Source organism: Anser brachyrhynchus (genome assembly GCF_964034855.1).
Source record: "Anser brachyrhynchus genome assembly, contig: SCAFFOLD_87, whole genome shotgun sequence".
Taxonomy (NCBI): Eukaryota; Metazoa; Chordata; class Aves; order Anseriformes; family Anatidae; genus Anser; species Anser brachyrhynchus.
This window is the reverse complement of record NW_027663947.1, coordinates 567,360-637,983: the sequence shown is the minus strand read 5'-3', so window position 1 is coordinate 637,983 and position 70,624 is coordinate 567,360. Positions and strand designations below refer to the sequence as shown.

At 56.2% G+C, this 70,624-nt stretch overlaps 2 long non-coding RNA genes across 2 annotated transcripts; both read right to left on the bottom strand.

Moving 5' to 3' along the window:
* Positions 1 to 454: 454 nt before the first annotated feature.
* LOC308186579 lies at positions 455 to 3,496 on the bottom strand. The gene is made up of 2 exons (XR_013944117.1): positions 712 to 3,496; positions 455 to 676 (listed from the first exon to the last, which is right to left on the bottom strand). It is a non-coding gene; the product is annotated as an uncharacterized lncRNA (long non-coding RNA).
* Positions 3,497 to 30,082: 26,586 nt separating this feature from the next.
* Positions 30,083 to 33,125, bottom strand: LOC308186580. Its single transcript, XR_013944118.1, has 2 exons — positions 30,340 to 33,125; positions 30,083 to 30,304 (listed from the first exon to the last, which is right to left on the bottom strand). It is a non-coding gene; the product is annotated as an uncharacterized lncRNA (long non-coding RNA).
* Positions 33,126 to 70,624: the final 37,499 nt, after the last annotated feature.

Sequence of the window (70,624 nt, the reverse complement as noted above, 5' to 3'; positions counted from 1 at the left end):
TCCCCAGTGGTGCCAGTGCACTCTCTGGACTCCCGGCAACACATCCCCGGTGGTGCCAGTGCACTCTCTGGACTCACTGCACTGCATCCCCAGTGGTGCCAGAGCACTCTCTGGACTCACTGCAGTGCATCCCCAGTGGTGCTAGTGCACTCTCTGGACTCACTGCACTGCATCCCCAGTGGTGCCAGTGCACTCTCTGGACTCACTGCACTGCATCCCCAGTGGTGCCAGTGCACTCTCTGGACTCCCGGCACCGCATCCCCAGTGGTGCCAGTGCACTCTCTGGGCTCACTGCAGTGCATCCCCAGTGGTGCCAGTGCACTCTCTTGACTCACTGCACTGCATCCCCATTGGTGCCAGTGTACTCACTGGACTCACTGCACTGCATTCCCCAGTGGTGCTAGTGCACTCTCTGGACTTGTTGTCGACGGAGGGAAGACACAAACGCTCAATATGAGTGTTAAGTATGCTTCAGCTTTAATGGATAGCTCAATTGTCTTTTATCGTGTACAGGATAATTAGCTCATACATATTGCAAAAGCCAAGCTCCTTATTGGTAAGCGTCATCTACTGCCCTATCTGTTAGTTCCGCATTCTTCTATCCGCTAGTTCCCCTTTCTAATCTAACTATAACTCCCAGGGCAGTATGCCCTCTACTATCATTGTTTCTAATTGCCTGGGATTTCTCACAAGAGTTCCCAGACAAGCTGCCTGGGATTTCTCACAAGAGTTCCCAGACAAGCCTTGCGTACGTGCCTTTGCTCTTGTTTTTCTAGACCAGCTGGGTGCGGTAATCCGCCATTTCCTTATCTTGCAGCTGCATGATATCAATGTGATTACGCGCAGCGAGCCAGTCCTCAACAATTCCCCCGTTTTTATTTTGAACCAAAAGCTTTCTATAGATTTTTCTATCAATCACCGCACACACTGCAATAAGCAAGGTACAATAAGCAACAGGGTCAAAAATCTCATGCAGAACTACGATTGTAAAGTAGTGTGCCTACTAGAATCTACATCAGTCAACAAGCCACTAAGCGCTAGGAATGTTGCTTCGCAGCGATACTGCTTCTTACTCGCACAGCACAATCACACAATCACACAATCACGCAGAGAGGCCTCTTGCACTTCTCATTCATACCACAAGACAATATCACTGAAAATAATTTGTGTGCAGCTTCAGGAGGTCCTTGTCTGCTCCCGTGGTGAGCGGCTGAGAGTGGAGACCCCTCCGAGGAAAAAATGCTCGGGGTGCACCTAGGGGCGTCCGTTCCACAGTCGATCCCACAGCCGAGCAGAGCGGCTCCTGGCGCAAGGAAGGATGCTATTATAGTTTGTATAATGACAGCAAAGAGATGCATTGCAATAAGGAGCACGTGTGGCATTGACCCCTTTTTTTTTTTTTTTTTTTTTTTTTTTTTTTTTTTTTTTTTTCTTTTTCGAGCAATTACACCTTACACATGCTATTACTGTTGCTAGAAAAACCCTACTAGTTAACTGCTCGAGCCTTTTTATTAGGCAACTAAATACTACTCGCGCCGCTACTATAATTAGGACAATTATTAGCAGTAAGCGTAGCCCTTCTTTTATCAGACCCAATATCCAACCCCCCATGTTCCCAAACCAATTTGCAAACAGTCTATCAAGCCAATTATCTTGGACCACTATCTTCTTGGTGTGGTCTCTCAGCCATTTCAGTTGCTCGTGGATTGACTCGCCATGGTCCGAGAGATTAAAACAGCACATTCCTTCGAGCTCTTCACACCCGTGGCCCTGTGCCAGCAGTAGAAAATCAATCGCCGCTCTGTTCTGTAACACAGCGTGTCGCAAGCTGTCCAGGTCCTGGGCCATTTCTGTGAGCATCTGCGTAGTCACATTTAATGTTTTCACCACTGTACTTCAAATCTACATTTTACAAAGTGACCAGCAAGTGTGCCACATTAACTGACCAACCTCTGAGATTTTACCTTTCATACCAGTGTCTTCTTGGGCTCTTTTAATTAAACACGTTTCTCATTCAAGTGAATTGAAATGCTTCAGTTGGTTTTATTCTCAGGAGCCTCATAAAAAACAAAGATATTGCACCCTCTTTGTTCAGTCATTCAATGTTCGTCTCTTTCACAGCAAATAATTACTTCATTGAAGTTAAAACTTCCAAACATAACTTACTAATAGTCTCCAATTTCAGCTCAGATCACTCGTTGAAAATACTCTGCTAAATACAGATAACTTACAATAACTTTAACAGTTAATTGTCCATAACAAACACCATGGTTTTTCTCCAGACCAATGTTCAAATTTTAAGACCACCCTTTAATATTTCTATGTACAGGTGAAAAACAGTCTTCAATTTTCTAGTCTTGTTTTAAATATAAAAGTTGGAAGGGACATTCAAGTTTCAAGTCTCCACACTGAACTTAAAAAAAAAAAAAAATCATGTGGAGGTAAACAAACCAAGTTGTATACTCCAGGAGGTAGAGGCCTTCAATTTGTGTTCATATATACATATGCACAGAATTCAGTGTTCCAACAGAAAAAGAATTAGCCAAAAAGTAATAAAAGTTATTTACTACTGTGACATTTCAAGACTTCCACAGCTTTGCCTAAAGACACAAACACAATTAACATAATTCCCTATGTGCTTTTTTTTTTTTTTTTTTTTTTTTTTTTTTTTTCTTTCCTTTTTTTTTTTTTTCTCTCAACTGTCCAGTGCAGGAAAAAATTCTCACAAAATTTCACAGACCTAAAATGTGCAAGCTAGTTTCTCTCTCTCCCTTTTTTTTTTTTTTTTTTTTTTTTTTTTTTTTTTTTTTCAAATGTCACATTTGCTTGTTTTACAGCCCAACAAGCTAGTTTCCCTAGACTAGCCATAGCATGAGCCACAGCCACTCCAGGCACAAGTGCCGCTGAAAAGAACCTTTCAGCAGGACCCCAGAGTTCGACCTGGTTATCGCAGTCACTCCCCAAAGTTTTTGAGACTGCGTCTCGTCCGTCGTTTCCATTGTTGAGTAATGTTTCGCAATTCTTGACTGTGTAGGTCAGGGGCAAACAAAGTCAAGCGTCCCAAATAGCATGGCCCCCCGTGCGCATTTGCTGGGATTCCCTGCCAGGCTCGATCTCCACAGATCAGGAATATACCAGGTGGTAAGGCCTTAGCAGTTTGCCTTGGCCATGTGCTTGACTTGTTCCCGTATGCCCCCATGGTGGTGTTGGTGGTGTCGTTGTACCCGCAATAGCTGCTATTAGCTTCGAACCCCCTTGTGTGAGAGGTCACATTAGTCCATTGAGTCATATTTTGTTTTCCTTTATTCCACATAAAGCACGTCTGTGTCCAGTTATTACTGGTGTTCCCTACCGCCACTGATCCCAACAAATCCAGTTCCTGGGGATCCCATGGCAAGCTCGTGTTCAGAGCCACTAGCGCCGCCACAACGGCGTCGGAGAGGTTGGACGAAAGATCGAACAAATCAGTACTTGCGGAATATGGTGCTAACAGTTGTTTCAGCTCCTCCTTGTTCCCTATTGGGACCCCGAACAAACAGGTGCGGAAGGGATCAGTCGCTTTGGCAAGAGACAGGCAGAATTGAGCCAATCGAGTTCCCTTCGGTATATGTAGCGGAGGGAACATGGCTGATACCATAATTTGTATCTCCCCAGTAAAGTCCTTATCAATAAGTCCTGTTAACACTAAAGCCCCATTTAATGTCGCCGATGACCTTCCAATCAGAAGTGCTCCAACAGGCTCATTATTAATTTTTACAGGTCCCATAACGCCTGTTTTCACCCCAACAGGCTTATTGTCCATCAAAGTCACATTTACTGCGGTTGCCAAGTCCAATCCCCAGGCTCCCTCTGGTGGCTGGTTGGAGGTGAAAGGATTCGTCTCGGTTGGAGTCTCCGCAGCTGCCGCCGCTGTTGAGGGGAAAGCCGCTTTTTGTGTCATCGCGGGGCGGCGGTTCCCGCTGGTCTTCCCGTTTCCCTGGGTCTTCCGCCGGCAAGCGGTTTCATTATGCGTATCAGATCGGCAAGAGGGACACCACACATTAGCCGTCCCACATTGCCTCTTTATATGACCCGCGATGCCACACCGATAGCAGCGTAGTGCAGGTCTTCTCGACGAGTGAGGTCCTTTTCCACTTTGCAGGGGGGCAAGGGCGGCGAATACCTGCGACTGACTAGCCTGCAGTCCCTGAGTAATACTTTCCCCTACCTTTCGAATAGCGTCAACCAATAGCGCTTGCGAGCCTATCGGTATCCGCGACAATCGATCAAGAGCCTCTTCTATAGTCCAGGTACTGGGCAGCGTATTTAGAACATTTCGAGAGGTTTGATTACAATTTTGAAGGGCGCATTGTTTAAGAATAGGGCCTTTGAGATATTCGGGTAACCCAGCTACCTGTATAGCTGCGGCAACCCTATCAATAAATGTTCCAAACGCTTCGTCTCGCCCTTGCTTGATGGACATATAGGAGGGCATTCCTCCAGGCTCCCTAATTTGGTCCAGTGCTCTCCTAGCTAGCGTCATGGTCGCTTTTGCCTTATCCGGCCCCATTAGGGCCTGGGCCTCCAAGCGATTGTATGCACCGACCCCCAAAAGCTCCTCCAGCGTGACCCCGTATAATGGATCTCCGGGCTGACGCTGCACCGCGACTGCCTCCTGACAAGCTGAATGCCAATGGGCATTAAACAGCAGGATCTGATGCTGCGTCAGTATTAGTTTCATGATATTACGAATATCGCCGGGGAGCAACACGTTAGTGGACCACAGATAGTCTAACATCTGTTTCGTTGGCTCCCCACGTATTCCTGACTCATTTACCGTGGCACGCAATTGGGTCAGTATTTTCCAGTCCAGATTTGTCATAGTAACAGTTATCTGGCCCTGGGCGTCTGGTGGAGAGTACACCACGGGGAAGGCGCCTACAAGCTCTGTCGCTGCCCCCACATCACCTTCACGTAACGCCTCCCCTGCTATTTTCGCCCAGAGTCCTGCTCTCTCCGACCCCCCTGATTCGAGTCGCATATCTTTCAAAAATGGATTCTTATTTCTCCCCTCGCCTGCCGCCTCTCCCTCGGGAGTTTCCAGGGGTAGAGGAGGTGCACTGGGTCGTGCCCCCTCTCCCCATCCCCCGGGTGCCTTCATGGTGAATTGTTGGACCGACGGAGGGAGGGGGTACGGATTGGCCTCTTCATCCGCCCTCAACGTTTTGCCCAGCCGCTCTGTTGCAGCGGCTGCTACTTTCTGTTCTACCCGATGTATTGTTAAAGCATTCGTAACAGCCCGCCACGGTTTTGCCAGCTTCTTAGCCGTCTTATTCTCACTAATCATTTCCTCAAACAATATATCACCAAACTTACGCCACTCATCCTCCTCAAACAATGTGTCAGGGTTAATAAAGCAGCCCTTCGCCACCCCATAGGCCACTAACCCCTGTAATTCTTTATGACAATCTATATCTGGCGTCTTACGCTTTTCTAAAAAGCACTTAAGTAAATTAATTGCCGCTTGTTTCTCCATGCTTACTCACGGTGCCGTTGCCCCCGTGCAAAGCGTGTCTTACGCTTTTCTAAAAAGCACTTAAGTAAATCTATTGCCGCTTGTTTCTCCATGCTTACTCACGGTGCCGTTGCCCCCGTACAAAGCTTCCGTTCGCGGCGTTCCGGCGGGACCCGCTATGGGTTCGTCCCGGGCGCTCTTCCCGAGTCGTCTTCTGCTCGCCCCAATCTTATGTTCCGCGGATTCCGGGTTACGTAGTCAGAACCGGCTTTCCCCTTGTACTCCGTCGCCTAATACCGGCTTACTCGTTTCGGGTCCTCGTCCAGCAAGGGTCCCTGTTCGGGCGCCATTTGTTGTCGACGGAGGGAAGACACAAACGCTCAATATGAGTGTTAAGTATGCTTCAGCTTTAATGGATAGCTCAATTGTCTTTTATCGTGTACAGGATAATTAGCTCATACATATTGCAAAAGCCAAGCTCCTTATTGGTAAGCGTCATCTACTGCCCTATCTGTTAGTTCCGCATTCTTCTATCCGCTAGTTCCCCTTTCTAATCTAACTATAACTCCCAGGGCAGTATGCCCTCTACTATCATTGTTTCTAATTGCCTGGGATTTCTCACAAGAGTTCCCAGACAAGCTGCCTGGGATTTCTCACAAGAGTTCCCAGACAAGCCTTGCGTACGTGCCTTTGCTCTTGTTTTTCTAGACCAGCTGGGTGCGGTAATCCGCCATTTCCTTATCTTGCAGCTGCATGATATCAATGTGATTACGCGCAGCGAGCCAGTCCTCAACATGGACTCACTGCAGTGCATCCCCAGTGGTGCCAGTGCACTCTCTGGACTCACTGAAGTGCATTCTCAGTGGTTCCAGTGCACTCTGTGGACTCACTGCAGTGCATCCCCAGTGGTGCCAGTGCGCTCTCTGGACTCACTGCAGTGCATCCCCAGTGGTGCCAGTGCACTCTCTCGAGTCACTGCACTGCATCCCCAGTGCTGCCAGTGCACTCTCTGGACTCACTGCACTGCATCCCCAGTGGTGCCAGTGCACTCTCTGGACTCACAGCAGTGCATCCCCAGTGGTGCCAGTGCACTCTCTGGACTCACTGCACTGCATCCCCAGTGGTGCCACTGCACTCTCTGGACTCACTGCAGTGCATCCCCAGTGGTGCCAGTGCACTCTCTGGACTCACTGCAGTGCATCTCCACTGCTGCCAGTGCACTCTCTGGACTCACAGCAGTGCATCCCCAGTGGTGCCAGTGCACTCTCTGGACTCACTGAAGTGCATTCTCAGTGGTTCCAGTGCACTCTGTGGACTCACTGCAGTGCATCCCCAGTGGTGCCAGTGCGCTCTCTGGACTCACTGCAGTGCATCCCCAGTGGTGCCAGTGCACTCTCTCGAGTCACTGCACTGCATCCCCAGTGCTGCCAGTGCACTCTCTGGACTCACTGCACTGCATCCCCAGTGGTGCCAGTGCACTCTCTGGACTCACAGCAGTGCATCCCCAGTGGTGCCAGTGCACTCTCTGGACTCACTGCACTGCATCCCCAGTGGTGCCACTGCACTCTCTGGACTCACTGCAGTGCATCCCCAGTGGTGCCAGTGCACTCTCTGGACTCACTGCAGTGCATCTCCACTGCTGCCAGTGCACTCTCTGGACTCACAGCAGTGCATCCCCAGTGGTGCCAGTGCACTCTCTGGACTCACTGCACTGCATCCCCAGTGGTGCCAATGCACTCTCTGGACTCACTGCACTGCATCCCCAGTGGTGCCAGTGCACTCTCTGGACTCACTGCACTGCATCCCAAGTGGTGCCAGTGCACTCTCTGGACTCACTGCAGTGCATCCCCAGTGGTGCCAGTGCACTCTCTCGAATCACTGCACTACATCCCCAGTGGTGCCAGTGCGCTCACTGGACTCACTGTACTGCATCATCAGTGGTGCCAGTGCACTCTCTGGAGTGACTGCAGTGCATCCCCAGTGGTGCCAGTGCACTCTCTGGACTCACTGTACTGCATTCCCAGTGGTGCTAGTGCACTCTCTGGACTCACTGCAGTGCATCCCCAGTGGTGCCAGTGCACTCTTTGGACTCACTGAAGTGCATTCTCAGTGGTGCCAGTGCACTCTCTGGACTCACTGCACTGCATCCCCAGTGGTGGCAGTGCACTCTCTGGACTCACTGAAGTGCATTCTCAGTGGTGCCAGTGCACTCTCTGGACTCACTGCACTGCATCCCCAGTGGTGCCAGTACACTCACTGGACTCACTGCACTGCATCCCCAGTGGTGCCAGTGCACTCTCTGGACTCACTGCACTGCATCCCCAGTGGTGCCAGTGCACTCTCTGGACTCACTGCAGTGCATCCCCAGTGGTGCCAGTGCAATCTCTGGACTCACTGCACTGCATCCCCAGTGGTGCCAGTGCAATCTCTGGACTCACTGCACTGCATCCCCAGTGGTGCCAGTGCACACTCTGGACTCACTGCACTGCATCCCCAGTGGTGCCAGTTCACTCTCTGGACTCACTGCACTGCAACCCCAGTGTTGCCAGTGCACTCTCTGGACTCACTGCACTGCATCCCCAGTATTGCCAGTGCACTCTCTGGACTCACTGCACTGCATCCCCAGTGGTGCCAGTGCACTCTCTGGACTCACTTCAGTGCATCCCCAGTGGTGCCAGAGCACTCTCTGGACTCACTGCACTGCATCCCCAGTGGTGCCAGTGCACTCTCTGGACTCACTGCACTGCAGCCCCAGTGGTGCCAGTGCACTCTCTGGACTCACTGCACTGCATCCCCAGTATTGCCAGTGCACTCTCTGGACTCACTGCACTGCATCCCCAGTGGTGCCAGTGCACACTCTGGACTCACTGCACTGCATCCCCAGTGCTGCCAGTGCACTCTCTGGACTCACTGCACTGCATCCCCAGTGGTGCCACTGCACTCTCTGGACTCACTGAACTGCATGTCCAGTGCTGCCAGTGCACTCTCTGGACTCACTGCACTGCATCCCCAGTGGTGCCAATGCACTCACTGGACTCACTGCAGTGCATTCCCTCTGGTGCCAGTGCACTCTCTGGACTCACTGCACTGCATCCCCAGTGGTGCCAGTGCACTCTCTGGACTCACTGCAGTGCATCCCCAGTGGTGCCAGTGCACTCTCTGGACTCACTGCAGTGCATCACCAGTGGTGCCAGTGCACTCTCTGGACTCACTGCAGTGCATCCCCAGTGGTGCCAGTGCACTCTCTGGACTCACTGCACTGCATCCCCAGTGGTGCCAGTGCACTCTCTGGACTCACTGCACTGCATCCCCAGTGGTGCCAGAGCACTCTCTGGACTCACTGCACTGCATCCTCTGTGCTGCCAGTGCACTCTCTGGACTCACTGCACTGCATCCCCAGTGGTGCCAATGCACTCTCTGGACTCACTGTACTGCATCCCCAGTGGAGCGCGTGCACTCTCTGGACTCACTGAAGTGCATCCCCAGTGGTGCCAGTGCACTCTCTGGACTCACTGCACTGCATCCCCAGTGGTGCTAGTGCACTCTGTGGACTCACTGCAGTGCATCCCCAGTGGTGCCAGTGCACTCTCTGGACTCACTGAAGGGCATCCTCAGTGGTGGCAGTGCACTCTCTGGACTCACTGCAGTGCATCCCCAATGGTGCCAGTACACTCTCTGGACTCACTGCACTGCATCCCCAGTGGTGCCAGTGCACTCTCTGGACTCACTGCACTGCATCCCCAGTGGTGCCAGTGCACTCTCTGGACTCACTGCACTGCATCCCCAGTGGTGCCAGAGCACTCTCTGGACTCACTGCAGTGCATCCCCAGTGGTGCCAGTGCACTCTCTGGACTCACTGCACTGCATCCCCAGTGGTGACAGTGCACTCTCTGGACTCACTGCAGTGCATCCCCAGTGGTGCCAGTGCACTCTCTGGACTCACTGCAGTGCATCCCCAGTGGTGCCACTGCACTCTCTGGACTCACTGCAGTGCATCCCCAGTGGTGCCAGTGCACTCTCTGGACTCCCGGTACCGCATCCCCAGTGGTGCCAGTGCACTCTCTGGACTCACTGCAGTGCATCCCCTTGGTGCCAGTGTGTTGAGGACTGGCTCGCTGCGCGTGGTCACATTGATCTCGTGCAGCTGCAGGGTGGGGAGGTGGCGGATTGCCGCACCCAGCTGGTCTAGAGGAGCAAGAGCAAAGGCACGTACGCAAGGCTTGTCCGGGAACTCTTGCGAGAAATCCCAGGCAGTTAGAACCAATGACAGTAGAGGGCATACTGCCCTTGGAGTTATAGTTAGACTAGAAAAGGGAACTAGCGGCTAAAAGAATGCGGAACTAACCGGTAGGGCAGGAGATTACGCTAACCAATAAGGAGCTTGGCTTTTGCAATATGTATGAGCTAATTATCCTGTACACGATAAAAGAAAATTGAGCTATCCATTAAAGCTGAAGCATACTTAACACTCATATTGAGCGTTTGTGTCTTCCCTCCGTCGACAACAAATGGCGCCCGAACAGGGACCCTTGCTGGACGAGGACCCGAAACGAGTAAGCCGGTCTTAGGTGACGGAGAAAAAGGGAAAGCCGGTTCTGACTACGTAACCCGGATTCCGCGGAACACAAGATTGGGGCGAGCAGAAGGCGACTCGGGAAGAGCGCCCGGGACGAACCCATAGTGGGTCCCGCCGGAACGCCGCGAACAGAAGCTTTACACGGGGGCAACGGCACCGTAAGTAAGAATGGAGAAACAAGCGGCAGTTGATTTACTTAAGTGCTTTTTAGAAAAGCGTAAGACACCAGATATAGATTGTTATAAAGAGTTACCGGGGTTTCAAGAGTTGTGAAACATTACTCAACAATGGAGACGCCGGACGAGACGCAGTCTAAAAACTTTGGGGAGTGACTGTGATGACCAGGTCGAACTCTGGGGTCCTGCCGAAAGATTCTTTTCGGCGGCACTTGTGCCTGGAGTGGCGGTAGCCCATGCTATGGCTAGCCTTGGGAAACTAGCTTGTTGGACTGTAAAACAAGCAAATGTGACTACGCAGATACTCACAGAAATGGCCCAGGACCTGGATAGCCTGCGACACGCTGTATTACAGAACAGAGCGGCGATTGATTTTCTACTGCTGGCACAGGGCCACGGGTGTGAAGAGCTCGAAGGAATGTGCTGTTTTAATCTCTCGGACCATGGCGAGTCAATCCACGAGCAGCTGAAATGGCTGAGAGACCACACCAAGAAGATAGTGGTCCAGAATAATTGGCTTGATGAACTATTTGCGAGTTGGTTTGGGAACATGGGAGGCTGGATATTGGGTCTCATAAAAGAAGGGCTACGCTTACTGCTAATAATCGCACTAATCATAGTAGCGGCGCGAGTAATATTTAGTTGTCTAACAAAAAGGCTCGAGCAACTAACTAATAAGGTTTTTCTAGCACAAAATAAAAACGGGGGAATTGTTGAGGACTGGCTCGCTGCGCGTGGTCACATTGATCTCGTGCAGCTGCAGGGTGGGGAGGTGGCGGATTGCCGCACCCAGCTGGTCTAGAGGAGCAAGAGCAAAGGCACGTACGCAAGGCTTGTCCGGGAACTCTTGCGAGAAATCCCAGGCAGTTAGAACCAATGACAGTAGAGGGCATACTGCCCTTGGAGTTATAGTTAGACTAGAAAAGGGAACTAGCGGCTAAAAGAATGCGGAACTAACCGGTAGGGCAGGAGATTACGCTAACCAATAAGGAGCTTGGCTTTTGCAATATGTATGAGCTAATTATCCTGTACACGATAAAAGACAATTGAGCTATCCATTAAAGCTGAAGCATACTTAACACTCATATTGAGCGTTTGTGTCTTCCCTCCGTCGACAACACCAGTGCACTCTCTGGACTCACTGCACTGCATCCCCAGTGGTGCCAGTGCACTCTCTGGACTCACTGCACTGCATCCCCAGTGGTGCCAGCGCACTCTCTGGACTCACTGCACTGCAGCCCCAGTGGTGCCAGTGCACTCTCTGGACTCACTGCAGTGCATCCCCAGTGGTGCCAGTGCACTCTCTGGACTCACTGCACTGCATCCCCAGTGGTACCAGTGCACTCTGTGGACTCACTGCAGTGCATCCCCAGTGGTGCCAGTGCACTCTCTGGACTCACTGCACTGCATCCCCAGTGGTGCCAATGCACTCTGTGGACTCACTGCACTGCATCCCCAGTGGTGCCAGTGCACTCTCTGGACTCACTGAAGTGCATCCCCAGTGGTGCCAGTGCACTCTCTAGAGTCACTGCACTGCATCCCCAGTGGTGCTAGTGCCTTCTGTGGACTCACTGCAGTGCATCCCCAGTGGTGCCAGTGCACTCTCTGGACTCACTGAAGGGCATTCTCAGTGGTGCCAGTGCACTCTCTGGACTCACTGCAGTGCATCCCCAGTGGTGCCAGTACACTCACTGGACTGACTGCACTGCATCCCCAGTGGTGCCAGTGCACTCTCTGGACTCACCGCACCGCATCCCCAGTGGTGCCAGTGCACTCTCTGGAGTAACTGCAGTGCATCACCAGTGGTGCCAGTGCACTCTCTGGACTCACTGCACTGCATCCCAGTGGTGTCAGTGCACTCTCTGGACTCACTGCACTGCATCCCCAGTGGTGCCAGAGAACTCTCTGGACTCACTGCACTGCATCCCCAGTGGTGCCAGTGCACTCTCTGGACTCACTGCACTGCATCCCCAGTGGTGCCAGTGCACTCTCTGGACTCCCGGCAACGCATCCCCAGTGGTGCCAGTGCACTCTCTGGGCTCACTGCAGTGCATCCCCAGTGGTGCCAGTGCACTCTCTTGACTCACTGCACTGCATCCCCAGTGGTGCCAGTGCACTCACTGGATTCACTGCACTGCATTCCCAGTGGTGCTAGTTCACTCTCTGGACTCACTGCAGTGCATCCCCAGTGGTGCCAGTGCACTCTCTGGACTCACTGAAGTGCATTCTCAGTGGTGCCAGTGCACTCTGTGGACTCACTGCAGTGCATCCCCAGTGGTGCCAGTGCGCTCTCTGGACTCACTGCAGTGCATCCCCAGTGGTGCCAGTGCACTCTCTGGACTCACTGCAGTGCATCCCCACTGGTGCCAGTGCACTCACTGGATTCACTGCACTACATTCCCAGTGGTGCTAGTTCACTCTCTGGACTCACTGCAGTGCATCCCCAGTGGTGCTAGTGCACTCTTTGGACTCACTGAAGTGCATTCTCAGTGGTGACAGTGCACTCTCTGGACTCACTGCAGTGCATCCCCAGTGGTGCCAGTACACTCTCTGGACTCACTGCACTGCATCCCCAGTGGTGCTAGTGCACTCTGTGGACTCAATGCAGTGCATCCCCAGTGGTGCCAGTGCACTCTCTGGACTCACTGAAGGGCATTCTCAGTGGTGCCAGTGCACTCTCTGGACTCACTGCAGTGCATCACCAGTGGTGCCAGTGCACTCTCTGGACTCACTGCACCGCATCCCCAGTGGTGCCAGTGCACTCTCTGGAGTAACTGCAGTGCATCACCAGTGGTGCCAGTGCACTCTCTGGACTCACTGCAGTGCATCCCCAGTGGTGCCAGTGCACTCTCTGGACTCACTGCACTGCATCCCCAGTGGTGCCAGAGTACTCTCTGGACTCACTGCACTGCATCCCCAGTGCTGCCTGTGCACTCTCTGGACTCACTGCACTGCATCCCCAGTGGTGCCACTGCACTCTCTGGACTCACTGCACTGCATCCCCAGTGGTGCCAGTGCACTCCCTGCACTCACTGCACTGCATCCCCAGTGGTGCCAGTGCACTCACTGGACTCACTGCAGTGCATTCCCTCTGGTGCCAGTGCACTCTCTGGACTCACTGCAGTGCATCCCCAGTGGTGCCAGTGCACTCTCTTGACTCACTGCAGTGCATCGCCAGTGGTGCCAGTGCACTCTCTGGACTCACTGCACTGCATCCCCAGTGGTGCCAGTGCACTCTCTGGACTCACTGAAGTGCATCCCCCGTGGTGCCAGTGCGATCTCTGGACTCACTGCACTGCATTCCCAGTGGTGCCAGTGCACACTCTGGACTCACTGCACTGCATACCCAGTGGTGCCAGAGCACTCTCTGGACTCACTGCACTGCATCCCCAGTGGAGCCAGTGCACTCTCTGGACTCACTGCACTGCATCCCCAGTGGTGCCAGTGCACTCTGTGGACTCACTGCAGTGCATCCCCAGTGGAGCCCGTGCACTCTCTGGACTCACTGAAGTGCATCCCCAGTGGTGCCAGTGCACTCTCTGGACTCACTGCACTGCATCCCCAGTGGTGCCAGTGCACTCTCTGGACTCACTGCAGTGCATCCCCAGTGGTGCCAGTGCACTCTCTGGACTCACTGAAGTTCATTCTCAGTGGTGCCAGTGCACTCTCTGGACTCACTGCAGTGCATCCCCAGTGGTGCCAGTACACTCACTGGACTGACTGCACTGCATCCCCAGTGGTGCTAGTGCAGTCTCTGCACTCACTGCACTGCATCGCCAGTGGTGCCAGAGCACTCTCTGGACTCACTGCAGTGCATCCCCAGTGGTGCCAGTGCACTCTCTGGACTCACTGTACTGCATCCCCAGTGGTGCCAGTGCACTCTGTGGACTCACTGCTGTGCATCCCCATTGGTGCCAGTGCACTCTCTGGACTCACTGCACTGCATCCCCAGTGGTGCCAGTGCACTCTCTGGACTCACTGCACTGCATCCCCAGTGGTGCAAGTGCACTCTCTGGACTCACTGCAGTGCATCCCAAGTGGTGCCAATGCACTCTCTGGACTCACTGCAGTGCATCCCCAGTGGTGCCAGTACACTCACTGGACTTACTGCACTGCATCCCCAGTGGTGCCAGTGCAGTCTCTGCACTCACTGAAGTGCATCCCCAGTGGTGCCAGTGAACTCTCTGGACTCACTGCAGTGCGTCCCCAGTGGTGCCAGTGCACTCTCTGGACTCACTGCACTGCATCCCCAGTGCTGCCAGTGCACTCTCTGGAGTAACTGCACTGCATCCCCAGTGGTGCCAGTGCACTTTCTGGACTCACTGCACTGCATCTCCAATGGTGCCAGTGCACTCTCTGGACTCACTGCACTGCATCCCCAGTGGAGCCAGTGCACTCTCTGGACTCACTGAAGTGCATCCCCATTGGTGCCAGTGCACTCTCTGGACTCACTGCACTGCATCCCCAGTGGTGCCAGAGTACTCTCTGGACTCACTGCACTGCATCCCCAGTGCTGCCTGTGCACTCTCTGGACTCACTGCAGTGCATCCCCAGTGGTGCCACTGCACTCTATGGACTCACTGCACTGCATCCCCAGTGGTGCCAGTGCACTCCCTGCACTCACTGCACTGCATCCCCAGTGGTGCCAGTGCACTCACTGGACTCACTGCAGTGCATTCCCTCTGGTGCCAGTGCACTCTCTGGACTCACTGCAGTGCATCCCCAGTGGTGCCAGTGCACTCTCTTGACTCACTGCAGTGCATCGCCAGTGGTGCCAGTGCACTCTCTGGACTCACTGCACTGCATCCCCAGTGGTGCCAGTGCACTCTCTGGACTCACTGAAGTGCATCCCCCGTGGTGCCAGTGCGATCTCTGGACTCACTGCACTGCATTCCCAGTGGTGCCAGTGCACACTCTGGACTCACTGCACTGCATACCCAGTGGTGCCAGAGCACTCTCTGGACTCACTGCACTGCATCCCCAGTGGAGCCAGTGCACTCTCTGGACTCACTGCACTGCATCCCCAGTGGTGCCAGTGCACTCTGTGGACTCACTGCAGTGCATCCCCAGTGGAGCCCGTGCACTCTCTGGACTCACTGAAGTGCATCCCCAGTGGTGCCAGTGCACTCTCTGGACTCACTGCACTGCATCCCCAGTGGTGCCAGTGCACTCTCTGGACTCACTGCAGTGCATCCCCAGTGGTGCCAGTGCACTCTCTGGACTCACTGAAGTGCATTCTCAGTGGTGCCAGTGCACTCTCTGGACTCACTGCAGTGCATCCCCAGTGGTGCCAGTACACTCACTGGACTGACTGCACTGCATCCCCAGTGGTGCTAGTGCAGTCTCTGGACTCACTGCACTGCATCCCCAGTGGTGCCAGTGCACTCTGTGGACTCACTGCTGTGCATCCCCATTGGTGCCAGTGCACTCTCTGGACTCACTGCACTGCATCCCCAGTGGTGCCAGTGCACTCTCTGGACTCACTGCACTGCATCCCCAGTGGTGCAAGTGCACTCTCTGGACTCACTGCAGTGCATCCCAAGTGGTGCCAATGCACTCTCTGGACTCACTGCAGTGCATCCCCAGTGGTGCCAGTACACTCACTGGACTTACTGCACTGCATCCCCAGTGGTGCCAGTGCAGTCTCTGCACTCACTGAAGTGCATCCCCAGTGGTGCCAGTGAACTCTCTGGACTCACTGCAGTGCGTCCCCAGTGGTGCCAGTGCACTCTCTGGACTCACTGCACTGCATCCCCAGTGGTGCCAGTGCACTCTCTGGACTCACTGCACTGCATCCCCAGTGGTGCCAGTGCACTTTCTGGACTCACTGCACTGCATCTCCAATGGTGCCAGTGCACTCTCTGGACTCACTGCACTGCATCCCCAGTGGAGCCAGTGCACTCTCTGGACTCACTGAAGTGCATCCCCATTGGTGCCAGTGCACTCTCTGGACTCACTGCACTGCATCCCCAGTGGTGCTAGTGCAGTCTCTGCACTCACTGCACTGCATCGCCAGTGGTGCCAGAGCACTCTCTGGACTCACTGCAGTGCATCCCCAGTGGTGCAAGTGCACTCTCTGGACTCACTGCAGTGCATCCCAAGTGGTGCCAATGCACTCTCTGGACTCACTGCAGTGCATCCCCAGTGGTGCCAGTACACTCACTGGACTTACTGCACTGCATCCCCAGTGGTGCCAGTGCAGTCTCTGCACTCACTGAAGTGCATCCCCAGTGGTGCCAGTGAACTCTCTGGACTCACTGCAGTGCGTCCCCAGTGGTGCCAGTGCACTCTCTGGACTCACTGCACTGCATCCCCAGTGGTGCCAGTGCACTCACTGGACTCACTATACTGCATCACCAGTGGTGCCAGTGCACTCTCTGGACTCACTGCACTGCATCCCCAGTGTTGCCAGTGCATTCACTGGACTCACTGTACTGCATCTCCAGTGGTGCCAGTGCACTCTCTGGACTCACTGCAGTGCATCCCCAGTGGTGCCAGTGCACTCTCTGGACTCACTGAAGTGCATTCTCAGTGGTGCCAGTGCACTCTGTGGACTCACTGCAGTGCATCCCCAGTGGTGCCAATGCGCTCTCTGGACTCACTGCAGTGCATCCCCAGTGGTGCCAGTGCACTCTCTGGACTCACTGCACTGCATCCCCAGTGCTGCCAGTGCACTCTGTGGACTCACTGCACTGCATCCCCAGTGGTGCCAGTGCACTCTCTGGACTCACTGCACTGCATCCCCAGTGGTGCCAGTGCACTCTCTGGACTCACTGCACTGCATCCCCAGTGGTGACAGTGCACTCTCTGGACTCACTGCACTGCATCCCCAGTGGTACCAGTGCACACTGTGGACTCACTGCAGTGCATCCCCAGTGCTGCCAGTGCACTCTCTGGACTCACTGCACTGCATCCCCAGTGGTGCCAATGCACTCTCTGGACTCACTGCAGTGCATCCCCAGTGGTGCCAGTGCACTCTCTGGACTCACTGCACTGCATCCCAAGTGGTGCCAGTGCACTCTCTGGACTCACTGCACTGCATCCCCAGTGGTGCCAGTGCACTCTCTGGACGCACTGCACTGCATACCCAGTGGTGCCAGTGCACTCTCTGGACTCACTGCACTGCATCCCAAGTGGTGCCAGTGCACTCTCTGGAGTCACTGCACTGCATCCCCAGTGGTGCCAGTGCACTCTCTGGAGTCACTGCACTACATCCCCAGTGGTGCCAGTGCACTCACTGGACTCACTGTACTGCATCATCAGTGGTGCCAGTGCACTCTCTGGACTCACTGCAGTGCATCCCCAGTGGTGCCAGTGCACTCTCTGGACTCACTGCACTGCATCCCCAGTGGTGCCAGTGCACTCTCTGGACTCACTGCACTGCATCCCCAGTGGTGCAAGTGCACTCTCTGGACTCACTGCAGTGCATCCCAAGTGGTGCCAATGCACTCTCTGGACTCACTGCAGTGCATCCCCAGTGGTGCCAGTACACTCACTGGACTCACTGCAGTGCATCCCCAGTGGTGCCAGTACACTCACTGGACTTACTGCACTGCATCCCCAGTGGTGCCAGTGCAGTCTCTGCACTCACTGAAGTGCATCCCCAGTGGTGCCAGTGAACTCTCTGGACTCACTGCAGTGCGTCCCCAGTGGTGCCAGTGCACTCTCTGCACTCACTGCACTGCATCCCCAGTGGTGCCAGTGCACTCACTGGACTCACTATACTGCATCACCAGTGGTGCCAGTGCACTCTCTGGACTCACTGCACTGCATCCCCAGTGTTGCCAGTGCATTCACTGGACTCACTGTACTGCATCTCCAGTGGTGCCAGTGCACTCTCTGGACTCACTGCAGTGCATCCCCAGTGGTGCCAGTGCACTCTCTGGACTCACTGCAGTGCATCCCCACTGGTGCCAGTGCACTCACTGGATTCACTGCACTACATTCCCAGTGGTGCTAGTTCACTCTCTGGACTCACTGCAGTGCATCCCCAGTGGTGCCAGTGCACTCTTTGGACTCACTGAAGTGCATTCTCAGTGGTGCCAGTCCACTCTCTGGACTCACTGCACTGCATCCCCAGTGGTGCCAGTGCGCTCTCTGGCCTCACTGAAGTGCATTCTCAGTGGTGCCAGTGCACTCTCTGGACTCACTGCAGTGCATCCCCAGTGGTGCCAGTGCACTCTCTGGACTCACTGAAGTGCATTCTCAGTGGTGCCAGTGCACTCTCTGGACTCACTGCACTGCATCCCCAGTGGTGCCAGTACACTCACTGGACTGACTGCACTGCATCCCCAGTGGTGCTAGTGCAGTCTCTGCACTCACTGCACTGCATCGCCAGTGGTGCCAGAGCACTCTCTGGACTCACTGCAGTGCATCCCCAGTGGTGCCAGTGCACTCTCTGGACTCACGGTACTGCATCCACAGTGGTGCCAGTGCACTCTGTGGACTCACTGCTGTGCATCCCCATTGGTGCCAGTGCACTCTCTGGACTCACTGCACTGCATCCCCAGTGGTGCCAGTGCACTCTCTGGACTCACTGCACTGCATCCCCAGTGGTGCAAGTGCACTCTCTGGACTCACTGCAGTGCATCCCAAGTGGTGCCAATGCACTCTCTGGACTCACTGCAGTGCATCCCCAGTGGTGCCAGTACACTCACTGGACTTACTGCACTGCATCCCCAGTGGTGCCAGTGCAGTCTCTGCACTCACTGAAGTGCATCCCCAGTGGTGCCAGTGAACTCTCTGGACTCACTGCTGTGCGTCCCCAGTGGTGCCAGTGCACTCTCTGGACTCACTGCACTGCATCCCCAGTGGTGCCAGTGCACTCTCTGGACTCACTGCACTGCATCCCCAGTGGTGCCAGTGCACTCTCTGGACTCACTGCACTGCATCTCCAATGGTGCCAGTGCACTCTCTGGACTCACTGCACTGCATCCCCAGTGGAGCCAGTGCACTCTCTGGACTCACTGAAGTGCATCCCCATTGGTGCCAGTGCACTCTCTGGACTCACTGCACTGCATCCCCAGTGGTGCCAGTGCACTCTCTGGACTCACTGCACTGCATCCCCAGTGGTGCAAGTGCACTCTCTGGACTCACTGCAGTGCATCCCAAGTGGTGCCAATGCACTCTCTGGACTCACTGCACTGCATCCCCATTGGTGCCAGTACACTCACTGGACTCACTGCACTGCATCCCCAGTGCTGCCAGTGCAGTCTCTGCACTCACTGAAGTGCATCTCCAGTGGTGCCAGTGAACTCTCTGGACTCACTGCAGTGCATCCCCAGTGGTGCCAGTGCACTCTCTGGACTCACTGCACTGCATCCCCAGTGGTGCCAGTGCACTCTCTGGACTCACTGCACTGCATCCCCAGTGGTGCCAGTGCACTCTCTGGACTCACTGCAGTGCATCTCCAATGGTGCCAGTGCACTCTCTTCACTCACTGCACTGCATCCCCAGTGGTGCCAATGCACTCTCTGGACTCACTGCTGTGCATCCCCAGTGGTGCCAGTGCACTCTCTGGACTCACTGCACTGCATCTCCAATGGTGCCAATGCACTCTCTGGACTCACTGTACTGCATCCCCAGTGGTGCCAGTGCACTCTCTTGACTCACTGCACTGCATCCCCAGTGGTGCCAGTGCACTCACTGGATTCACTGCACTGCATCCCCAGTGGTGCTAGTGCACTCTCTGGACTCACTGCAGTGCATCCCCAGTGGTACCAGTGCACTCTCTGGACTCACTGAAGTGCATTCTCAGTGGTGCCAGTGCACTCTGTGGACTCACTGCACTGCATCCCCAGTGGTGCCAGTGCGCTCTCTGGACTCACTGCAGTGCATCCCCAGTGGTGCCAGTGCACTCTCTGGACTCACTGCACTGCATCCCCAGTGCTGCCAGTGCACTCTCTGGACTCACTGCACTGCATCCCCAGTGGTGCCAGTGCACTCTCTGGACTCACTGCACTGCATCCCCAGTGGTGCCAGTGCACTCTCTGGACTCACTGCACTGCATCCCCAGTGGTGCCAGTGCACTCTCTGGACTCACTGCACTGCATCCCCAGTGGTACCAGTGCACTCTGTGGACTCAATGCACTGTATCCCCAGTGGTGCCAGAGCACTCTCTGGACTCACTGCACTGCATCCCCAGTGGTGCCAATGCACGCTCTGGACTCACTGCACTGCATCCCCAGTGGTGCCAGTGCACTCTCTGGACTCACTGCACTGCATCCCAAGTGGTGCCAGTGCACTCTCTGGAGTCACTGCACTGCATCCCCAGTGGTGCCAGTGCACTCTCTCGAGTCACTGCACTACATCCCCAGTGGTGCCAGTGCACTCACTGGACTCACTGTACTGCATCATCAGTGGTGCCAGTGCACTCTCTGGACTCACTGCAGTGCATCCCCAGTGGTGCCAGTGCACTCTCTGGACTCACTGCACTGCATCCCCAGTGGTGCCAGTGCACTCTCTGGACTCACTGCACTGCATCCCCAGTGGTGACAGTGCACTCTCTGGACTCACTGCACTGCATCCCAAGTGGTGCCAGTGCACTCTCTGGAGTCACTGCACTGCATCCCCAGTGGTGCCAGTGCACTCTCTCGAGTCACTGCGCTACATCCCCAGTGGTGCCAGTGCACTCACTGGACTCACTGTACTGCATCATCAGTGGTGCCAGTGCACTCTCTGGACTCACTGCAGTGCATCCCCAGTGGTGCCAGTGCACTCTCTGGACTCACTGCACTGCATCCCCAGTGGTGCCAGTGCACTCTCTGGACTCACTGTACTGCATCCCCAGTGGTGCCAGTGCACTCTGTGGACTCACTGCTGTGCATCCCCAGTGGTGCCAGTGCACTCTCTGGACTCACTGCACTGCATCCCCAGTGGTGCCAGTGCACTCTCTGGACTCACTGCACTGCATCCCCAGTGGTGCAAGTGCACTCTCTGGACTCACTGCAGTGCATCCCAAGTGGTGCCAATGCACTCTCTGGACTCACTGCAGTGCATCCCCAGTGGTGCCAGTACACTCACTGGACATACTGCACTGCATCCCCAGTGGTGCCAGTGCAGTCTCTGCACTCACTGAAGTGCATCCCCAGTGGTGCCAGTGAACTCTCTGGACTCACTGCAGTGCGTCCCCAGTGGTGCCAGTGCACTCTCTGGACTCACTGCACTGCATCCCCAGTGGTGCCAGTGCACTCTCTGGACTCACTGCACTGCATCCCCAGTGGTGCCAGTGCACTTTCTGGACTCACTGCACTGCATCTCCAATGGTGCCAGTGCACTCTCTGGACTCACTGCACTGCATCCCCAGTGGAGCCAGTGCACTCTCTGGACTCACTGAAGTGCATCCCCATTGGTGCCAGTGCACTCTCTGGACTCACTGCACTGCATCCCCAGTGGTGCCAGTGCACTCTCTGGACTCACTGCACTGCATCCCCAGTGGTGCAAGTGCACTCTCTGGACTCACTGCAGTGCATCCCAAGTGGTGCCAATGCACTCTCTGGACTCACTGCAGTGCATCCCCAGTGGTGCCAGTACACTCACTGGACTCACTGCACTGCATCCCCAGTGCTGCCAGTGCAGTCTCTGCACTCACTGAAGTGCATCTCCAGTGGTGCCAGTGAACTCTTTGGACTCACTGCAGTGCATCCCCAGTGGTGCCAGTGCACTCTCTGGACTCACTGCACTGCATCCCCAGTGGTGCCAGTGCACTCTCTGGACTCACTGCACTGCATCCCCAGTGGTGCCAGTGCACTCTCTGGACTCACTGTACTGCATCCCCAGTGGTGCCAGTGCACTCTCTTGACTCACTGCACTGCATCCCCAGTGGTGCCAGTGCACTCACTGGATTCACTGCACTGCATCCCCAGTGGTGCTAGTGCACTCTCTGGACTCACTGCAGTGCATCCCCAGTGGTACCAGTGCACTCTCTGGACTCACTGAAGTGCATTCTCAGTGGTGCCAGTGCACTCTGTGGACTCACTGCAGTGCATCCCCAGTGGTGCCAATGCGCTCTCTGGACTCACTGCAGTGCATCCCCAGTGGTGCCAGTGCACTCTCTGGACTCACTGCACTGCATCCCCAGTGCTGCCAGTGCACTCTGTGGACTCACTGCACTGCATCCCCAGTGGTGCCAGTGCACTCTCTGGACTCACTGCACTGCATCCCCAGTGGTGCCAGTGCACTCTCTGGACTCACTGCACTGCATCCCCAGTGGTGACAGTGCACTCTCTGGACTCACTGCACTGCATCCCCAGTGGTACCAGTGCACACTGTGGACTCACTGCAGTGCATCCCCAGTGCTGCCAGTGCACTCTCTGGACTCACTGCACTGCATCCCCAGTGGTGCCAATGCACTCTCTGGACTCACTGCACTGCATCCCCAGTGGTGCCAGTGCACTCTCTGGACTCACTGCACTGCATTCCAAGTGGTGCCAGTGCACTCTCTGGACTCACTGCACTGCATCCCCAGTGGTGCCAGTGCACTCTCTGGACGCACTGCACTGCATCCCCAGTGGTGCCAGTGCACTCTCTGGACTCACTGCACTGCATCCCAAGTGGTGCCAGTGCACTCTCTGGAGTCACTGCACTGCATCCCCAGTGGTGCCAGTGCACTCTCTGGAGTCACTGCACTACATCCCCAGTGGTGCCAGTGCACTCACTGGACTCACTGTACTGCATCATCAGTGGTGCCAGTGCACTCTCTGGACTCACTGCAGTGCATCCCCAGTGGTGCCAGTGCACTCTCTGGACTCACTGCACTGCATCCCCAGTGGTGCCAGTGCACTCTCTGGACTCACTGCACTGCATCCCCAGTGGTGCAAGTGCACTCTCTGGACTCACTGCAGTGCATCCCAAGTGGTGCCAATGCACTCTCTGGACTCACTGCAGTGCATCCCCAGTGGTGCCAGTACACTCACTGGACTCACTGCAGTGCATCCCCAGTGGTGCCAGTACACTCACTGGACTTACTGCACTGCATCCCCAGTGGTGCCAGTGCAGTCTCTGCACTCACTGAAGTGCATCCCCAGTGGTGCCAGTGAACTCTCTGGACTCACTGCAGTGCGTCCCCAGTGGTGCCAGTGCACTCTCTGGACTCACTGCACTGCATCCCCAGTGGTGCCAGTGCACTCTCTGGACTCACTGCACTGCATCCCCAGTGGTGCCAGTGCACTTTCTGGACTCACTGCACTGCATCTCCAATGGTGCCAGTGCACTCTCTGGACTCACTGCACTGCATCCCCAGTGGTGCCAGTGCACTCTCTGGACTCACTGCACTGCATCCCCAGTGGTGCAAGTGCACTCTCTGGACTCACTGCAGTGCATCCCAAGTGGTGCCAATGCACTCTCTGGACTCACTGCAGTGCATCCCCAGTGGTGCCAGTACACTCACTGGACTCACTGCACTGCATCCCCAGTGCTGCCAGTGCAGTCTCTGCACTCACTGAAGTGCATCCCCAGTGGTGCCAGTGAACTCTCTGGACTCACTGCAGTGCATCCCCAGTGGTGCCAGTGCACTCTCTGGACTCACTGCACTGCATCCCCAGTGGTGCCAGTGCACTCTCTGGACTCACTGCACTGCATCCCCAGTGGTGCCAGTGCACTCTCTGGACTCACTGTACTGCATCCCCAGTGGTGCCAGTGCACTCTCTTGACTCACTGCACTGCATCCCCAGTGGTGCCAGTGCACTCACTGGATTCACTGCACTGCATCCCCAGTGGTGCTAGTGCACTCTCTGGACTCACTGCAGTGCATCCCCAGTGGTACCAGTGCACTCTCTGGACTCACTGAAGTGCATTCTCAGTGGTGCCAGTGCACTCTGTGGACTCACTGCAGTGCATCCCCAGTGGTGCCAATGCGCTCTCTGGACTCACTGCAGTGCATCCCCAGTGGTGCCAGTGCACTCTCTGGACTCACTGCACTGCATCCCCAGTGCTGCCAGTGCACTCTCTGGACTCACTGCACTGCATCCCCAGTGGTGCCAGTGCACTCTCTGGACTCACTGCACTGCATCCCCAGTGGTGCCAGTGCACTCTCTGGACTCACTGCAGTGCATCCCCAGTGGTGCCAGTGCACTCTCTGGACTCACTGCACTGCATCCCCAGTGGTACCAGTGCACACTGTGGACTCACTGCAGTGCATCCCCAGTGCTGCCAGTGCACTCTCTGGACTCACTGCACTGCATCCCCAGTGGTGCCAATGCACTCTCTGGACTCACTGCACTGCATCCCCAGTGGTGCCAGTGCACTCTCTGGACTCACTGCACTGCATCCCAAGTGGTGCCAGTGCACTCTCTGGACTCACTGCACTGCATCCCCAGTGGTGCCAGTGCACTCTCTCGAGTCACTGCACTACATCCCCAGTGGTGCCAGTGCACTCACTGGACTCACTGTACTGCATCATCAGTGGTGCCAGTGCACTCTCTGGACTCACTGCAGTGCATCCCCAGTGGTGCCAGTGCACTCTCTGGACTCACTGCACTGCATCCCCAGTGGTGCCAGTGCACTCTCTGGACTCACTGCACTGCATCCCCAGTGGTGCCAGTGCACTCTCTGGACTCACTGCACTGCATCCCAAGTGGTGCCAGTGCACTCTCTGGAGTCACTGCACTGCATCCCCAGTGGTGCCAGTGCACTCTCTCGAGTCACTGCACTACATCCCCAGTGGTGCCAGTGCACTCACTGGACTCACTGTACTGCATCATCAGTGGTGCCAGTGCACTCTCTGGACTCACTGCAGTGCATCCCCAGTGGTGCCAGTGCACTCTCTGGACTCACTGCACTGCATCCCCAGTGGTGCCAGTGCACTCTCTGGACTCACTGCACTGCATCCCCAGTGGTGCAAGTGCACTCTCTGGACTCACTGCAGTGCATCCCAAGTGGTGCCAATGCACTCTCTGGACTCACTGCAGTGCATCCCCAGTGGTGCCAGTACACTCACTGGACTCACTGCACTGCATCCCCAGTGGTGCCAGTGCAGTCTCTGCACTCACTGAAGTGCATCCCCAATGGTGCCAGTGAACTCTCTGGACTCACTGCAGTGCATCCCCAGTGGTGCCAGTGCACTCTCTGGACTCACTGCACTGCATCCCCAGTGGTGCCAGTGCACTCTCTGGACTCACTGCACTGCATCTCCAATGGTGCCAGTGCACTCTCTGGACTCACTGCACTGCATCCCCAGTGGTGCCAGTGCACTTTCTGGACTCACTGCACTGCATCTCCAATGGTGCCAGTGCACTCTCTGGACTCACTGCACTGCATCCCCAGTGGAGCCAGTGCACTCTCTGGACTCACTGAAGTGCATCCCCATTGGTGCCAGTGCACTCTCTGGACTCACTGCACTGCATCCCCAGTGGTGCCAGTGCACTCTCTGGACTCACTGCACTGCATCCCCAGTGGTGCAAGTGCACTCTCTGGACTCACTGCAGTGCATCCCAAGTGGTGCCAATGCACTCTCTGGACTCACTGCAGTGCATCCCCAGTGGTGCCAGTACACTCACTGGACTCACTGCACTGCATCCCCAGTGCTGCCAGTGCAGTCTCTGCACTCACTGAAGTGCATCTCCAGTGGTGCCAGTGAACTCTTTGGACTCACTGCAGTGCATCCCCAGTGGTGCCAGTGCACTCTCTGGACTCACTGCACTGCATCCCCAGTGGTGCCAGTGCACTCTCTGGACTCACTGCACTGCATCCCCAGTGGTGCCAGTGCACTCTCTGGACTCACTGTACTGCATCCCCAGTGGTGCCAGTGCACTCTCTTGACTCACTGCACTGCATCCCCAGTGGTGCCAGTGCACTCACTGGATTCACTGCACTGCATCCCCAGTGGTGCTAGTGCACTCTCTGGACTCACTGCAGTGCATCCCCAGTGGTACCAGTGCACTCTCTGGACTCACTGAAGTGCATTCTCAGTGGTGCCAGTGCACTCTGTGGACTCACTGCAGTGCATCCCCAGTGGTGCCAATGCGCTCTCTGGACTCACTGCAGTGCATCCCCAGTGGTGCCAGTGCACTCTCTGGACTCACTGCACTGCATCCCCAGTGCTGCCAGTGCACTCTGTGGACTCACTGCACTGCATCCCCAGTGGTGCCAGTGCACTCTCTGGACTCACTGCACTGCATCCCCAGTGGTGCCAGTGCACTCTCTGGACTCACTGCACTGCATCCCCAGTGGTGACAGTGCACTCTCTGGACTCACTGCACTGCATCCCCAGTGGTACCAGTGCACACTGTGGACTCACTGCAGTGCATCCCCAGTGCTGCCAGTGCACTCTCTGGACTCACTGCACTGCATCCCCAGTGGTGCCAATGCACTCTCTGGACTCACTGCACTGCATCCCCAGTGGTGCCAGTGCACTCTCTGGACTCACTGCACTGCATCCCAAGTGGTGCCAGTGCACTCTCTGGACTCACTGCACTGCATCCCCAGTGGTGCCAGTGCACTCTCTGGACGCACTGCACTGCATCCCCAGTGGTGCCAGTGCACTCTCTGGACTCACTGCACTGCATCCCAAGTGGTGCCAGTGCACTCTCTGGAGTCACTGCACTGCATCCCCAGTGGTGCCAGTGCACTCTCTGGAGTCACTGCACTACATCCCCAGTGGTGCCAGTGCACTCACTGGACTCACTGTACTGCATCATCAGTGGTGCCAGTGCACTCTCTGGACTCACTGCAGTGCATCCCCAGTGGTGCCAGTGCACTCTCTGGACTCACTGCACTGCATCCCCAGTGGTGCCAGTGCACTCTCTGGACTCACTGCACTGCATCCCCAGTGGTGCAAGTGCACTCTCTGGACTCACTGCAGTGCATCCCAAGTGGTGCCAATGCACTCTCTGGACTCACTGCAGTGCATCCCCAGTGGTGCCAGTACACTCACTGGACTCACTGCAGTGCATCCCCAGTGGTGCCAGTACACTCACTGGACTTACTGCACTGCATCCCCAGTGGTGCCAGTGCAGTCTCTGCACTCACTGAAGTGCATCCCCAGTGGTGCCAGTGAACTCTCTGGACTCACTGCAGTGCGTCACCAGTGGTGCCAGTGCACTCTCTGGACTCACTGAAGTGCATTCTCAGTGGTGCCAGTGCACTCTGTGGACTCACTGCAGTGCATCCCCAGTGGTGCCAATGCGCTCTCTGGACTCACTGCAGTGCATCCCCAGTGGTGCCAGTGCACTCTCTGGACTCACTGCACTGCATCCCCAGTGCTGCCAGTGCACTCTCTGGACTCACTGCACTGCATCCCCAGTGGTGCCAGTGCACTCTCTGGACTCACTGCACTGCATCCCCAGTGGTGCCAGTGCACTCTCTGGACTCACTGCAGTGCATCCCCAGTGGTGCCAGTGCACTCTCTGGACTCACTGCACTGCATCCCCAGTGGTACCAGTGCACACTGTGGACTCACTGCAGTGCATCCCCAGTGCTGCCAGTGCACTCTCTGGACTCACTGCACTGCATCCCCAGTGGTGCCAATGCACTCTCTGGACTCACTGCACTGCATCCCCAGTGGTGCCAGTGCACTCTCTGGACTCACTGCACTGCATCCCAAGTGGTGCCAGTGCACTCTCTGGACTCACTGCACTGCATCCCCAGTGGTGCCAGTGCACTCTCTCGAGTCACTGCACTACATCCCCAGTGGTGCCAGTGCACTCACTGGACTCACTGTACTGCATCATCAGTGGTGCCAGTGCACTCTCTGGACTCACTGCAGTGCATCCCCAGTGGTGCCAGTGCACTCTCTGGACTCACTGCACTGCATCCCCAGTGGTGCCAGTGCACTCTCTGGACTCACTGCACTGCATCCCCAGTGGTGCCAGTGCACTCTCTGGACTCACTGCACTGCATCCCAAGTGGTGCCAGTGCACTCTCTGGAGTCACTGCACTGCATCCCCAGTGGTGCCAGTGCACTCTCTCGAGTCACTGCACTACATCCCCAGTGGTGCCAGTGCACTCACTGGACTCACTGTACTGCATCATCAGTGGTGCCAGTGCACTCTCTGGACTCACTGCAGTGCATCCCCAGTGGTGCCAGTGCACTCTCTGGACTCACTGCACTGCATCCCCAGTGGTGCCAGTGCACTCTCTGGACTCACTGCACTGCATCCCCAGTGGTGCAAGTGCACTCTCTGGACTCACTGCAGTGCATCCCAAGTGGTGCCAATGCACTCTCTGGACTCACTGCAGTGCATCCCCAGTGGTGCCAGTACACTCACTGGACTCACTGCACTGCATCCCCAGTGGTGCCAGTGCAGTCTCTGCACTCACTGAAGTGCATCCCCAATGGTGCCAGTGAACTCTCTGGACTCACTGCAGTGCATCCCCAGTGGTGCCAGTGCACTCTCTGGACTCACTGCACTGCATCCCCAGTGGTGCCAGTGCACTCTCTGGACTCACTGCACTGCATCTCCAATGGTGCCAGTGCACTCTCTGGACTCACTGCACTGCATCCCCAGTGGAGCCAGTGCACTCTCTGGACTCACTGAAGTGCATCCCCATTGGTGCCAGTGCACTCTCTGGACTCACTGCACTGCATCCCCAGTGGTGCCAGTGCACTCTCTGGACTCACTGCAGTGCATCCCCAGTGGTGCAAGTGCACTCTCTGGACTCACTGCAGTGCATCCCAAGTGGTGCCAATGCACTCTCTGGACTCACTGTACTGCATCATCAGTGGTGCCAGTACACTCACTGGACTCACTGCACTGCATCCCCAGTGGTGCCAGTGCAGTCTCTGCACTCACTGAAGTGCATCTCCAGTGGTGCCAGTGAACTCTCTGGACTCACTGCAGTGCATCCCCAGTGGTGCCAGTGCACTCTCTGGACTCACTGCACTGCATCCCCAGTGGTGCCAGTGCACTCTCTGGACTCACTGCACTGCATCCCCAGTGGTGCCAGTGCACTCTCTGGACTCACTGCAGTGCATCTCCAATGGTGCCAGTGCACTCTCTGGACTCACTGCACTGCATCCCCAGTGGTGCCAATGAACTCTCTGGACTCACTGCTGTGCATCCCCAGTGGTGCCAGTGCACTCTCTGGACTCACTGCACTGCATCTCCAATGGTGCCAATGCACTCTCTGGACTCACTGTACTGCATCCCCAGTGGTGCCAGTGCACTCTCTTGACTCACTGCACTGCATCCCCAGTGGTGCCAGTGCACTCACTGGATTCACTGCACTGCATCCCCAGTGGTGCTAGTGCACTCTCTGGACTCACTGCAGTGCATCCCCAGTGGTACCAGTGCACTCTCTGGACTCACTGAAGTGCATTCTCAGTGGTGCCAGTGCACTCTGTGGACTCACTGCAGTGCATCCCCAGTGGTGCCAGTGCGCTCTCTGGACTCACTGCAGTGCATCCCCAGTGGTGCCAGTGCACTCTCTGGACTCACTGCAGTGCATCCCCAGTGCTGCCAGTGCACTCTCTGGACTCACTGCACTGCATCCCCAGTGGTGCCAGTGCACTCTCTGGACTCACTGCACTGCATCCCCAGTGGTGCCAGTGCACTCTCTGGACTCACTGCACTGCATCTCCAATGGTGCCAGTGCACTCTCTGGACTCACTGCACTGCATCCCCAGTGGAGCCAGTGCACTCTCTGGACTCACTGCACTGCATCCCCAGTGGTGCCAGTGCACTCTCTGGACTCCCGGCACCGCATCCCCAGTGGTGCCAGTGCACTCTCTGGGCTCACTGCAGTGCATCCCCAGTGGTGCCAGTGCACTCTCTTGACTCACTGCACTGCATCCCCATTGGTGCCAGTGTACTCACTGGACTCACTGCACTGCATTCCCCAGTGGTGCTAGTGCACTCTCTGGACTTGTTGTCGACGGAGGGAAGACACAAACGCTCAATATGAGTGTTAAGTATGCTTCAGCTTTAATGGATAGCTCAATTGTCTTTTATCGTGTACAGGATAATTAGCTCATACATATTGCAAAAGCCAAGCTCCTTATTGGTAAGCGTCATCTACTGCCCTATCTGTTAGTTCCGCATTCTTCTATCCGCTAGTTCCCCTTTCTAATCTAACTATAACTCCCAGGGCAGTATGCCCTCTACTATCATTGTTTCTAATTGCCTGGGATTTCTCACAAGAGTTCCCAGACAAGCTGCCTGGGATTTCTCACAAGAGTTCCCAGACAAGCCTTGCGTACGTGCCTTTGCTCTTGTTTTTCTAGACCAGCTGGGTGCGGTAATCCGCCATTTCCTTATCTTGCAGCTGCATGATATCAATGTGATTACGCGCAGCGAGCCAGTCCTCAACAATTCCCCCGTTTTTATTTTGAACCAAAAGCTTTCTATAGATTTTTCTATCAATCACCGCACACACTGCAATAAGCAAGGTACAATAAGCAACAGGGTCAAAAATCTCATGCAGAACTACGATTGTAAAGTAGTGTGCCTACTAGAATCTACATCAGTCAACAAGCCACTAAGCGCTAGGAATGTTGCTTCGCAGCGATACTGCTTCTTACTCGCACAGCACAATCACACAATCACACAATCACGCAGAGAGGCCTCTTGCACTTCTCATTCATACCACAAGACAATATCACTGAAAATAATTTGTGTGCAGCTTCAGGAGGTCCTTGTCTGCTCCCGTGGTGAGCGGCTGAGAGTGGAGACCCCTCCGAGGAAAAAATGCTCGGGGTGCACCTAGGGGCGTCCGTTCCACAGTCGATCCCACAGCCGAGCAGAGCGGCTCCTGGCGCAAGGAAGGATGCTATTATAGTTTGTATAATGACAGCAAAGAGATGCATTGCAATAAGGAGCACGTGTGGCATTGACCCCTTTTTTTTTTTTTTTTTTTTTTTTTTTTTTTTTTTTTTTTTTTCTTTTTCGAGCAATTACACCTTACACATGCTATTACTGTTGCTAGAAAAACCCTACTAGTTAACTGCTCGAGCCTTTTTATTAGGCAACTAAATACTACTCGCGCCGCTACTATAATTAGGACAATTATTAGCAGTAAGCGTAGCCCTTCTTTTATCAGACCCAATATCCAACCCCCCATGTTCCCAAACCAATTTGCAAACAGTCTATCAAGCCAATTATCTTGGACCACTATCTTCTTGGTGTGGTCTCTCAGCCATTTCAGTTGCTCGTGGATTGACTCGCCATGGTCCGAGAGATTAAAACAGCACATTCCTTCGAGCTCTTCACACCCGTGGCCCTGTGCCAGCAGTAGAAAATCAATCGCCGCTCTGTTCTGTAACACAGCGTGTCGCAAGCTGTCCAGGTCCTGGGCCATTTCTGTGAGCATCTGCGTAGTCACATTTAATGTTTTCACCACTGTACTTCAAATCTACATTTTACAAAGTGACCAGCAAGTGTGCCACATTAACTGACCAACCTCTGAGATTTTACCTTTCATACCAGTGTCTTCTTGGGCTCTTTTAATTAAACACGTTTCTCATTCAAGTGAATTGAAATGCTTCAGTTGGTTTTATTCTCAGGAGCCTCATAAAAAACAAAGATATTGCACCCTCTTTGTTCAGTCATTCAATGTTCGTCTCTTTCACAGCAAATAATTACTTCATTGAAGTTAAAACTTCCAAACATAACTTACTAATAGTCTCCAATTTCAGCTCAGATCACTCGTTGAAAATACTCTGCTAAATACAGATAACTTACAATAACTTTAACAGTTAATTGTCCATAACAAACACCATGGTTTTTCTCCAGACCAATGTTCAAATTTTAAGACCACCCTTTAATATTTCTATGTACAGGTGAAAAACAGTCTTCAATTTTCTAGTCTTGTTTTAAATATAAAAGTTGGAAGGGACATTCAAGTTTCAAGTCTCCACACTGAACTTAAAAAAAAAAAAAAATCATGTGGAGGTAAACAAACCAAGTTGTATACTCCAGGAGGTAGAGGCCTTCAATTTGTGTTCATATATACATATGCACAGAATTCAGTGTTCCAACAGAAAAAGAATTAGCCAAAAAGTAATAAAAGTTATTTACTACTGTGACATTTCAAGACTTCCACAGCTTTGCCTAAAGACACAAACACAATTAACATAATTCCCTATGTGCTTTTTTTTTTTTTTTTTTTTTTTTTTTTTTTTTCTTTCCTTTTTTTTTTTTTTCTCTCAACTGTCCAGTGCAGGAAAAAATTCTCACAAAATTTCACAGACCTAAAATGTGCAAGCTAGTTTCTCTCTCTCCCTTTTTTTTTTTTTTTTTTTTTTTTTTTTTTTTTTTTTTCAAATGTCACATTTGCTTGTTTTACAGCCCAACAAGCTAGTTTCCCTAGACTAGCCATAGCATGAGCCACAGCCACTCCAGGCACAAGTGCCGCTGAAAAGAACCTTTCAGCAGGACCCCAGAGTTCGACCTGGTTATCGCAGTCACTCCCCAAAGTTTTTGAGACTGCGTCTCGTCCGTCGTTTCCATTGTTGAGTAATGTTTCGCAATTCTTGACTGTGTAGGTCAGGGGCAAACAAAGTCAAGCGTCCCAAATAGCATGGCCCCCCGTGCGCATTTGCTGGGATTCCCTGCCAGGCTCGATCTCCACAGATCAGGAATATACCAGGTGGTAAGGCCTTAGCAGTTTGCCTTGGCCATGTGCTTGACTTGTTCCCGTATGCCCCCATGGTGGTGTTGGTGGTGTCGTTGTACCCGCAATAGCTGCTATTAGCTTCGAACCCCCTTGTGTGAGAGGTCACATTAGTCCATTGAGTCATATTTTGTTTTCCTTTATTCCACATAAAGCACGTCTGTGTCCAGTTATTACTGGTGTTCCCTACCGCCACTGATCCCAACAAATCCAGTTCCTGGGGATCCCATGGCAAGCTCGTGTTCAGAGCCACTAGCGCCGCCACAACGGCGTCGGAGAGGTTGGACGAAAGATCGAACAAATCAGTACTTGCGGAATATGGTGCTAACAGTTGTTTCAGCTCCTCCTTGTTCCCTATTGGGACCCCGAACAAACAGGTGCGGAAGGGATCAGTCGCTTTGGCAAGAGACAGGCAGAATTGAGCCAATCGAGTTCCCTTCGGTATATGTAGCGGAGGGAACATGGCTGATACCATAATTTGTATCTCCCCAGTAAAGTCCTTATCAATAAGTCCTGTTAACACTAAAGCCCCATTTAATGTCGCCGATGACCTTCCAATCAGAAGTGCTCCAACAGGCTCATTATTAATTTTTACAGGTCCCATAACGCCTGTTTTCACCCCAACAGGCTTATTGTCCATCAAAGTCACATTTACTGCGGTTGCCAAGTCCAATCCCCAGGCTCCCTCTGGTGGCTGGTTGGAGGTGAAAGGATTCGTCTCGGTTGGAGTCTCCGCAGCTGCCGCCGCTGTTGAGGGGAAAGCCGCTTTTTGTGTCATCGCGGGGCGGCGGTTCCCGCTGGTCTTCCCGTTTCCCTGGGTCTTCCGCCGGCAAGCGGTTTCATTATGCGTATCAGATCGGCAAGAGGGACACCACACATTAGCCGTCCCACATTGCCTCTTTATATGACCCGCGATGCCACACCGATAGCAGCGTAGTGCAGGTCTTCTCGACGAGTGAGGTCCTTTTCCACTTTGCAGGGGGGCAAGGGCGGCGAATACCTGCGACTGACTAGCCTGCAGTCCCTGAGTAATACTTTCCCCTACCTTTCGAATAGCGTCAACCAATAGCGCTTGCGAGCCTATCGGTATCCGCGACAATCGATCAAGAGCCTCTTCTATAGTCCAGGTACTGGGCAGCGTATTTAGAACATTTCGAGAGGTTTGATTACAATTTTGAAGGGCGCATTGTTTAAGAATAGGGCCTTTGAGATATTCGGGTAACCCAGCTACCTGTATAGCTGCGGCAACCCTATCAATAAATGTTCCAAACGCTTCGTCTCGCCCTTGCTTGATGGACATATAGGAGGGCATTCCTCCAGGCTCCCTAATTTGGTCCAGTGCTCTCCTAGCTAGCGTCATGGTCGCTTTTGCCTTATCCGGCCCCATTAGGGCCTGGGCCTCCAAGCGATTGTATGCACCGACCCCCAAAAGCTCCTCCAGCGTGACCCCGTATAATGGATCTCCGGGCTGACGCTGCACCGCGACTGCCTCCTGACAAGCTGAATGCCAATGGGCATTAAACAGCAGGATCTGATGCTGCGTCAGTATTAGTTTCATGATATTACGAATATCGCCGGGGAGCAACACGTTAGTGGACCACAGATAGTCTAACATCTGTTTCGTTGGCTCCCCACGTATTCCTGACTCATTTACCGTGGCACGCAATTGGGTCAGTATTTTCCAGTCCAGATTTGTCATAGTAACAGTTATCTGGCCCTGGGCGTCTGGTGGAGAGTACACCACGGGGAAGGCGCCTACAAGCTCTGTCGCTGCCCCCACATCACCTTCACGTAACGCCTCCCCTGCTATTTTCGCCCAGAGTCCTGCTCTCTCCGACCCCCCTGATTCGAGTCGCATATCTTTCAAAAATGGATTCTTATTTCTCCCCTCGCCTGCCGCCTCTCCCTCGGGAGTTTCCAGGGGTAGAGGAGGTGCACTGGGTCGTGCCCCCTCTCCCCATCCCCCGGGTGCCTTCATGGTGAATTGTTGGACCGACGGAGGGAGGGGGTACGGATTGGCCTCTTCATCCGCCCTCAACGTTTTGCCCAGCCGCTCTGTTGCAGCGGCTGCTACTTTCTGTTCTACCCGATGTATTGTTAAAGCATTCGTAACAGCCCGCCACGGTTTTGCCAGCTTCTTAGCCGTCTTATTCTCACTAATCATTTCCTCAAACAATATATCACCAAACTTACGCCACTCATCCTCCTCAAACAATGTGTCAGGGTTAATAAAGCAGCCCTTCGCCACCCCATAGGCCACTAACCCCTGTAATTCTTTATGACAATCTATATCTGGCGTCTTACGCTTTTCTAAAAAGCACTTAAGTAAATTAATTGCCGCTTGTTTCTCCATGCTTACTCACGGTGCCGTTGCCCCCGTGCAAAGCGTGTCTTACGCTTTTCTAAAAAGCACTTAAGTAAATCTATTGCCGCTTGTTTCTCCATGCTTACTCACGGTGCCGTTGCCCCCGTACAAAGCTTCCGTTCGCGGCGTTCCGGCGGGACCCGCTATGGGTTCGTCCCGGGCGCTCTTCCCGAGTCGTCTTCTGCTCGCCCCAATCTTATGTTCCGCGGATTCCGGGTTACGTAGTCAGAACCGGCTTTCCCCTTGTACTCCGTCGCCTAATACCGGCTTACTCGTTTCGGGTCCTCGTCCAGCAAGGGTCCCTGTTCGGGCGCCATTTGTTGTCGACGGAGGGAAGACACAAACGCTCAATATGAGTGTTAAGTATGCTTCAGCTTTAATGGATAGCTCAATTGTCTTTTATCGTGTACAGGATAATTAGCTCATACATATTGCAAAAGCCAAGCTCCTTATTGGTAAGCGTCATCTACTGCCCTATCTGTTAGTTCCGCATTCTTCTATCCGCTAGTTCCCCTTTCTAATCTAACTATAACTCCCAGGGCAGTATGCCCTCTACTATCATTGTTTCTAATTGCCTGGGATTTCTCACAAGAGTTCCCAGACAAGCTGCCTGGGATTTCTCACAAGAGTTCCCAGACAAGCCTTGCGTACGTGCCTTTGCTCTTGTTTTTCTAGACCAGCTGGGTGCGGTAATCCGCCATTTCCTTATCTTGCAGCTGCATGATATCAATGTGATTACGCGCAGCGAGCCAGTCCTCAACATGGACTCACTGCAGTGCATCCCCAGTGGTGCCAGTGCACTCTCTGGACTCACTGAAGTGCATTCTCAGTGGTTCCAGTGCACTCTGTGGACTCACTGCAGTGCATCCCCAGTGGTGCCAGTGCGCTCTCTGGACTCACTGCAGTGCATCCCCAGTGGTGCCAGTGCACTCTCTCGAGTCACTGCACTGCATCCCCAGTGCTGCCAGTGCACTCTCTGGACTCACTGCACTGCATCCCCAGTGGTGCCAGTGCACTCTCTGGACTCACAGCAGTGCATCCCCAGTGGTGCCAGTGCACTCTCTGGACTCACTGCACTGCATCCCCAGTGGTGCCACTGCACTCTCTGGACTCACTGCAGTGCATCCCCAGTGGTGCCAGTGCACTCTCTGGACTCACTGCAGTGCATCTCCACTGCTGCCAGTGCACTCTCTGGACTCACAGCAGTGCATCCCCAGTGGTGCCAGTGCACTCTCTGGACTCACTGCACTGCATCCCCAGTGGTGCCAATGCACTCTCTGGACTCACTGCACTGCATCCCCAGTGGTGCCAGTGCACTCTCTGGACTCACTGCACTGCATCCCAAGTGGTGCCAGTGCACTCTCTGGACTCACTGCAGTGCATCCCCAGTGGTGCCAGTGCACTCTCTCGAATCACTGCACTACATCCCCAGTGGTGCCAGTGCGCTCACTGGACTCACTGTACTGCATCATCAGTGGTGCCAGTGCACTCTCTGGAGTGACTGCAGTGCATCCCCAGTGGTGCCAGTGCACTCTCTGGACTCACTGTACTGCATTCCCAGTGGTGCTAGTGCACTCTCTGGACTCACTGCAGTGCATCCCCAGTGGTGCCAGTGCACTCTTTGGACTCACTGAAGTGCATTCTCAGTGGTGCCAGTGCACTCTCTGGACTCACTGCACTGCATCCCCAGTGGTGGCAGTGCACTCTCTGGACTCACTGAAGTGCATTCTCAGTGGTGCCAGTGCACTCTCTGGACTCACTGCACTGCATCCCCAGTGGTGCCAGTACACTCACTGGACTCACTGCACTGCATCCCCAGTGGTGCCAGTGCACTCTCTGGACTCACTGCACTGCATCCCCAGTGGTGCCAGTGCACTCTCTGGACTCACTGCAGTGCATCCCCAGTGGTGCCAGTGCAATCTCTGGACTCACTGCACTGCATCCCCAGTGGTGCCAGTGCAATCTCTGGACTCACTGCACTGCATCCCCAGTGGTGCCAGTGCACACTCTGGACTCACTGCACTGCATCCCCAGTGGTGCCAGTTCACTCTCTGGACTCACTGCACTGCAACCCCAGTGTTGCCAGTGCACTCTCTGGACTCACTGCACTGCATCCCCAGTATTGCCAGTGCACTCTCTGGACTCACTGCACTGCATCCCCAGTGGTGCCAGTGCACTCTCTGGACTCACTTCAGTGCATCCCCAGTGGTGCCAGAGCACTCTCTGGACTCACTGCACTGCATCCCCAGTGGTGCCAGTGCACTCTCTGGACTCACTGCACTGCAGCCCCAGTGGTGCCAGTGCACTCTCTGGACTCACTGCACTGCATCCCCAGTATTGCCAGTGCACTCTCTGGACTCACTGCACTGCATCCCCAGTGGTGCCAGTGCACACTCTGGACTCACTGCACTGCATCCCCAGTGCTGCCAGTGCACTCTCTGGACTCACTGCACTGCATCCCCAGTGGTGCCACTGCACTCTCTGGACTCACTGAACTGCATGTCCAGTGCTGCCAGTGCACTCTCTGGACTCACTGCACTGCATCCCCAGTGGTGCCAATGCACTCACTGGACTCACTGCAGTGCATTCCCTCTGGTGCCAGTGCACTCTCTGGACTCACTGCACTGCATCCCCAGTGGTGCCAGTGCACTCTCTGGACTCACTGCAGTGCATCCCCAGTGGTGCCAGTGCACTCTCTGGACTCACTGCAGTGCATCACCAGTGGTGCCAGTGCACTCTCTGGACTCACTGCAGTGCATCCCCAGTGGTGCCAGTGCACTCTCTGGACTCACTGCACTGCATCCCCAGTGGTGCCAGTGCACTCTCTGGACTCACTGCACTGCATCCCCAGTGGTGCCAGAGCACTCTCTGGACTCACTGCACTGCATCCTCTGTGCTGCCAGTGCACTCTCTGGACTCACTGCACTGCATCCCCAGTGGTGCCAATGCACTCTCTGGACTCACTGTACTGCATCCCCAGTGGAGCGCGTGCACTCTCTGGACTCACTGAAGTGCATCCCCAGTGGTGCCAGTGCACTCTCTGGACTCACTGCACTGCATCCCCAGTGGTGCTAGTGCACTCTGTGGACTCACTGCAGTGCATCCCCAGTGGTGCCAGTGCACTCTCTGGACTCACTGAAGGGCATCCTCAGTGGTGGCAGTGCACTCTCTGGACTCACTGCAGTGCATCCCCAATGGTGCCAGTACACTCTCTGGACTCACTGCACTGCATCCCCAGTGGTGCCAGTGCACTCTCTGGACTCACTGCACTGCATCCCCAGTGGTGCCAGTGCACTCTCTGGACTCACTGCACTGCATCCCCAGTGGTGCCAGAGCACTCTCTGGACTCACTGCAGTGCATCCCCAGTGGTGCCAGTGCACTCTCTGGACTCACTGCACTGCATCCCCAGTGGTGACAGTGCACTCTCTGGACTCACTGCAGTGCATCCCCAGTGGTGCCAGTGCACTCTCTGGACTCACTGCAGTGCATCCCCAGTGGTGCCACTGCACTCTCTGGACTCACTGCAGTGCATCCCCAGTGGTGCCAGTGCACTCTCTGGACTCCCGGTACCGCATCCCCAGTGGTGCCAGTGCACTCTCTGGACTCACTGCAGTGCATCCCCTTGGTGCCAGTGTGTTGAGGACTGGCTCGCTGCGCGTGGTCACATTGATCTCGTGCAGCTGCAGGGTGGGGAGGTGGCGGATTGCCGCACCCAGCTGGTCTAGAGGAGCAAGAGCAAAGGCACGTACGCAAGGCTTGTCCGGGAACTCTTGCGAGAAATCCCAGGCAGTTAGAACCAATGACAGTAGAGGGCATACTGCCCTTGGAGTTATAGTTAGACTAGAAAAGGGAACTAGCGGCTAAAAGAATGCGGAACTAACCGGTAGGGCAGGAGATTACGCTAACCAATAAGGAGCTTGGCTTTTGCAATATGTATGAGCTAATTATCCTGTACACGATAAAAGAAAATTGAGCTATCCATTAAAGCTGAAGCATACTTAACACTCATATTGAGCGTTTGTGTCTTCCCTCCGTCGACAACAAATGGCGCCCGAACAGGGACCCTTGCTGGACGAGGACCCGAAACGAGTAAGCCGGTCTTAGGTGACGGAGAAAAAGGGAAAGCCGGTTCTGACTACGTAACCCGGATTCCGCGGAACACAAGATTGGGGCGAGCAGAAGGCGACTCGGGAAGAGCGCCCGGGACGAACCCATAGTGGGTCCCGCCGGAACGCCGCGAACAGAAGCTTTACACGGGGGCAACGGCACCGTAAGTAAGAATGGAGAAACAAGCGGCAGTTGATTTACTTAAGTGCTTTTTAGAAAAGCGTAAGACACCAGATATAGATTGTTATAAAGAGTTACCGGGGTTTCAAGAGTTGTGAAACATTACTCAACAATGGAGACGCCGGACGAGACGCAGTCTAAAAACTTTGGGGAGTGACTGTGATGACCAGGTCGAACTCTGGGGTCCTGCCGAAAGATTCTTTTCGGCGGCACTTGTGCCTGGAGTGGCGGTAGCCCATGCTATGGCTAGCCTTGGGAAACTAGCTTGTTGGACTGTAAAACAAGCAAATGTGACTACGCAGATACTCACAGAAATGGCCCAGGACCTGGATAGCCTGCGACACGCTGTATTACAGAACAGAGCGGCGATTGATTTTCTACTGCTGGCACAGGGCCACGGGTGTGAAGAGCTCGAAGGAATGTGCTGTTTTAATCTCTCGGACCATGGCGAGTCAATCCACGAGCAGCTGAAATGGCTGAGAGACCACACCAAGAAGATAGTGGTCCAGAATAATTGGCTTGATGAACTATTTGCGAGTTGGTTTGGGAACATGGGAGGCTGGATATTGGGTCTCATAAAAGAAGGGCTACGCTTACTGCTAATAATCGCACTAATCATAGTAGCGGCGCGAGTAATATTTAGTTGTCTAACAAAAAGGCTCGAGCAACTAACTAATAAGGTTTTTCTAGCACAAAATAAAAACGGGGGAATTGTTGAGGACTGGCTCGCTGCGCGTGGTCACATTGATCTCGTGCAGCTGCAGGGTGGGGAGGTGGCGGATTGCCGCACCCAGCTGGTCTAGAGGAGCAAGAGCAAAGGCACGTACGCAAGGCTTGTCCGGGAACTCTTGCGAGAAATCCCAGGCAGTTAGAACCAATGACAGTAGAGGGCATACTGCCCTTGGAGTTATAGTTAGACTAGAAAAGGGAACTAGCGGCTAAAAGAATGCGGAACTAACCGGTAGGGCAGGAGATTACGCTAACCAATAAGGAGCTTGGCTTTTGCAATATGTATGAGCTAATTATCCTGTACACGATAAAAGACAATTGAGCTATCCATTAAAGCTGAAGCATACTTAACACTCATATTGAGCGTTTGTGTCTTCCCTCCGTCGACAACACCAGTGCACTCTCTGGACTCACTGCACTGCATCCCCAGTGGTGCCAGTGCACTCTCTGGACTCACTGCACTGCATCCCCAGTGGTGCCAGCGCACTCTCTGGACTCACTGCACTGCATCCCCAGTGGTGCCAGTGCACTCTCTGGACTCACTGCAGTGCATCCCCAGTGGTGCCAGTGCACTCTCTGGACTCACTGCACTGCATCCCCAGTGGTACCAGTGCACTCTGTGGACTCACTGCAGTGCATCCCCAGTGGTGCCAGTGCACTCTCTGGACTCACTGCACTGCATCCCCAGTGGTGCCAATGCACTCTCTGGACTCACTGCACTGCATCCCCAGTGGTGCCAGTGCACTCTCTGGACTCACTGAAGTGCATCCCCAGTGGTGCCAGTGCACTCTCTAGAGTCACTGCACTGCATCCCCAGTGGTGCTAGTGCCTTCTGTGGACTCACTGCAGTGCATCCCCAGTGGTGCCAGTGCACTCTCTGGACTCACTGAAGGGCATTCTCAGTGGTGCCAGTGCACTCTCTGGACTCACTGCAGTGCATCCCCAGTGGTGCCAGTACACTCACTGGACTGACTGCACTGCATCCCCAGTGGTGCCAGTGCACTCTCTGGACTCACCGCACCGCATCCCCAGTGGTGCCAGTGCACTCTCTGGAGTAACTGCAGTGCATCACCAGTGGTGCCAGTGCACTCTCTGGACTCACTGCACTGCATCCCAGTGGTGCCAGTGCACTCTCTGGACTCACTGCACTGCATCCCCAGTGGTGCCAGAGAACTCTCTGGACTCACTGCACTGCATCCCCAGTGGTGCCAGTGCACTCTCTGGACTCACTGCACTGCATCCCCAGTGGTGCCAGTGCACTCTCTGGACTCCCGGCAACGCATCCCCAGTGGTGCCAGTGCACTCTCTGGGCTCACTGCAGTGCATCCCCAGTGGTGCCAGTGCACTCTCTTGACTCACTGCACTGCATCCCCAGTGGTGCCAGTGCACTCACTGGATTCACTGCACTGCATTCCCAGTGGTGCTAGTTCACTCTCTGGACTCACTGCAGTGCATCCCCAGTGGTGCCAGTGCACTCTCTGGACTCACTGAAGTGCATTCTCAGTGGTGCCAGTGCACTCTGTGGACTCACTGCAGTGCATCCCCAGTGGTGCCAGTGCGCTCTCTGGACTCACTGCAGTGCATCCCCAGTGGTGCCAGTGCACTCTCTGGACTCACTGCAGTGCATCCCCACTGGTGCCAGTGCACTCACTGGATTCACTGCACTACATTCCCAGTGGTGCTAGTTCACTCTCTGGACTCACTGCAGTGCATCCCCAGTGGTGCTAGTGCACTCTTTGGACTCACTGAAGTGCATTCTCAGTGGTGACAGTGCACTCTCTGGACTCACTGCAGTGCATCCCCAGTGGTGCCAGTACACTCTCTGGACTCACTGCACTGCATCCCCAGTGGTGCTAGTGCACTCTGTGGACTCAATGCAGTGCATCCCCAGTGGTGCCAGTGCACTCTCTGGACTCACTGAAGGGCATTCTCAGTGGTGCCAGTGCACTCTCTGGACTCACTGCAGTGCATCACCAGTGGTGCCAGTGCACTCTCTGGACTCACTGCACCGCATCCCCAGTGGTGCCAGTGCACTCTCTGGAGTAACTGCAGTGCATCACCAGTGGTGCCAGTGCACTCTCTGGACTCACTGCAGTGCATCCCCAGTGGTGCCAGTGCACTCTCTGGACTCACTGCACTGCATCCCCAGTGGTGCCAGAGTACTCTCTGGACTCACTGCACTGCATCCCCAGTGCTGCCTGTGCACTCTCTGGACTCACTGCACTGCATCCCCAGTGGTGCCACTGCACTCTCTGGACTCACTGCACTGCATCCCCAGTGGTGCCAGTGCACTCCCTGCACTCACTGCACTGCATCCCCAGTGGTGCCAGTGCACTCACTGGACTCACTGCAGTGCATTCCCTCTGGTGCCAGTGCACTCTCTGGACTCACTGCAGTGCATCCCCAGTGGTGCCAGTGCACTCTCTTGACTCACTGCAGTGCATCGCCAGTGGTGCCAGTGCACTCTCTGGACTCACTGCACTGCATCCCCAGTGGTGCCAGTGCACTCTCTGGACTCACTGAAGTGCATCCCCCGTGGTGCCAGTGCGATCTCTGGACTCACTGCACTGCATTCCCAGTGGTGCCAGTGCACACTCTGGACTCACTGCACTGCATACCCAGTGGTGCCAGAGCACTCTCTGGACTCACTGCACTGCATCCCCAGTGGAGCCAGTGCACTCTCTGGACTCACTGCACTGCATCCCCAGTGGTGCCAGTGCACTCTGTGGACTCACTGCAGTGCATCCCCAGTGGAGCCCGTGCACTCTCTGGACTCACTGAAGTGCATCCCCAGTGGTGCCAGTGCACTCTCTGGACTCACTGCACTGCATCCCCAGTGGTGCCAGTGCACTCTCTGGACTCACTGCAGTGCATCCCCAGTGGTGCCAGTGCACTCTCTGGACTCACTGAAGTTCATTCTCAGTGGTGCCAGTGCACTCTCTGGACTCACTGCAGTGCATCCCCAGTGGTGCCAGTACACTCACTGGACTGACTGCACTGCATCCCCAGTGGTGCTAGTGCAGTCTCTGCACTCACTGCACTGCATCGCCAGTGGTGCCAGAGCACTCTCTGGACTCACTGCAGTGCATCCCCAGTGGTGCCAGTGCACTCTCTGGACTCACTGTACTGCATCCCCAGTGGTGCCAGTGCACTCTGTGGACTCACTGCTGTGCATCCCCATTGGTGCCAGTGCACTCTCTGGACTCACTGCACTGCATCCCCAGTGGTGCCAGTGCACTCTCTGGACTCACTGCACTGCATCCCCAGTGGTGCAAGTGCACTCTCTGGACTCACTGCAGTGCATCCCAAGTGGTGCCAATGCACTCTCTGGACTCACTGCAGTGCATCCCCAGTGGTGCCAGTACACTCACTGGACTTACTGCACTGCATCCCCAGTGGTGCCAGTGCAGTCTCTGCACTCACTGAAGTGCATCCCCAGTGGTGCCAGTGAACTCTCTGGACTCACTGCAGTGCGTCCCCAGTGGTGCCAGTGCACTCTCTGGACTCACTGCACTGCATCCCCAGTGGTGCCAGTGCACTCTCTGGAGTAACTGCACTGCATCCCCAGTGGTGCCAGTGCACTTTCTGGACTCACTGCACTGCATCTCCAATGGTGCCAGTGCACTCTCTGGACTCACTGCACTGCATCCCCAGTGGAGCCAGTGCACTCTCTGGACTCACTGCACTGCATCCCCAGTGGTGCCAGAGTACTCTCTGGACTCACTGCACTGCATCCCCAGTGCTGCCTGTGCACTCTCTGGACTCACTGCACTGCATCCCCAGTGGTGCCACTGCACTCTCTGGACTCACTGCACTGCATCCCCAGTGGTGCCAGTGCACTCCCTGCACTCACTGCACTGCATCCCCAGTGGTGCCAGTGCACTCACTGGACTCACTGCAGTGCATTCCCTCTGGTGCCAGTGCACTCTCTGGACTCACTGCAGTGCATCCCCAGTGGTGCCAGTGCACTCTCTTGACTCACTGCAGTGCATCGCCAGTGGTGCCAGTGCACTCTCTGGACTCACTGCACTGCATCCCCAGTGGTGCCAGTGCACTCTCTGGACTCACTGAAGTGCATCCCCCGTGGTGCCAGTGCGATCTCTGGACTCACTGCACTGCATTCCCAGTGGTGCCAGTGCACACTCTGGACTCACTGCACTGCATACCCAGTGGTGCCAGAGCACTCTCTGGACTCACTGCACTGCATCCCCAGTGGAGCCAGTGCACTCTCTGGACTCACTGCACTGCATCCCCAGTGGTGCCAGTGCACTCTGTGGACTCACTGCAGTGCATCCCCAGTGGAGCCCGTGCACTCTCTGGACTCACTGAAGTGCATCCCCAGTGGTGCCAGTGCACTCTCTGGACTCACTGCACTGCATCCCCAGTGGTGCCAGTGCACTCTCTGGACTCACTGCAGTGCATCCCCAGTGGTGCCAGTGCACTCTCTGGACTCACTGAAGTTCATTCTCAGTGGTGCCAGTGCACTCTCTGGACTCACTGCAGTGCATCCCCAGTGGTGCCAGTACACTCACTGGACTGACTGCACTGCATCCCCAGTGGTGCTAGTGCAGTCTCTGCACTCACTGCACTGCATCGCCAGTGGTGCCAGAGCACTCTCTGGACTCACTGCAGTGCATCCCCAGTGGTGCCAGTGCACTCTCTGGACTCACTGTACTGCATCCCCAGTGGTGCCAGTGCACTCTGTGGACTCACTGCTGTGCATCCCCATTGGTGCCAGTGCACTCTCTGGACTCACTGCACTGCATCCCCAGTGGTGCCAGTGCACTCTCTGGACTCACTGCACTGCATCCCCAGTGGTGCAAGTGCACTCTCTGGACTCACTGCAGTGCATCCCAAGTGGTGCCAATGCACTCTCTGGACTCACTGCAGTGCATCCCCAGTGGTGCCAGTACACTCACTGGACTTACTGCACTGCATCCCCAGTGGTGCCAGTGCAGTCTCTGCACTCACTGAAGTGCATCCCCAGTGGTGCCAGTGAACTCTCTGGACTCACTGCAGTGCGTCCCCAGTGGTGCCAGTGCACTCTCTGGACTCACTGCACTGCATCCCCAGTGGTGCCAGTGCACTCTCTGGAGTAACTGCACTGCATCCCCAGTGGTGCCAGTGCACTTTCTGGACTCACTGCACTGCATCTCCAATGGTGCCAGTGCACTCTCTGGACTCACTGCACTGCATCCCCAGTGGAGCCAGTGCACTCTCTGGACTCACTGAAGTGCATCCCCATTGGTGCCAGTGCACTCTCTGGACTCACTGCACTGCATCCCCAGTGGTGCCAGAGTACTCTCTGGACTCACTGCACTGCATCCCCAGTGCTGCCTGTGCACTCTCTGGACTCACTGCAGTGCATCCCCAGTGGTGCCACTGCACTCTATGGACTCACTGCACTGCATCCCCAGTGGTGCCAGTGCACTCCCTGCACTCACTGCACTGCATCCCCAGTGGTGCCAGTGCACTCACTGGACTCACTGCAGTGCATTCCCTCTGGTGCCAGTGCACTCTCTGGACTCACTGCAGTGCATCCCCAGTGGTGCCAGTGCACTCTCTTGACTCACTGCAGTGCATCGCCAGTGGTGCCAGTGCACTCTCTGGACTCACTGCACTGCATCCCCAGTGGTGCCAGTGCACTCTCTGGACTCACTGAAGTGCATCCCCCGTGGTGCCAGTGCGATCTCTGGACTCACTGCACTGCATTCCCAGTGGTGCCAGTGCACACTCTGGACTCACTGCACTGCATACCCAGTGGTGCCAGAGCACTCTCTGGACTCACTGCACTGCATCCCCAGTGGAGCCAGTGCACTCTCTGGACTCACTGCACTGCATCCCCAGTGGTGCCAGTGCACTCTGTGGACTCACTGCAGTGCATCCCCAGTGGAGCCCGTGCACTCTCTGGACTCACTGAAGTGCATCCCCAGTGGTGCCAGTGCACTCTCTGGACTCACTGCACTGCATCCCCAGTGGTGCCAGTGCACTCTCTGGACTCACTGCAGTGCATCCCCAGTGGTGCCAGTGCACTCTCTGGACTCACTGAAGTGCATTCTCAGTGGTGCCAGTGCACTCTCTGGACTCACTGCAGTGCATCCCCAGTGGTGCCAGTACACTCACTGGACTGACTGCACTGCATCCCCAGTGGTGCTAGTGCAGTCTCTGGACTCACTGCACTGCATCCCCAGTGGTGCCAGTGCACTCTGTGGACTCACTGCTGTGCATCCCCATTGGTGCCAGTGCACTCTCTGGACTCACTGCACTGCATCCCCAGTGGTGCCAGTGCACTCTCTGGACTCACTGCACTGCATCCCCAGTGGTGCAAGTGCACTCTCTGGACTCACTGCAGTGCATCCCAAGTGGTGCCAATGCACTCTCTGGACTCACTGCAGTGCATCCCCAGTGGTGCCAGTACACTCACTGGACTTACTGCACTGCATCCCCAGTGGTGCCAGTGCAGTCTCTGCACTCACTGAAGTGCATCCCCAGTGGTGCCAGTGAACTCTCTGGACTCACTGCAGTGCGTCCCCAGTGGTGCCAGTGCACTCTCTGGACTCACTGCACTGCATCCCCAGTGGTGCCAGTGCACTCTCTGGACTCACTGCACTGCATCCCCAGTGGTGCCAGTGCACTTTCTGGACTCACTGCACTGCATCTCCAATGGTGCCAGTGCACTCTCTGGACTCACTGCACTGCATCCCCAGTGGAGCCAGTGCACTCTCTGGACTCACTGAAGTGCATCCCCATTGGTGCCAGTGCACTCTCTGGACTCACTGCACTGCATCCCCAGTGGTGCTAGTGCAGTCTCTGCACTCACTGCACTGCATCGCCAGTGGTGCCAGAGCACTCTCTGGACTCACTGCAGTGCATCCCCAGTGGTGCAAGTGCACTCTCTGGACTCACTGCAGTGCATCCCAAGTGGTGCCAATGCACTCTCTGGACTCACTGCAGTGCATCCCCAGTGGTGCCAGTACACTCACTGGACTTACTGCACTGCATCCCCAGTGGTGCCAGTGCAGTCTCTGCACTCACTGAAGTGCATCCCCAGTGGTGCCAGTGAACTCTCTGGACTCACTGCAGTGCGTCCCCAGTGGTGCCAGTGCACTCTCTGGACTCACTGCACTGCATCCCCAGTGGTGCCAGTGCACTCACTGGACTCACTATACTGCATCACCAGTGGTGCCAGTGCACTCTCTGGACTCACTGCACTGCATCCCCAGTGTTGCCAGTGCATTCACTGGACTCACTGTACTGCATCTCCAGTGGTGCCAGTGCACTCTCTGGACTCACTGCAGTGCATCCCCAGTGGTGCCAGTGCACTCTCTGGACTCACTGAAGTGCATTCTCAGTGGTGCCAGTGCACTCTGTGGACTCACTGCAGTGCATCCCCAGTGGTGCCAATGCGCTCTCTGGACTCACTGCAGTGCATCCCCAGTGGTGCCAGTGCACTCTCTGGACTCACTGCACTGCATCCCCAGTGCTGCCAGTGCACTCTGTGGACTCACTGCACTGCATCCCCAGTGGTGCCAGTGCACTCTCTGGACTCACTGCACTGCATCCCCAGTGGTGCCAGTGCACTCTCTGGACTCACTGCACTGCATCCCCAGTGGTGACAGTGCACTCTCTGGACTCACTGCACTGCATCCCCAGTGGTACCAGTGCACACTGTGGACTCACTGCAGTGCATCCCCAGTGCTGCCAGTGCACTCTCTGGACTCACTGCAGTGCATCCCCAGTGGTGCCAATGCACTCTCTGGACTCACTGCACTGCATCCCCAGTGGTGCCAGTGCACTCTCTGGACTCACTGCACTGCATCCCCAGTGGTGCCAGTGCACTCTCTGGACTCACTGCACTGCATCCCCAGTGGTGCCAGTGCACTCTCTGGACGCACTGCACTGCATACCCAGTGGTGCCAGTGCACTCTCTGGACTCACTGCACTGCATCCCAAGTGGTGCCAGTGCACTCTCTGGAGTCACTGCACTGCATCCCCAGTGGTGCCAGTGCACTCTCTGGAGTCACTGCACTACATCCCCAGTGGTGCCAGTGCACTCACTGGACTCACTGTACTGCATCATCAGTGGTGCCAGTGCACTCTCTGGACTCACTGCAGTGCATCCCCAGTGGTGCCAGTGCACTCTCTGGACTCACTGCACTGCATCCCCAGTGGTGCCAGTGCACTCTCTGGACTCACTGCACTGCATCCCCAGTGGTGCAAGTGCACTCTCTGGACTCACTGCAGTGCATCCCAAGTGGTGCCAATGCACTCTCTGGACTCACTGCAGTGCATCCCCAGTGGTGCCAGTACACTCACTGGACTCACTGCAGTGCATCCCCAGTGGTGCCAGTACACTCACTGGACTTACTGCACTGCATCCCCAGTGGTGCCAGTGCAGTCTCTGCACTCACTGAAGTGCATCCCCAGTGGTGCCAGTGAACTCTCTGGACTCACTGCAGTGCGTCCCCAGTGGTGCCAGTGCACTCTCTGGACTCACTGCACTGCATCCCCAGTGGTGCCAGTGCACTCACTGGACTCACTATACTGCATCACCAGTGGTGCCAGTGCACTCTCTGGACTCACTGCACTGCATCCCCAGTGTTGCCAGTGCATTCACTGGACTCACTGTACTGCATCTCCAGTGGTGCCAGTGCACTCTCTGGACTCACTGCAGTGCATCCCCAGTGGTGCCAGTGCACTCTCTGGACTCACTGCAGTGCATCCCCACTGGTGCCAGTGCACTCACTGGATTCACTGCACTACATTCCCAGTGGTGCTAGTTCACTCTCTGGACTCACTGCAGTGCATCCCCAGTGGTGCCAGTGCACTCTTTGGACTCACTGAAGTGCATTCTCAGTGGTGCCAGTCCACTCTCTGGACTCACTGCACTGCATCCCCAGTGGTGCCAGTGCGCTCTCTGGCCTCACTGAAGTGCATTCTCAGTGGTGCCAGTGCACTCTCTGGACTCACTGCAGTGCATCCCCAGTGGTGCCAGTGCACTCTCTGGACTCACTGAAGTGCATTCTCAGTGGTGCCAGTGCACTCTCTGGACTCACTGCACTGCATCCCCAGTGGTGCCAGTACACTCACTGGACTGACTGCACTGCATCCCCAGTGGTGCTAGTGCAGTCTCTGCACTCACTGCACTGCATCGCCAGTGGTGCCAGAGCACTCTCTGGACTCACTGCAGTGCATCCCCAGTGGTGCCAGTGCACTCTCTGGACTCACGGTACTGCATCCACAGTGGTGCCAGTGCACTCTGTGGACTCACTGCTGTGCATCCCCATTGGTGCCAGTGCACTCTCTGGACTCACTGCACTGCATCCCCAGTGGTGCCAGTGCACTCTCTGGACTCACTGCACTGCATCCCCAGTGGTGCAAGTGCACTCTCTGGACTCACTGCAGTGCATCCCAAGTGGTGCCAATGCACTCTCTGGACTCACTGCAGTGCATCCCCAGTGGTGCCAGTACACTCACTGGACTTACTGCACTGCATCCCCAGTGGTGCCAGTGCAGTCTCTGCACTCACTGAAGTGCATCCCCAGTGGTGCCAGTGAACTCTCTGGACTCACTGCTGTGCGTCCCCAGTGGTGCCAGTGCACTCTCTGGACTCACTGCACTGCATCCCCAGTGGTGCCAGTGCACTCTCTGGACTCACTGCACTGCATCCCCAGTGGTGCCAGTGCACTCTCTGGACTCACTGCACTGCATCTCCAATGGTGCCAGTGCACTCTCTGGACTCACTGCACTGCATCCCCAGTGGAGCCAGTGCACTCTCTGGACTCACTGAAGTGCATCCCCATTGGTGCCAGTGCACTCTCTGGACTCACTGCACTGCATCCCCAGTGGTGCCAGTGCACTCTCTGGACTCACTGCACTGCATCCCCAGTGGTGCAAGTGCACTCTCTGGACTCACTGCAGTGCATCCCAAGTGGTGCCAATGCACTCTCTGGACTCACTGCACTGCATCCCCATTGGTGCCAGTACACTCACTGGACTCACTGCACTGCATCCCCAGTGCTGCCAGTGCAGTCTCTGCACTCACTGAAGTGCATCTCCAGTGGTGCCAGTGAACTCTCTGGACTCACTGCAGTGCATCCCCAGTGGTGCCAGTGCACTCTCTGGACTCACTGCACTGCATCCCCAGTGGTGCCAGTGCACTCTCTGGACTCACTGCACTGCATCCCCAGTGGTGCCAGTGCACTCTCTGGACTCACTGCAGTGCATCTCCAATGGTGCCAGTGCACTCTCTTCACTCACTGCACTGCATCCCCAGTGGTGCCAATGCACTCTCTGGACTCACTGCTGTGCATCCCCAGTGGTGCCAGTGCACTCTCTGGACTCACTGCACTGCATCTCCAATGGTGCCAATGCACTCTCTGGACTCACTGTACTGCATCCCCAGTGGTGCCAGTGCACTCTCTTGACTCACTGCACTGCATCCCCAGTGGTGCCAGTGCACTCACTGGATTCACTGCACTGCATCCCCAGTGGTGCTAGTGCACTCTCTGGACTCACTGCAGTGCATCCCCAGTGGTACCAGTGCACTCTCTGGACTCACTGAAGTGCATTCTCAGTGGTGCCAGTGCACTCTGTGGACTCACTGCACTGCATCCCCAGTGGTGCCAGTGCGCTCTCTGGACTCACTGCAGTGCATCCCCAGTGGTGCCAGTGCACTCTCTGGACTCACTGCACTGCATCCCCAGTGCTGCCAGTGCACTCTCTGGACTCACTGCACTGCATCCCCAGTGGTGCCAGTGCACTCTCTGGACTCACTGCACTGCATCCCCAGTGGTGCCAGTGCACTCTCTGGACTCACTGCACTGCATCCCCAGTGGTGCCAGTGCACTCTCTGGACTCACTGCACTGCATCCCCAGTGGTACCAGTGCACTCTGTGGACTCAATGCACTGTATCCCCAGTGGTGCCAGAGCACTCTCTGGACTCACTGCACTGCATCCCCAGTGGTGCCAATGCATGCTCTGGACTCACTGCACTGCATCCCCAGTGGTGCCAGTGCACTCTCTGGACTCACTGCACTGCATCCCAAGTGGTGCCAGTGCACTCTCTGGAGTCACTGCACTGCATCCCCAGTGGTGCCAGTGCACTCTCTCGAGTCACTGCACTACATCCCCAGTGGTGCCAGTGCACTCACTGGACTCACTGTACTGCATCATCAGTGGTGCCAGTGCACTCTCTGGACTCACTGCAGTGCATCCCCAGTGGTGCCAGTGCACTCTCTGGACTCACTGCACTGCATCCCCAGTGGTGCCAGTGCACTCTCTGGACTCACTGCACTGCATCCCCAGTGGTGACAGTGCACTCTCTGGACTCACTGCACTGCATCCCAAGTGGTGCCAGTGCACTCTCTGGAGTCACTGCACTGCATCCCCAGTGGTGCCAGTGCACTCTCTCGAGTCACTGCGCTACATCCCCAGTGGTGCCAGTGCACTCACTGGACTCACTGTACTGCATCATCAGTGGTGCCAGTGCACTCTCTGGACTCACTGCAGTGCATCCCCAGTGGTGCCAGTGCACTCTCTGGACTCACTGCACTGCATCCCCAGTGGTGCCAGTGCACTCTCTGGACTCACTGTACTGCATCCCCAGTGGTGCCAGTGCACTCTGTGGACTCACTGCTGTGCATCCCCAGTGGTGCCAGTGCACTCTCTGGACTCACTGCACTGCATCCCCAGTGGTGCCAGTGCACTCTCTGGACTCACTGCACTGCATCCCCAGTGGTGCAAGTGCACTCTCTGGACTCACTGCAGTGCATCCCAAGTGGTGCCAATGCACTCTCTGGACTCACTGCAGTGCATCCCCAGTGGTGCCAGTACACTCACTGGACATACTGCACTGCATCCCCAGTGGTGCCAGTGCAGTCTCTGCACTCACTGAAGTGCATCCCCAGTGGTGCCAGTGAACTCTCTGGACTCACTGCAGTGCGTCCCCAGTGGTGCCAGTGCACTCTCTGGACTCACTGCACTGCATCCCCAGTGGTGCCAGTGCACTCTCTGGACTCACTGCACTGCATCCCCAGTGGTGCCAGTGCACTTTCTGGACTCACTGCACTGCATCTCCAATGGTGCCAGTGCACTCTCTGGACTCACTGCACTGCATCCCCAGTGGAGCCAGTGCACTCTCTGGACTCACTGAAGTGCATCCCCATTGGTGCCAGTGCACTCTCTGGACTCACTGCACTGCATCCCCAGTGGTGCCAGTGCACTCTCTGGACTCACTGCACTGCATCCCCAGTGGTGCAAGTGCACTCTCTGGACTCACTGCAGTGCATCCCAAGTGGTGCCAATGCACTCTCTGGACTCACTGCAGTGCATCCCCAGTGGTGCCAGTACACTCACTGGACTCACTGCACTGCATCCCCAGTGCTGCCAGTGCAGTCTCTGCACTCACTGAAGTGCATCTCCAGTGGTGCCAGTGAACTCTTTGGACTCACTGCAGTGCATCCCCAGTGGTGCCAGTGCACTCTCTGGACTCACTGCACTGCATCCCCAGTGGTGCCAGTGCACTCTCTGGACTCACTGCACTGCATCCCCAGTGGTGCCAGTGCACTCTCTGGACTCACTGTACTGCATCCCCAGTGGTGCCAGTGCACTCTCTTGACTCACTGCACTGCATCCCCAGTGGTGCCAGTGCACTCACTGGATTCACTGCACTGCATCCCCAGTGGTGCTAGTGCACTCTCTGGACTCACTGCAGTGCATCCCCAGTGGTACCAGTGCACTCTCTGGACTCACTGAAGTGCATTCTCAGTGGTGCCAGTGCACTCTGTGGACTCACTGCAGTGCATCCCCAGTGGTGCCAATGCGCTCTCTGGACTCACTGCAGTGCATCCCCAGTGGTGCCAGTGCACTCTCTGGACTCACTGCACTGCATCCCCAGTGCTGCCAGTGCACTCTGTGGACTCACTGCACTGCATCCCCAGTGGTGCCAGTGCACTCTCTGGACTCACTGCACTGCATCCCCAGTGGTGCCAGTGCACTCTCTGGACTCACTGCACTGCATCCCCAGTGGTGACAGTGCACTCTCTGGACTCACTGCACTGCATCCCCAGTGGTACCAGTGCACACTGTGGACTCACTGCAGTGCATCCCCAGTGCTGCCAGTGCACTCTCTGGACTCACTGCACTGCATCCCCAGTGGTGCCAATGCACTCTCTGGACTCACTGCACTGCATCCCCAGTGGTGCCAGTGCACTCTCTGGACTCACTGCACTGCATCCCAAGTGGTGCCAGTGCACTCTCTGGACTCACTGCACTGCATCCCCAGTGGTGCCAGTGCACTCTCTGGACGCACTGCACTGCATCCCCAGTGGTGCCAGTGCACTCTCTGGACTCACTGCACTGCATCCCAAGTGGTGCCAGTGCACTCTCTGGAGTCACTGCACTGCATCCCCAGTGGTGCCAGTGCACTCTCTGGAGTCACTGCACTACATCCCCAGTGGTGCCAGTGCACTCACTGGACTCACTGTACTGCATCATCAGTGGTGCCAGTGCACTCTCTGGACTCACTGCAGTGCATCCCCAGTGGTGCCAGTGCACTCTCTGGACTCACTGCACTGCATCCCCAGTGGTGCCAGTGCACTCTCTGGACTCACTGCACTGCATCCCCAGTGGTGCAAGTGCACTCTCTGGACTCACTGCAGTGCATCCCAAGTGGTGCCAATGCACTCTCTGGACTCACTGCAGTGCATCCCCAGTGGTGCCAGTACACTCACTGGACTCACTGCAGTGCATCCCCAGTGGTGCCAGTACACTCACTGGACTTACTGCACTGCATCCCCAGTGGTGCCAGTGCAGTCTCTGCACTCACTGAAGTGCATCCCCAGTGGTGCCAGTGAACTCTCTGGACTCACTGCAGTGCGTCCCCAGTGGTGCCAGTGCACTCTCTGGACTCACTGCACTGCATCCCCAGTGGTGCCAGTGCACTCTCTGGACTCACTGCACTGCATCCCCAGTGGTGCCAGTGCACTTTCTGGACTCACTGCACTGCATCTCCAATGGTGCCAGTGCACTCTCTGGACTCACTGCACTGCATCCCCAGTGGTGCCAGTGCACTCTCTGGACTCACTGCACTGCATCCCCAGTGGTGCAAGTGCACTCTCTGGACTCACTGCAGTGCATCCCAAGTGGTGCCAATGCACTCTCTGGACTCACTGCAGTGCATCCCCAGTGGTGCCAGTACACTCACTGGACTCACTGCACTGCATCCCCAGTGCTGCCAGTGCAGTCTCTGCACTCACTGAAGTGCATCCCCAGTGGTGCCAGTGAACTCTCTGGACTCACTGCAGTGCATCCCCAGTGGTGCCAGTGCACTCTCTGGACTCACTGCACTGCATCCCCAGTGGTGCCAGTGCACTCTCTGGACTCACTGCACTGCATCCCCAGTGGTGCCAGTGCACTCTCTGGACTCACTGTACTGCATCCCCAGTGGTGCCAGTGCACTCTCTTGACTCACTGCACTGCATCCCCAGTGGTGCCAGTGCACTCACTGGATTCACTGCACTGCATCCCCAGTGGTGCTAGTGCACTCTCTGGACTCACTGCAGTGCATCCCCAGTGGTACCAGTGCACTCTCTGGACTCACTGAAGTGCATTCTCAGTGGTGCCAGTGCACTCTGTGGACTCACTGCAGTGCATCCCCAGTGGTGCCAATGCGCTCTCTGGACTCACTGCAGTGCATCCCCAGTGGTGCCAGTGCACTCTCTGGACTCACTGCACTGCATCCCCAGTGCTGCCAGTGCACTCTCTGGACTCACTGCACTGCATCCCCAGTGGTGCCAGTGCACTCTCTGGACTCACTGCACTGCATCCCCAGTGGTGCCAGTGCACTCTCTGGACTCACTGCAGTGCATCCCCAGTGGTGCCAGTGCACTCTCTGGACTCACTGCACTGCATCCCCAGTGGTACCAGTGCACACTGTGGACTCACTGCAGTGCATCCCCAGTGCTGCCAGTGCACTCTCTGGACTCACTGCACTGCATCCCCAGTGGTGCCAATGCACTCTCTGGACTCACTGCACTGCATCCCCAGTGGTGCCAGTGCACTCTCTGGACTCACTGCACTGCATCCCAAGTGGTGCCAGTGCACTCTCTGGACTCACTGCACTGCATCCCCAGTGGTGCCAGTGCACTCTCTCGAGTCACTGCACTACATCCCCAGTGGTGCCAGTGCACTCACTGGACTCACTGTACTGCATCATCAGTGGTGCCAGTGCACTCTCTGGACTCACTGCAGTGCATCCCCAGTGGTGCCAGTGCACTCTCTGGACTCACTGCACTGCATCCCCAGTGGTGCCAGTGCACTCTCTGGACTCACTGCACTGCATCCCCAGTGGTGCCAGTGCACTCTCTGGACTCACTGCACTGCATCCCAAGTGGTGCCAGTGCACTCTCTGGAGTCACTGCACTGCATCCCCAGTGGTGCCAGTGCACTCTCTCGAGTCACTGCACTACATCCCCAGTGGTGCCAGTGCACTCACTGGACTCACTGTACTGCATCATCAGTGGTGCCAGTGCACTCTCTGGACTCACTGCAGTGCATCCCCAGTGGTGCCAGTGCACTCTCTGGACTCACTGCACTGCATCCCCAGTGGTGCCAGTGCACTCTCTGGACTCACTGCACTGCATCCCCAGTGGTGCAAGTGCACTCTCTGGACTCACTGCAGTGCATCCCAAGTGGTGCCAATGCACTCTCTGGACTCACTGCAGTGCATCCCCAGTGGTGCCAGTACACTCACTGGACTCACTGCACTGCATCCCCAGTGGTGCCAGTGCAGTCTCTGCACTCACTGAAGTGCATCCCCAATGGTGCCAGTGAACTCTCTGGACTCACTGCAGTGCATCCCCAGTGGTGCCAGTGCACTCTCTGGACTCACTGCACTGCATCCCCAGTGGTGCCAGTGCACTCTCTGGACTCACTGCACTGCATCTCCAATGGTGCCAGTGCACTCTCTGGACTCACTGCACTGCATCCCCAGTGGTGCCAGTGCACTTTCTGGACTCACTGCACTGCATCTCCAATGGTGCCAGTGCACTCTCTGGACTCACTGCACTGCATCCCCAGTGGAGCCAGTGCACTCTCTGGACTCACTGAAGTGCATCCCCATTGGTGCCAGTGCACTCTCTGGACTCACTGCACTGCATCCCCAGTGGTGCCAGTGCACTCTCTGGACTCACTGCACTGCATCCCCAGTGGTGCAAGTGCACTCTCTGGACTCACTGCAGTGCATCCCAAGTGGTGCCAATGCACTCTCTGGACTCACTGCAGTGCATCCCCAGTGGTGCCAGTACACTCACTGGACTCACTGCACTGCATCCCCAGTGCTGCCAGTGCAGTCTCTGCACTCACTGAAGTGCATCTCCAGTGGTGCCAGTGAACTCTTTGGACTCACTGCAGTGCATCCCCAGTGGTGCCAGTGCACTCTCTGGACTCACTGCACTGCATCCCCAGTGGTGCCAGTGCACTCTCTGGACTCACTGCACTGCATCCCCAGTGGTGCCAGTGCACTCTCTGGACTCACTGTACTGCATCCCCAGTGGTGCCAGTGCACTCTCTTGACTCACTGCACTGCATCCCCAGTGGTGCCAGTGCACTCACTGGATTCACTGCACTGCATCCCCAGTGGTGCTAGTGCACTCTCTGGACTCACTGCAGTGCATCCCCAGTGGTACCAGTGCACTCTCTGGACTCACTGAAGTGCATTCTCAGTGGTGCCAGTGCACTCTGTGGACTCACTGCAGTGCATCCCCAGTGGTGCCAATGCGCTCTCTGGACTCACTGCAGTGCATCCCCAGTGGTGCCAGTGCACTCTCTGGACTCACTGCACTGCATCCCCAGTGCTGCCAGTGCACTCTGTGGACTCACTGCACTGCATCCCCAGTGGTGCCAGTGCACTCTCTGGACTCACTGCACTGCATCCCCAGTGGTGCCAGTGCACTCTCTGGACTCACTGCACTGCATCCCCAGTGGTGACAGTGCACTCTCTGGACTCACTGCACTGCATCCCCAGTGGTACCAGTGCACACTGTGGACTCACTGCAGTGCATCCCCAGTGCTGCCAGTGCACTCTCTGGACTCACTGCACTGCATCCCCAGTGGTGCCAATGCACTCTCTGGACTCACTGCACTGCATCCCCAGTGGTGCCAGTGCACTCTCTGGACTCACTGCACTGCATCCCAAGTGGTGCCAGTGCACTCTCTGGACTCACTGCACTGCATCCCCAGTGGTGCCAGTGCACTCTCTGGACGCACTGCACTGCATCCCCAGTGGTGCCAGTGCACTCTCTGGACTCACTGCACTGCATCCCAAGTGGTGCCAGTGCACTCTCTGGAGTCACTGCACTGCATCCCCAGTGGTGCCAGTGCACTCTCTGGAGTCACTGCACTACATCCCCAGTGGTGCCAGTGCACTCACTGGACTCACTGTACTGCATCATCAGTGGTGCCAGTGCACTCTCTGGACTCACTGCAGTGCATCCCCAGTGGTGCCAGTGCACTCTCTGGACTCACTGCACTGCATCCCCAGTGGTGCCAGTGCACTCTCTGGACTCACTGCACTGCATCCCCAGTGGTGCAAGTGCACTCTCTGGACTCACTGCAGTGCATCCCAAGTGGTGCCAATGCACTCTCTGGACTCACTGCAGTGCATCCCCAGTGGTGCCAGTACACTCACTGGACTCACTGCAGTGCATCCCCAGTGGTGCCAGTACACTCACTGGACTTACTGCACTGCATCCCCAGTGGTGCCAGTGCAGTCTCTGCACTCACTGAAGTGCATCCCCAGTGGTGCCAGTGAACTCTCTGGACTCACTGCAGTGCGTCACCAGTGGTGCCAGTGCACTCTCTGGACTCACTGAAGTGCATTCTCAGTGGTGCCAGAGCACTCTGTGGACTCACTGCAGTGCATCCCCAGTGGTGCCAATGCGCTCTCTGGACTCACTGCAGTGCATCCCCAGTGGTGCCAGTGCACTCTCTGGACTCACTGCACTGCATCCCCAGTGCTGCCAGTGCACTCTCTGGACTCACTGCACTGCATCCCCAGTGGTGCCAGTGCACTCTCTGGACTCACTGCACTGCATCCCCAGTGGTGCCAGTGCACTCTCTGGACTCACTGCAGTGCATCCCCAGTGGTGCCAGTGCACTCTCTGGACTCACTGCACTGCATCCCCAGTGGTACCAGTGCACACTGTGGACTCACTGCAGTGCATCCCCAGTGCTGCCAGTGCACTCTCTGGACTCACTGCACTGCATCCCCAGTGGTGCCAATGCACTCTCTGGACTCACTGCACTGCATCCCCAGTGGTGCCAGTGCACTCTCTGGACTCACTGCACTGCATCCCAAGTGGTGCCAGTGCACTCTCTGGACTCACTGCACTGCATCCCCAGTGGTGCCAGTGCACTCTCTCGAGTCACTGCACTACATCCCCAGTGGTGCCAGTGCACTCACTGGACTCACTGTACTGCATCATCAGTGGTGCCAGTGCACTCTCTGGACTCACTGCAGTGCATCCCCAGTGGTGCCAGTGCACTCTCTGGACTCACTGCACTGCATCCCCAGTGGTGCCAGTGCACTCTCTGGACTCACTGCACTGCATCCCCAGTGGTGCCAGTGCACTCTCTGGACTCACTGCACTGCATCCCAAGTGGTGCCAGTGCACTCTCTGGAGTCACTGCACTGCATCCCCAGTGGTGCCAGTGCACTCTCTCGAGTCACTGCACTACATCCCCAGTGGTGCCAGTGCACTCACTGGACTCACTGTACTGCATCATCAGTGGTGCCAGTGCACTCTCTGGACTCACTGCAGTGCATCCCCAGTGGTGCCAGTGCACTCTCTGGACTCACTGCACTGCATCCCCAGTGGTGCCAGTGCACTCTCTGGACTCACTGCACTGCATCCCCAGTGGTGCAAGTGCACTCTCTGGACTCACTGCAGTGCATCCCAAGTGGTGCCAATGCACTCTCTGGACTCACTGCAGTGCATCCCCAGTGGTGCCAGTACACTCACTGGACTCACTGCACTGCATCCCCAGTGGTGCCAGTGCAGTCTCTGCACTCACTGAAGTGCATCCCCAATGGTGCCAGTGAACTCTCTGGACTCACTGCAGTGCATCCCCAGTGGTGCCAGTGCACTCTCTGGACTCACTGCACTGCATCCCCAGTGGTGCCAGTGCACTCTCTGGACTCACTGCACTGCATCTCCAATGGTGCCAGTGCACTCTCTGGACTCACTGCACTGCATCCCCAGTGGAGCCAGTGCACTCTCTGGACTCACTGAAGTGCATCCCCATTGGTGCCAGTGCACTCTCTGGACTCACTGCACTGCATCCCCAGTGGTGCCAGTGCACTCTCTGGACTCACTGCAGTGCATCCCCAGTGGTGCAAGTGCACTCTCTGGACTCACTGCAGTGCATCCCAAGTGGTGCCAATGCACTCTCTGGACTCACTGTACTGCATCATCAGTGGTGCCAGTACACTCACTGGACTCACTGCACTGCATCCCCAGTGGTGCCAGTGCAGTCTCTGCACTCACTGAAGTGCATCTCCAGTGGTGCCAGTGAACTCTCTGGACTCACTGCAGTGCATCCCCAGTGGTGCCAGTGCACTCTCTGGACTCACTGCACTGCATCCCCAGTGGTGCCAGTGCACTCTCTGGACTCACTGCACTGCATCCCCAGTGGTGCCAGTGCACTCTCTGGACTCACTGCAGTGCATCTCCAATGGTGCCAGTGCACTCTCTGGACTCACTGCACTGCATCCCCAGTGGTGCCAATGAACTCTCTGGACTCACTGCTGTGCATCCCCAGTGGTGCCAGTGCACTCTCTGGACTCACTGCACTGCATCTCCAATGGTGCCAATGCACTCTCTGGACTCACTGTACTGCATCCCCAGTGGTGCCAGTGCACTCTCTTGACTCACTGCACTGCATCCCCAGTGGTGCCAGTGCACTCACTGGATTCACTGCACTGCATCCCCAGTGGTGCTAGTGCACTCTCTGGACTCACTGCAGTGCATCCCCAGTGGTACCAGTGCACTCTCTGGACTCACTGAAGTGCATTCTCAGTGGTGCCAGTGCACTCTGTGGACTCACTGCAGTGCATCCCCAGTGGTGCCAGTGCGCTCTCTGGACTCACTGCAGTGCATCCCCAGTGGTGCCAGTGCACTCTCTGGACTCACTGCAGTGCATCCCCAGTGCTGCCAGTGCACTCTCTGGACTCACTGCACTGCATCCCCAGTGGTGCCAGTGCACTCTCTGGACTCACTGCACTGCATCCCCAGTGGTGCCAGTGCACTCTCTGGACTCACTGCACTGCATCTCCAATGGTGCCAGTGCACTCTCTGGACTCACTGCACTGCATCCCCAGTGGAGCCAGTGCACTCTCTGGACTCACTGAAGTGCATTCTCAGTGGTGCCAGTGCACTCTGTGGACTCACTGCACTGCATCCCCAGTGGTGCCAGTGCAGTCTCTGCACTCACTGAAGTGCATCCCCAGTGGTGCCAGTGAACTCTCTGGACTCACTGCTGTGCGTCCCCAGTGGTGCCAGTGCACTCTCTGGACTCACTGCACTGCATCCCCAGTGGTGCCAGTGCACTCTCTGGACTCACTGCACTGCATCCCCAGTGGTGCCAGTGCACTCTCTGGACTCACTGCACTGCATCTCCAATGGTGCCAGTGCACTCTCTGGACTCACTGCACTGCATCCCCAGTGGAGCCAGTGCACTCTCTGGACTCACTGAAGTGCATCCCCATTGGTGCCAGTGCACTCTCTGGACTCACTGCACTGCATCCCCAGTGGTGCCAGTGCACTCTCTGGACTCACTGCACTGCATCCCCAGTGGTGCAAGTGCACTCTCTGGACTCACTGCAGTGCATCCCAAGTGGTGCCAATGCACTCTCTGGACTCACTGCAGTGCATCCCCAGTGGTGCCAGTACACTCACTGGACTCACTGCACTGCATCCCCAGTGCTGCCAGTGCAGTCTCTGCACTCACTGAAGTGCATCTCCAGTGGTGCCAGTGAACTCTCTGGACTCACTGCACTGCATCCCCAGTGCTGCCAGTGCACTCTCTGGACTCACTGCACTGCATCCCCAGTGGTGCCAGTGCACTCTCTGGACTCACTGCACTGCATCCCCAGTGGTGCCAGTGCACTCTCTGGACTCACTGCACTGCATCCCCAGTGGTGCCAGTGCACTCTCTGGACTCACTGCACTGCATCCCCAGTGGTGCCAGTGCACTCTCTGGACTCACTGCAGTGCATCCCCAGTGGTGCCAGTGCACTCTCTGGAGTCACTGCACTGCATCCCCAGTGGTGCCAGTGCACTCTCTCGAGTCACTGCACTACATCCCCAGTGGTGCCAGTGCACTCACTGGACTCACTGTACTGCATCATCAGTGGTGCCAGTGCACTCTCTGGACTCACTGCAGTGCATCCCCAGTGGTGCCAGTGCACTCTCTGGACTCACTGCACTGCATCCCCAGTGGTGCCAGTGCACTCACTGGACTCACTATACTGCATCACCAGTGGTGCCAGTGCACTCTCTGGACTCACTGCACTGCATCCCCAGTGTTGCCAGTGCATTCACTGGACTCACTGTACTGCATCTCCAGTGGTGCCAGTGCACTCTCTGGACTCACTGCAGTGCATCCCCAGTGGTGCCAGTGCACTCTCTGGACTCACTGCAGTGCATCCCCACTGGTGCCAGTGCACTCACTGGATTCACTGCACTACATTCCCAGTGGTGCTAGTTCACTCTCTGGACTCACTGCAGTGCATCCCCAGTGGTGCCAGTGCACTCTTTGGACTCACTGAAGTGCATTCTCAGTGGTGCCAGTCCACTCTCTGGACTCACTGCACTGCATCCCCAGTGGTGCCAGTGCGCTCTCTGGCCTCACTGAAGTGCATTCTCAGTGGTGCCAGTGCACTCTCTGGACTCACTGCAGTGCATCCCCAGTGGTGCCAGTGCACTCTCTGGACTCACTGAAGTGCATTCTCAGTGGTGCCAGTGCACTCTCTGGACTCACTGCACTGCATCCCCAGTGGTGCCAGTACACTCACTGGACTGACTGCACTGCATCCCCAGTGGTGCTAGTGCAGTCTCTGCACTCACTGCACTGCATCGCCAGTGGTGCCAGAGCACTCTCTGGACTCACTGCAGTGCATCCCCAGTGGTGCCAGTGCACTCTCTGGACTCACGGTACTGCATCCACAGTGGTGCCAGTGCACTCTGTGGACTCACTGCTGTGCATCCCCATTGGTGCCAGTGCACTCTCTGGACTCACTGCACTGCATCCCCAGTGGTGCCAGTGCACTCTCTGGACTCACTGCACTGCATCCCCAGTGGTGCAAGTGCACTCTCTGGACTCACTGCAGTGCATCCCAAGTGGTGCCAATGCACTCTCTGGACTCACTGCAGTGCATCCCCAGTGGTGCCAGTACACTCACTGGACTTACTGCACTGCATCCCCAGTGGTGCCAGTGCAGTCTCTGCACTCACTGAAGTGCATCCCCAGTGGTGCCAGTGAACTCTCTGGACTCACTGCTGTGCGTCCCCAGTGGTGCCAGTGCACTCTCTGGACTCACTGCACTGCATCCCCAGTGGTGCCAGTGCACTCTCTGGACTCACTGCACTGCATCCCCAGTGGTGCCAGTGCACTCTCTGGACTCACTGCACTGCATCTCCAATGGTGCCAGTGCACTCTCTGGACTCACTGCACTGCATCCCCAGTGGAGCCAGTGCACTCTCTGGACTCACTGAAGTGCATCCCCATTGGTGCCAGTGCACTCTCTGGACTCACTGCAGTGCATCCCCAGTGGTGCCAGTGCACTCTCTGGACTCACTGCACTGCATCCCCAGTGGTGCAAGTGCACTCTCTGGACTCACTGCAGTGCATCCCAAGTGGTGCCAATGCACTCTCTGGACTCACTGCAGTGCATCCCCATTGGTGCCAGTACACTCACTGGACTCACTGCACTGCATCCCCAGTGCTGCCAGTGCAGTCTCTGCACTCACTGAAGTGCATCTCCAGTGGTGCCAGTGAACTCTCTGGACTCACTGCAGTGCATCCCCAGTGGTGCCAGTGCACTCTCTGGACTCACTGCACTGCATCCCCAGTGGTGCCAGTGCACTCTCTGGACTCACTGCACTGCATCCCCAGTGGTGCCAGTGCACTCTCTGGACTCACTGCAGTGCATCTCCAATGGTGCCAGTGCACTCTCTTCACTCACTGCACTGCATCCCCAGTGGTGCCAATGCACTCTCTGGACTCACTGCTGTGCATCCCCAGTGGTGCCAGTGCACTCTCTGGACTCACTGCACTGCATCTCCAATGGTGCCAATGCACTCTCTGGACTCACTGTACTGCATCCCCAGTGGTGCCAGTGCACTCTCTTGACTCACTGCACTGCATCCCCAGTGGTGCCAGTGCACTCACTGGATTCACTGCACTGCATCCCCAGTGGTGCTAGTGCACTCTCTGGACTCACTGCAGTGCATCCCCAGTGGTACCAGTGCACTCTCTGGACTCACTGAAGTGCATTCTCAGTGGTGCCAGTGCACTCTGTGGACTCACTGCACTGCATCCCCAGTGGTGCCAGTGCGCTCTCTGGACTCACTGCAGTGCATCCCCAGTGGTGCCAGTGCACTCTCTGGACTCACTGCACTGCATCCCCAGTGCTGCCAGTGCACTCTCTGGACTCACTGCACTGCATCCCCAGTGGTGCCAGTGCACTCTCTGGACTCACTGCACTGCATCCCCAGTGGTGCCAGTGCACTCTCTGGACTCACTGCACTGCATCCCCAGTGGTGCCAGTGCACTCTCTGGACTCACTGCACTGCATCCCCAGTGGTACCAGTGCACTCTGTGGACTCACTGCACTGTATCCCCAGTGGTGCCAGAGCACTCTCTGGACTCACTGCACTGCATCCCCAGTGGTGCCAATGCACGCTCTGGACTCACTGCACTGCATCCCCAGTGGTGCCAGTGCACTCTCTGGACTCACTGCACTGCATCCCAAGTGGTGCCAGTGCACTCTCTGGAGTCACTGCACTGCATCCCCAGTGGTGCCAGTGCACTCTCTCGAGTCACTGCACTACATCCCCAGTGGTGCCAGTGCACTCACTGGACTCACTGTACTGCATCATCAGTGGTGCCAGTGCACTCTCTGGACTCACTGCAGTGCATCCCCAGTGGTGCCAGTGCACTCTCTGGACTCACTGCACTGCATCCCCAGTGGTGCCAGTGCACTCTCTGGACTCACTGCACTGCATCCCCAGTGGTGCCAGTGCACTCTCTGGACTCACTGCACTGCATCCCAAGTGGTGCCAGTGCACTCTCTGGAGTCACTGCACTGCATCCCCAGTGGTGCCAGTGCACTCTCTCGAGTCACTGCGCTACATCCCCAGTGGTGCCAGTGCACTCACTGGACTCACTGTACTGCATCATCAGTGGTGCCAGTGCACTCTCTGGACTCACTGCAGTGCATCCCCAGTGGTGCCAGTGCACTCTCTGGACTCACTGCACTGCATCCCCAGTGGTGCCAGTGCACTCTCTGGACTCACTGCACTGCATCCCCAGTGGTGCAAGTGCACTCTCTGGACTCACTGCAGTGCATCCAAGTGGTGCCAATGCACTCTCTGGACTCACTGCAGTGCATCCCCAGTGGTGCCAGTACACTCACTGGACTCACTGCACTGCATCCCCAGTGGTGCCAGTGCAGTCTCTGCACTCACTGAAGTGCATCCCCAGTGGTGCCAGTGAACTCTCTGGACTCACTGCAGTGCATCCCCAGTGGTGCCAGTGCACTCTCTGGACTCACTGCACTGCATCCCCAGTGGTGCCAGTGCACTCTCTGGACTCACTGCACTGCATCCCCAGTGGTGCCAGTGCACTCTCTGGACTCACTGCACTGCATCTCCAATGGTGCCAGTGCACTCTCTGGACTCACTGCACTGCATCCCCAGTGGAGCCAGTGCACTCTCTGGACTCACTGAAGTGCATCCCCATTGGTGCCAGTGCACTCTCTGGACTCACTGCACTGCATCCCCAGTGGTGCCAGTGCACTCTCTGGACTCACTGCAGTGCATCCCCAGTGGTGCAAGTGCACTCTCTGGACTCACTGCAGTGCATCCCAAGTGGTGCCAGTGCACTCTCTGGACTCACTGCAGTGCATCCCCAGTGGTGCCAGTACACTCACTGGACTCACTGCACTGCATCTCCAGTGGTGCCAGTGCAGTCTCTGCACTCACTGAAGTGCATCTCCAGTGGTGCCAGTGAACTCTCTGGACTCACTGCAGTGCATCCCCAGTGGTGCCAGTGCACTCTCTGGACTCACTGCACTGCATCCCCAGTGGTGCCAGTGCACTCTCTGGACTCACTGCACTGCATCCCCAGTGGTGCCAGTGCACTCTCTGGACTCACTGCAGTGCATCTCCAATGGTGCCAGTGCACTCTCTGGACTCACTGCACTGCATCCCCAGTGGTGCCAATGCACTCTCTGGACTCACTGCAGTGCATCCCCAGTGGTGCCAGTGCACTCTCTGGACTCACTGCACTGCATCTCCAATGGTGCCAATGCACTCTCTGGACTCACTGTACTGCATCCCCAGTGGTGCCAGTGCACTCTCTTGACTCACTGCACTGCATCCCCAGTGGTGCCAGTGCACTCACTGGATTCACTGCACTGCATCCCCAGTGGTGCTAGTGCACTCTCTGGACTCACTGCAGTGCATCCCCAGTGGTACCAGTGCACTCTCTGGACTCACTGAAGTGCATTCTCAGTGGTGCCAGTGCACTCTGTGGACTCACTGCAGTGCATCCCCAGTGGTGCCAGTGCGCTCTCTGGACTCACTGCAGTGCATCCCCAGTGGTGCCAGTGCACTCTCTGGACTCACTGCACTGCATCCCCAGTGCTGCCAGTGCACTCTCTGGACTCACTGCACTGCATCCCCAGTGGTGCCAGTGCACTCTCTGGACTCACTGCACTGCATCCCCAGTGGTGCCAGTGCACTCTCTGGACTCACTGCACTGCATCCCCAGTGGTGCCAGTGCACTCTCTGGACTCACTGCACTGCATCCCCAGTGGTACCAGTGCACTCTGTGGACTCACTGCACTGCATCCCCAGTGGTGCCAGTGCACTCTCTGGACTCACTGCACTGCATCCCCAGTGGTGCCAATGCACTCTCTGGACTCACTGCACTGCATCCCCAGTGGTGCCAGTGCACTCTCTGGACTCACTGCACTGCATCCCAAGTGGTGCCAGTGCACTCTCTGGAGTCACTGCACTGCATCCCCTGTGGTGCCAGTGCACTCTCTCGAGTCACTGCACTACATTCCCAGTGGTGCCAGTGCACTCACTGGACTCACTGTACTGCATCATCAGTGGTGCCAGTGCACTCTCTGGACTCACTGCAGTGCATCCCCAGTGGTGCCAGTGCACTCTCTGGACTCACTGCACTGCATCCCCAGTGGTGCCAGTGCGCTCTCTGGCCTCACTGAAGTGCATTCTCAGTGGTGCCAGTGCACTCTCTGGACTCACTGCAGTGCATCCCCAGTGGTGCCAGTACGCTCTCTGGACTCACTGCACTGCATCCCCAGTGGTGCTAGTGCACTCTGTGGACTCACTGCAGTGCATCCCCAGTGGTGCCAGTGCACTCTCTGGACTCACTGAAAGGCATTCTCAGTGGTGCCAGTGCACTCTCTGGACTCACTGCAGTGAATCCCCAGTGGTGCCAGTGCACTCTCTGGACTCACTGTACTGCATCACCAGTGGTGCCAGTGCACTCTCTGGAGTAACTGCAGTGCATCACCAGAGGTGCCAGTGCACTCTCTGGACTCACTGCACTGCATCCCCAGTGGTGCCAGTGCACTCTCTGGACTCACTGCACTGTAACCCCAGTGGTGCCAGAGCACTCTCTGGACTCACTGCACTGCATCCCCAGTGGTGCCTGTGCACTCTCTGGACTCACTGCACTGCATCCCCAGTGGTGCCACTGCACTCTCTGGACTCACTGCACTGCATCCACAGTGGTGCCAGTGCACTCCCTGCACTCACTGCACTGCATCCCCAGTGGTGCCAGTGCACTCACTGGACTCACTGCAGTGCATTCCCTCTGGTGCCAGTGCACTCTCTGGACTCACTGCACTGCATCCCCAGTGGTGCCAGTGCACTCTCTGGACTCACTGCAGTGCATCCCCAGTGGTGCCAGTGCACTCTGTGGACTCACTGCAGTGCATCCCCAGTGGTGCCAGTGCACTCTCTGGACTCACTGAAGTGCATCCCCCGTGGTGCCAGTGCGATCTCTGGACTCACTGCACTGCATTCCCAGTGGTGCCAGTGCACACTCTGGACTCACTGCACTGCATCCCCAGTGGTGCCAGTGCACTGTCTGGACTCACTGCAGTGCGTCCCCAGTTTTGCCAGTGCACTCTCTGGCCTCACTGCACTGCATCCCCAGTGGTGCCAGTGCACTCTGTGGACTCACTGCAGTGCATCCCCAGTGGTGCCAGTGCAGTCTCTGGACTCACTGAAGTACATCTCCAGTGGTGCCAGTGAACTCTCTGGACTCACTGCAGTGCATCCCCAGTGGTGCCAGTGCACTCTCTGGACTCACTGCACTGCATCCCCACTGGTGCCAGTGCACTCTCTGGACTCACTGTACTGCATCACCAGTGGTGCCAGTGCACTCTCTGGACTCACTGCACTGCATCCCCAGTGGTGCCAGTGCACTCTGTGGACTCACTGCAGTGCATCCCCATTGGTGCCAGTGCACTCTCTGGACTCACTGCACTGCATCCCCAGTGGTGCAAGTGCACTCTCTGGACTCACTGCAGTGCATCCCAAGTGGTGCCAATGCACTCTCTGGACTCACTGCAGTGCATCCCCAGTGGTGCCAGTACACTCTCTGGACTCACTGCACTGCATCCCCAGTGGTGCCAGTGCAGTCTCTGCACTCACTGAAGTGCATCTCCAGTGGTGCCAGTGAACTCTCTGGACTCACTGCAGTGCATACCCAGTGGTGCCAGTGCACTCTCTGGACTCACTGCACTGCATCCCCAGTGGTGCCAGTGCACTCTCTGGACTCACTGCACTGCATCTCCAATGGTGCCAGTGCACTCTCTGGACTCACTGCACTGCATCCCCAGTGGTGTCAGTGCACTCTCTGGACTCACTGCACTGCATCCCCAGGGGTGCAAGTGCACTCTCTGGACTCACTGCAGTGCATCCCAAGTGGTGCCAATGCACTCTCTGGACTCACTGCAGTGCATCCCCAGTGGTGCCAGTACACTCTCTGGACTCACTGCACTGCATCCCCAGTGGTGCCAGTGCACTCTCTGGACTCACTGCAGTGCATCCCCAGTGTTGCCAGTACACTCTCTGGACTCACTGCACTGCATCCCCAGTGGTGCCAGTGCAGTCTCTGCACTCACTGAAGTGCATCTCCAGTGGTGCCAGTGAACTCTCTGGACTCACTGCAGTGCATCCCCAGTGTTGCCAGTACACTCTCTGGACTCACTGCACTGCATCCCCAGTGGTGCCAGTGCAGTCTCTGCACTCACTGAAGTGCATCTCCAGTGGTGCCAGTGAACTCTCTGGACTCACTGCAGTGCATCCCCAGTGGTGCCAGTGCACTCTCTGGACTCACTGCACTGCATCCCCAGTGGTGCCAGTGCACTCTCTGGACTCACTGCACTGCACCCCCAGTGGTGCCAGTGCACTCTCTGGACTCACTGCACTGCATCTCCAATGGTGCCAGTGCACTCTCTGGACTCACTGCACTGCATCCCAAGTGGTGCCAATGCACTCTCTGGACACACTGAAGTGCATCCCCAGTGGTGCCAGTGCACTCTCTGGACTCACTGCACTACTCCAGCCGCGGCAGTCGCTCCAGCCGCGGTAGCCCTCCAGCCTCGGCAGCCGCGGCAGCCGCGGCAGCCGCTCCGTCCGCGGCATACGCGGCAGACTGTCCAACCGCGGCAGCCGCTCCAGCCGCGGAAGCCGCGGCAGCCGCTCCAAACACGGCAGGCGCTCCAACCGCGGCAACCGCTCCAGCCGTGGCAGCCGCTCCACTCGGTAGCGGCTGGAGCGGCTGCCCCGGCTGGAGCTCCTGCCGCGTTTGGAGCGGTTACCGCGGCTGGGGCGGCTGCCGCGGCTGGAGCGGCTGCCGCGGCTGGAGGGGCTAACGCGGCTGGAGAGGCTGACGCGGTTGGAGCGTCTAGAGCGTCTGCCTCGGCTGGAGGGGCTACCGCGGCTGGAGCGGTGACGCGGCTGGAGCGGAAAACGAGGCTGGAGCGCCACTCTCTGGACTCACTGCACTGCATCACCTGTGGTGCCAGTGCACTCTCTGGACTCACTGCAGTGCATCCCCAGTGGTGCCAGTGCACTCTCTGGACTCACTGCACTGCATCCCCTGTGGTGCCAGTACACTCTCTGGACTCACTGCACTGCATCCCCAGTGGCGCTAGTGCACTCTCTGGACTCACTGCAGTGCATCCCCAGTGGTGCCAGTGCACTCTCTGGACACACTGAAGTGCATTTTCAGTGGTGCCAGTGCACTCTCTGGACTCACTGCACTACATCCCCAGTGGTGCCAGTGCACTCTCTGGACTCACTGCACTGAAGCTCCATTGGTGCCAGTGCACTCTCTGGACTCACTGCAGTTCATCCCCAGTGGTGCCAGTGCACTCTCTGGACTCACTGCACTGCATCCCCAGTGGTGCCATTGCACTCTGTGGACTCACTGCAGTGCATCCCCAGTGGTGCCAGTGCGCTCTCTGGACTCACTGCACTGCATCCCCCGTGGTGCAAGTGCACTCTCTGGACTCACTGGAGTGCATCACCTGTGGTGCCAGTGCACTCTCTGGACTCACTGCACTGCATCCCCAGTGCTGCCAGTGCACTCTCTGGACTCACTGCACTGCATCCCCAGTGGTGCCAGTGCACTCTCTGGACTCACTGAAGTGCATTCTCAGTGGAGCCTGTGCACTCTCTGGACTCACTGCACTGCATCCCCAGTGGTGCCAGTGCACTCTCTGGACTCACTGCACTGCATCCCCAGTGGTGCCAGTGCACTCTCTGGACTCACTGCAGTGCATCCCCAGTGGTGCCAGTGCACTCTCTGGGCTCACTGCAGGGCATCCCCAGTGGTGCCAGTGCACTCTCTGGACTCACTGCACTGCATCCCCAGTGGTGCCAGTGCTATCCCTGGACTCACTGTAGTGCATCCCCAGTGGTGCCAGTGCACTCTCTGGACTCACTGCAGGGCATCCCCAGTGGTGCCAGTGCACTCTCTGGACTCACTGCACTGCATCCCCAGTGGTGACAGTGAAGTCTTTGGACTCACTGCACTCCATCCCCACTGGTGCCTTTGCACTCCCTGGACTCACTGCACTGCTCCAGCCGCGGCAGCCGCTCCAGCCGCGGTAGCCCTCCA